The sequence below is a fragment of the Salvia miltiorrhiza genome, chromosome 7 (assembly GCF_028751815.1).
Source record: "Salvia miltiorrhiza cultivar Shanhuang (shh) chromosome 7, IMPLAD_Smil_shh, whole genome shotgun sequence".
NCBI lineage: Eukaryota > Viridiplantae > Streptophyta > Magnoliopsida > Lamiales > Lamiaceae > Salvia > Salvia miltiorrhiza.
In genome coordinates, this window is record NC_080393.1 from 9,413,986 (window position 1) to 9,483,828 (window position 69,843).

Genomic DNA, 69,843 nt, shown 5'->3' on the forward strand with positions numbered 1-69,843 from the left:
AAAAAAAAAGTGAAGATACAATTTGGATCGAGAACTTCTCCCGTTCAATTGGAGGATATGGATCGTGAATAAATAAATAATGGAAACATACATGAAGCACGTTTTACATGAGTGTGACCTAAAACCCAATTTGTTCAAACTCGAAGCCCAAAAATTATAGCCCAAACGAAGCTCAATTTTTGTTATGTACTTTATATATATATATATATATATATAAATAAAAAGCAAAGATGTTTCTAGAAGCGGCAAAGTATCTCGTAGACGCATCTCGGACCACTGGGCCATTATTATTATTTTTTTGTAATTATTTGTTAAGTATTAATATTAATATTCCACACAATGACGCAAACCCTGGATCCTTCTCTACTTATAAACCCGTCTAAATTTTCATTAGATTTTTATTTTCTATTTTTATTTTTATTCTCCTTCTCACTCACAGTAGAAAATCCCACAAATTCTTCTGCGCGGCGCGCTCGATCTGCTCTCAGGTACTTTTTCCTATCGAATCCTGATTGCTGATGTTGCATCGTACGTTAATTTTCAGATCTAATCATTCCCAGTGCTTTTTTTTTAACGCATATGTTGTGTTGTGTGGACTTTCAAATGAATGGAATCGGGTACTGGAATGTGTATTTGTGGATTCACTTCAGTAGATTCGATGAAGTTTGTGTCTCTGCTAGGGCATTTTCATTTGTTGCGGGGTTGTTTTAGTACAATTTGGATGAAGTCATTGTTTTTGAGGTACTGGAGCTTGAGATTGTCTTCATTGACTCATTGGCCCTGAGTTCGATGTATAGTGGGCTTATAATTCGCTTTCCATCAGTTTCCATGTGTAGTTTGTTTATTTGATTGGGTAGTTTGTGTGCTGATTAGTGTACAAATTTTGTTGTCTGATACGGCAATGTGTGTGCATGAGATGTTGATCGGGCCACGAGTGGAGGTAGTCTCAGCTTGTTCGTTATTATTTTACTGTATGCTGTTAGCAGCAGGGTCTTGTGCAAGTTCTTAAAATAGGCCCTTATTAATACATTAAAAATAATATAGAAACAAACAAATAACATAAGAAAGAAATCAAACACTAATACATGTACTTAAAAAGTGTTGATCCGGTTGTATGTTTTGAAACAAAATCACTAACAATCCTTTCTTGATCAATTTATTCCGAAAGAGTTCGAAATCTGTTGGCAATCTGGGGGTTAAAAAATCTACTGTTAATATAGATCAATTTCGTCCAAAAGAGTTTGAAATCTGTTGAGAATCTGGGAATTACAAATCTACTGTTAATATTGAAGGTAAGGGCGTACATTAAATTTTAACGTTAAAAAACCTTAAACTCGCCAATCTGCTTTGAAAAAGCCTAAGCCTTAGGCCTTAAATAAGCTTAAATTCCGCCTGATGCTCACACGATGCCTTAATTAACCAAAAAACTTAAACTCGCCAATCTGCTTTGAGAGGGCCTTAAATAAACTTAAATTCTGCCCGATGATTGCATGATGCATTAATTATCCAAAAAATTGAAAGAAAAAAAATCGCTGAAGGGAATCGAACCTGCGACTCATCATTCCAAGGCAAGCACTTTGCCAACTGCGCTATAAAAACTAATTGTATGCTTTATGGTATAGTATATATGATACATATATTTAGGGAGCCTTCTGCTCTCACCCATCGCGCACAGGCCCAAAACAGCCCTGGTTGGCGGTATCAGATTATTGCAATTTTTATGTCAATGATTACGTGCATATTGCCATTTTTTTTGTTTGTTAATGCTGGTAATACGCATTGTAGTTATTATGGCGGTGACTCTAAATTGTAAATTTTTTATGATTCAGGTAAATACTTGTCACGTTGCAGAGGGACTTTGCTGCAACTTCAAGTATTAAAGTAAACATGAGTGTGGTAGGTTTTGATGTTGGGAACGAAAGTGGTGTTGTTGCAGTTGCAAGGCAAAGAGGAATCGATGTTGTGCTCAACGATGAGTCCAAGCGTGAAACTCCTGCTATCGTATGTTTTGGTGAGAAGCAGCGATTTCTTGGAACAGCAGGGGCTGCATCAAGTATGATGAATCCAAAAAATACAATATCACAGATAAAACGCTTTATTGGACGTAAATATTCAGATCCCGAGTTGCAGAAGGATATCAAATCATTGCCATTTTCAGTCACTGAAGGGCCTGATGGATATCCTTTGATTCATGCTCAGTATTTGGCGGAAAATAGGACCTTCACACCTACTCAGCTTTTAGGAATGGTACTTTCTGATTTGAAGATCATCGCCGAAAAGAACTTAAATGCTGCTGTCGTAGACTGCTGCATCGGGATACCTGTTTACTTTACGGACCTGCAGAGGAGAGCTGTTATAGATGCTGCGACCATTGCTGGTTTGCACCCTCTTCATCTCATTCACGAGACAACAGCTACCGCCTTAGCTTATGGTATTTACAAGACCGATTTACCTGAAAATGAACCGATGAATGTTGCATTTGTCGACGTTGGTCATGCCAGTATGCAAGTATGTATTGCTGCCTTCAAGAAAGGTCAGCTGAAGATATTGGCTCATTCTTATGATCGGTGTTTGGGTGGAAGGGACTTTGATGAAGTGCTTTTCCAACATTTTGCTGCAAAATTCAAGGATGAATATAAGATTGATGTTTATCAAAATGCAAGGGCCTGCCTAAGGTTGCGTGCTGCTTGTGAGAAGTTGAAGAAGGTCCTCAGTGCAAATCCTGAGGCACCTCTGAACATTGAGTGCTTGATGGAAGAGAAGGATGTCCGAGGTTTTATCAAGAGAGATGAGTTTGAGCAGATTAGTATTCCAATTTTGGAACGTGTGAAAAAGCCATTGGAGAAGGCTCTTGCTGATGCTGGACTGACTACCCAGGATATTCATTCTGTTGAAGTCATTGGTTCTGGCTCTCGAGTTCCTGCTATTATTAAAATTTTGACCGAGTTTTTTGGAAAGGAGCCTAGACGAACAATGAATGCTAGTGAATGTGTGGCGAAAGGCAGTGCTCTACAATGTGCTATCCTCAGCCCCACATTCAAAGTTCGGGATTTTCAGGTAAATGTTTCTTCCAGAACCTGTGCACCACTATACTCAGGATCTTCTATGTACTTCTCCTTTTGTTTATCTCACATCCCTATAAACTTCAATGTGGATCCAAAACTGGTTTTTGACGCCTATTTTTAAATGTCAAAAAGTTTGAGGGAAATGAGATGGTAGTATGGATACCTTTAATCTTTGACTTTCAAGAGCTGTATTTTATCTGCTGACATTACTAGATATAGTTTTTTAATCCAACAATTGAGGGATTTGCCATTGGATTATCCTGCAACTTCACTCGATCTACTTGGGTTATGTTGACTTGTCCAGGATATTCCTTGGTCTACTTTCATTTGGTTCATCATTGTACTTATCGAAACAATTTTGGTAATATGATTTTGTAGTGTTCACACATTTATCTTATGTATGATCTTTCCGTCGTGTAGGTTAACGTCTTGAATTCACACTAGCTTTGTAGAGTGGGGTGGTCTCCGAAATTATCACATGATAATTGGACTGACTTATGTATGCTCTTTTCGTCGTGTAGGTTAACGAGAATTTTCCATTTTCCATTGCTTTGTCATGGAAAGGATCTGCCCCTGATACACAAAATGGAGCAGTTGATAATCAGCAAAGCTCTATTGTGTTCCCCAAGGGCAATGCCATACCAAGTGTTAAGGCTTTGACTTTCTACAGATCTGGCACCTTCACTGTAGATGTACAATATGCCAATGCCGGTGAATTGCAGGCACCTGCAAAGATTAGCACTTACACGGTAGCTAGTTGTGCATTCTTTCCATTCACTATTACATTTGTTTCCCGTACTTAACATATGACATATTCTCTTACTGAGCTGCAGGTTGGACCTTTCCAGTCCACAAAAGGTGAAAGGGCAAAGTTGAAGGTGAAAGTTCGTCTGAATCTTCATGGCATTGTCTCGATTGAGTCTGCAACGGTAATATTTCAATATGAAGCACACTAGATTCTTCCATACCCTAATGACATCACAAGCTTGCGGACCAAACTATTGTGCTTTCTTTTAATTGCATTTATTTTCCTATATCACGATTCACGAATGCATTGGGGAATGAACAAATTCATTACTGATCCATCACAGAGTCATGATCAATGAAACTGATGCTCTTTGAATTTCAAACTAACTTGCTACTTGCTAGGGCTGGGCATGAGGTCGGGATCGGGTACCCTACCCGAAAAAATCGGGTACCTGACCCAGAATAAGGCCGAGGAGAGATACCCGAACCCGAACCCGAATTCTTAATCGGGTACCCTAATACCCGACTCGGGTACCCGAGTCGGGTATTAGGGTACCCTAAATTACCCGGTCAAAATGGCAATTTTAAATTCGGGTAAATCGGGTATTAGGGTACCCGAATTACCCGATTTGGCTTAATAGGGTATTCGGGTACCCTAATACCCGATTTTCTTAAAAAAATCGAAAATATAGCCTCTATTTGAAAAAAAATCGAAAATATACCCTTAATACTTAATAGGGTATTCGGGTACCCTAATACCCGATTTTAGACTTTAGTTTTAGTTTTAAGTTTCATATTAAATTTAATTAAACAATTTAAAATATATTCAATAAATAATTCGGGTGTTTCGGGTATACCCGATTTTTTCATACCGATCCTGAATTTTTCGGGTATAGGGTACCCAATACCCGATTTTTTTTGGCTCGGGTAATCGGGTACCCTATACCCGATCCCGAACTTCCCAGCCCTAGTACTTGCTTTCGACTTGGATAACATTCAATTCCGTGAGATTTTAGCAAATGAATCGATTAGATTCAGTTGATATTGATATTTTAATTTATATAGAGATGAATCCTCTTTTATGAGAAGAGGAGTTTGTTGAACATTATGCTTTTGTGTTCCGTGTTATTGCAGTACACAGTTATTTGGATGTAGTATTTATGGGGTTTTGATGTGATCCTGTGGCTCTGACTTGAGTAATACTATGACATATAGGTCAATGAGTTGGATGTTATATGGTTTGCAATTGGAACCGAACCGATAAAAGCATTCAAATCTAGGAAAATTGTATGTTTATTGATCCAATCATAATAAATATTGTAGTAGGAACTGAAGCAAATTAAAGTGGATTTTATTTTGTTATATTAACAGTTTCATTGGTCTACTGAGATAGTTAATCTTAAAGTCATTCCTTCTGTTCTAGTTCGTGTGAGGAAGAGAATGTTTCTATCTTTTCCCTTGAAATTCTAATTGGTATGCCTTGCTACAGCTCTTAGAAGAGGAAGAGGGGGATGTTCCAGTTGTAAAAGAGCCAGCTAAAGAGGGGACCAAGATGGAAACTGATGATGCTCATCCCAGTACCACTGAAACTGATGTAAATATGCAAGATGCTAAGACTGATGGCCCTGGAGCTGAAAATGGTGGCCCCGAATCAGGAGATAAGACATCTCAGATGGAAACGGATAAGGTTAGCTTTAAATGATAATTTTCCTAGTGATGATGATTGAGCATATGTTTACAAACCGTGAACTATATTTAGGCTTTTCAATAATTAGAACTTTTACGCTACTTTGGGACCTGTGTCTCAATAAACTAACTTAAAAGATACTATCTGATATCTGAGTATGGTTGTTTGGAATTAATTAATTCATAGCTGATGTATTGATACGCGAGAAGATTGCATTGAGCTATCCATGGAAATTCTTTGATTTTTATTTTGCATTCATCTCATGATATTCAAGCTTTAGCCATTGCTATCTATGCACCTTGTAAATAAATGGTTAAAGTTGGTTTCCATCTCGCTATTTTATACGTGGTTTCAAAGTGATACCCTAACCCCGAGGTTGATCCATGGTTTTATTTTCATCAGGTGGAGGCACCAAAGAAGAAGGTTAAGAAAACCACTGTCCCTGTATCAGAAATTATATACGGAGGTCTCGCTGCATCCGATGTGCAAAAAGCTGTGGAGAAGGAGTTTGAGATGGCTTTGCAGGATCGTGTTATGGAAGAAACTAAAGATAAAAAGAATGCTGTAGAGGCTTATGTTTATGACATGCGGAACAAGGTATGCATCAATATAGGTCTTTGCTGATAAACTTAACCTTTTAATTCTAACCATTCTTTCTGACTGCAGCTTCATGACAAATATCACGAGTTCGTGACAGAATCAGATAGAGAGCAGCTTATTTCTAAACTACAGGAGGTGGAAGATTGGTTGTATGAGGATGGTGAGGACGAAACAAAAGGAGTATATATTGCTAAGTTGGATGAGCTCAAGAAGGTGAGTATCGGGAATTTCATTTATTCTTTTCTCCTCTGTCTCCTATATCTAAAAGATGATAATGACAATTTCTGGGTGTCCCCTCTTTTAGCAAGGTGATCCCATTGAGGAGCGCTTCAAGGAGTACTCAGAGAGAGGAGATGTGATCAGTCAGTTTATTTATTGCATCAACAGTTACAGGGAAGCAGCAATGTCGAATGATTCCAAGTTTGATCACATTGAACTGGCCGAGAAACAAAAGGTGTGTTTCCTTGAGAAACAAAAGTTTGCTTATTTGGAAGGAGTACTGTGAACACTTGAGTCAGTTTGTGTTACCACTCTTTAGGTTTTGAGTGAATGTGTTGAAGCTGAAGCTTGGCTTAGAGAGAAGCAACAGCACCAGGATACACTTCCAAAGTACACGCCGCCGGTTCTTTTGTCTGCTGATGTCAGGAAGAAGGCTGAATCTCTTGACAGGTACTTGATAGATAAATAACAGAGAGTCTCTTTTATTTGTCTTGAATTGGTGTTTATAGTTTCTCCATGTGAAATTCAAGAAAACGATATGCTTTCACAGGTTTTGTAGGCCGATCATGATGAAGCCAAAGCCAGCGGCAAAACCATCCACTACTGAGCCAACACCTCCAGCGCCGTCTGGAGGTGAATCTCCTCAAGGGACAGAGAATGGCGAAAACACCAACGCTGCTGGATCCGGAAACGAAGCACCACAGCCTGCCCCGGAGCCCATGGAAACAGATAAGCCTGAGAGCGGAGCAAGCTCAGGTTAAATCTGCAGCAGACATTTGTTTTAGCAGTGTTTTGTATCGGCGGATTTGAGTTCTTGTGCAAGGATTTGGGACTTGTTGGTGGGCTATGATTTGACCTGCATGGAAAATGTTTGATAAATATTTCAGGTGGTGGGGAATCATATCATATTATATTTATAGGTGCGTCTCTGTAACTTTGTTATGGAGAAGATAGGTTTGACGATGTACACCCGCTTTGACTCTTACAAGGGTTGTGCACTGCTGAGTCTCATTTTTATTTTATGTATCGAATTTTTGCCGTATTTTTTAAAATGAAAGTCTATCTGTGCTGCTGGCCTATAACTTGCTTTTGTGTTTTCCATTTAGGGGTGTTATTTTTCAGTACTAGTCTTGATGGATTAAAAATAAAGGCTAATAATTTATTTACTTAGATAGATTGAAACTTAGACATATTGATTATTTTGTTATTTAAGTTAATTTTGCTTGATTTATATCACATGAAGAATGTGGGATTAGAAAAATTTTGCTATCGAAGATTACTTTATCAATTATGTAAATAAATCTCATTTATTTAATTGTTGTTTGGTCCTCGATGGGTTTGTGTTCCCTTTTTCGGGGTTGTTGGTTGGAACACTCTGAAGAAAGAAGTTGATTTTGTAAAATGAGGCACTCTTTCGGTTGCACCATGCAACTGATTTTTGAATGACACTACTTCAACATACAAATGACACTTTATTTGAAGACTTTAAGTGTCATTTGTATGTTGAAGTAATGTCATCATTCGGAAATGTTCAAGTGTCATTTCCCCTGGAAACCAGTTGCATGGTGCAACTGGTTGCACATGAGTATTTGTGTTGTAAAATACTAGTGTTATGCTTGTGTGTCACTATGCTCGTGCATGGTGTTATTTATTATTATTATTATTATTATTATTATTATTATTATTATTATTATTATTATTATTATTATTATTTATTTATTTATTTATGTGATAGTTTTTTCAGTGTTTGTTAATATCATAGAGATGTTACTGTTTCACAATGTACAAGTTTTGGAGTTTGAAGAACCGCATAATATTTTACATGTTTTTATATTTAATAAAATAACTTTCTATAATATCTTAATACTATCATTTTATATTTATTGAAATACCTTATTTGAAATACTATATAAATTCCTTCAATATTTTCCTCAAGTACTTTCTTTTGTAATTCTTTATTTTAAGCATATAAACTTATTTTATTTTAGGTAGGAATATCCATTGGGCTAGCTCGTTTAATTTTGGATTTTTTTTGTTCAACTATTTGGGGTGTTCTTTTTTTCTTTTTCTTTTTTATAATTTCTATCCAATTATTTTGGTCCTAAATCTTTAATTTTCAAGCTAGCCAATTCAGTCGGAAAATTTACGAAAAAATTTATAACATACTCCCTCCGTCCCTGAAATAAGTTCATCTTTTTTTCTTTTTTGGGACGTCCCCCAAATAAGTTCCTCTTTCTTTCTTTCCATTTTTGGACAACTACCCACCACTAATAATACTTTATTTATTCTTACTTTTCACTTTTTCACCACTCTCAATACTAATTAGTATAACATTTTTTCACCTTTTCATCACTCCCAATACTAATTATAACATATTTTTCTCTACTATCAATACATAGACACTTTACCATTTTTCCTTAAAGCCCGTGCCGTCTCCAAAGAGGAATTTATTTTGGGGACGGAGGGAGTATATATTTAAAATAATTTTCTTTTAATAAAACAATACCAGATTTTATTAATTAAGGCACTTAACTTTGTGTTAGATATGTGTGTAATTTCAATATCAATCTATATGTGTTTAATAAGAAACTTTTCTTTTAACATCGATTTACATAAAAATTGATATTTCCTCATTCTATTATAAAAAAATTATATAGGCTAATTGAGTTTGCATCAGGATTAAAAAAGTTGTTAAAAAATAAATTATAAAAGTAAATTCCTAACATATCCATATTTATTTTTTGATAATTAATTAATGTAGAGTTAATCAAAGAATTAAATAAGGGTATGTTAGTAAATGAGTTAAAATGCATCTTTTATGGAAATTAGACTATATATTTGAGAGATCCAAAAAAGGAAAACAAGCCTATATAATTGGAATGAAAGGAGTAAGAAATTTCATGAGAGGTAAATGTACATTTAACTTAAGTGATTATATTCCGCCTAAAAAAAACTTAAGTGATTATATTTCTTTAAATTTCATGTAAGATTTTTTTTTTATATATTGTGCATTAAAGAAAACAATAACAGAACTCACAAGTATTAAAATCTTTTATCAAATTCAAAATTAAAGTAGTAAAATTTAACAATAATAAAAAAAAAATCGTTTAGTCGGACTAATCTTATCAGACTCAGACTATTTTGGATTTGGGGTGATATTGGGCTTGTTTATAATGCGGGGGTATGTGAGTACAAATTTATAGTTTTGGGGTGTAAAGTGTAATTTATCATTTTATTTTGGTCTGGGGTGGGGACTGGTTTGCTTCCATTTTCAACTAGACTCCTCGGTTAAAATCCAAACTCTAGAACTGGAAGAGGTATGCATTTCTCTTTTATCTTTTTCGATTTCTCCGTATTTATTTCGCTTCAGTTTTCCCGGCTGAAATCGAAAAACGAATGCCGATGCACAAAGTTATTGGGCCAAGACAAATTGGAGGGATTTCATTCTGGTTTATGTCTGATAAACATCTTCTTTATATGATTCTATCATTAGCTAATGTAGGTTTTGATTATTTTCTTGTTGATGCTTTCGGTCTTCTATTTTGGAAGTTGGTACCTTGCGCCTGAATTGTCTAGTTTTCTTCTAATAGTTTTTGGATGACTGCAATTTTCAGGTAGTAAAATCACATCAATGCTTCTAAGTATGAATTTTTAATTTGTGTAATGAAGATGGCTGGCAGCACGATCTTCTGGAGACGAGGAATTTCTACTTGTTCTTGTTTATTTGAGAGAATCAAGCAGACAGGTGAAGATTTCTTACCCTGAATCTGTGTTTTTTTTAAAAAAAATTATTGATTACGGTTACGCTGTGGTTTAGCATTGTGATCCTTTTTATGTTTACTCTGTTAATAAACTTAATATGGAATGCTAGGCAGTTTCAGTTATGTGATAGGTAGAGTGAGTGAACTCTTTTTTGTTTTGCAGAAAGTGAAATTGTTCAAATGTTCCGGTTAGGAATCCCGAAAGATGAGAAAACGGGTTTTGGAAACCGGTCTGCTATAAGGAAGAACAGCCCGGCAAGGGAACTAGATGAGAGGTTTATTAGGATCTTGAAAATATTTAAGTGGGGTCCTGATGCTGAAAAGGCTCTGGAGGTTCTGAAATTAAAGGTTGATCATAGATTGGTTCGCGAGGTTTTGCAAGTAGACGTGGAGATCAATGTGAAAGTGCAGTTCTTTAGGTGGGCTGGGAAGAGAAGGCATTTTGAGCATGACTGTACCACCTACATGGCTTTGATTCATTGTCTCGAGGAAGCGAGGCTGGTTGGTGGAATGTGGAAGATGATTCAAGAGCTGGTCAAGAGTTCATGTGTTATTGGGCCGTCTGATCTGTCTGAAATCATTAGAGTTTTGGGCAGGGTGAAGATGGTGGACAAAGCGCTCTCGATCTTTTATCAGATTAAAAATCGCAAGTGCAAACCAACTGCTACCACATACAATACTATCATTTTGATGCTGATCAAAGAGGGTCATTATGAGAAAGTTCATGAGCTATATAGCGAGATGTGCAGCGAGAGTGATTGTTTCCCCGACACTGTAACATATAGTGCTCTCATATCTGCGTTTGGGAAACTAAGCCGCGGTGATTCTGCTATTAGGCTGTTTGAGGAAATGAAAGAGAATGGTTTGTCACCCACAGCAAAAATATATACTACAATGTTAAGTGTTCTCTTCAAACAAGGTAAGCCTGAAAAGGCATTAGGATTAGTTCAAGAGATGAAGAGTGCAGGTTGTGCCCCAACTGTGTACACATATACAGAAATTATCAGAGGTCTAGGCACAGCCGGGAGGGTTGAAGAAGCTTATTCAATATTTTTAAACATGTTGAATGATGGTTGTAGGCCAGATGTCGTGCTCATAAACAATGTAATAAACTTCTTGGGAAGGGGGGGAAGGTTGCCTGATGCGATCAAGCTCTTCGAAGGAATGGAATCATTGAACTGTAGTCCAAATGTGGTAACTTACAACACTCTCATTAAAGTTCTGTTTGAATCAAAAGCGCCGGTATCTGAGGTCATCTCGTGGTATGAGAAAATGAAAACCAGTGGTGTTAGTCCTAGTGCATATACTTACTCAATCCTCATAGATGGGTTCTGCAAGAAAAATAGCTTAGAAAAAGCATTATTAATGCTTGAAGAGATGGATGAAAAGGGTTTTCCTCCATGTCCAGCTGCTTATTGCAGCTTAATCAACAGTCTTGGCCGATCAAAACGGTATGATGCTGCTCATGAGTTGTTTCAAGAACTTAAAGAAAATTGCGGATCCTCAAGTGCTCGTGTGTATGCTGTGATGATAAAACATTTTGGAAAATGTGGACGTTTGTCTGAGGCTGTCGATCTTTTCCATGAGATGAAAAGACTTGGTTGCACTCCGGATGTCTACGCCTATAATGCTCTCATGTCGGCTATGGTGAGGGCTGGCATGACAGACGAGGCTCAATCATTGTTTCCAAGAATGGGAGATGATGGTTGTGCTCCTGATCTTAACTCACACAACATCATTTTGAATGGCTTGGCCAGAACAGGTGGGCCAGAACAGGCGATGGAGATGTTCACGAAAATGAAAACTTCTGAGATGAAGCCGGACGCTGTCTCCTATAATACACTTCTAGGTTGCCTCAGCCGTGCCGGTATGTTCGAAGAGGCTGCAAGGCTAATGAAAGAGATGCGCCAGAATGGTTTCGAATATGATGTCATAACGTACTCATCAATACTCGAGGCTGTTGGTAAAGTTGATGAAGATAAGCCTGCAGCTTGATAAGCAACATATGGTAAAAAGCCATTGATACTTATCTTTTACCCCTTGTGTGTTTCCTTCACAAATATTCTAGATCTATAATTGAAAAACACTTGGATTGCAGCCTTTGTTGAAGTTGTCCTTTTAGCTGGAAATTGCATAGGAGAGGGGAAAACCTTTTTGAGTTTGGGATAAAGAATCATTAGTAGAACATTAATCATACCTCAACTGTTGAAATTCTGACCCTTCTTTGGGTGTTATTTTTATTGCTAATTTGCTACAGAAGGAAAGGTTGAGACTTTTAATTGTAATGCTTTAAAAGTTGTGTTTAGTTTGCAATGAACAATTAATATGTCGCAATCTATTTTCGAGTTGGTACTTAAAAGTGTATCTCGCAATCGACTTTCATATGTGAATTTCATGCACCCTAGTTATTGAACTAACTATTCTAAGGGGATGAAGGTGTATAATATACTTGTGACGTCCAAATGTCATGCAAACGAGCCCTATAAGAAAAAACATGACAATATAACTAAAATAAATTAATATAATAGTTTGGGAAAAGGAAATTCATACACATTCAAGAAAAATATGAAGCATGTAAGATGCAAATTTATAGTGGCCCACAGAATTGAGAGCATCCGCAATGGGCTTACTTGATAGCCTACTTGATAGTGGAGAATCAAATTGAGTAAGTAGTGCTGCATTGGGGTTACTTGATAGCCTACTTGATTTTTTTAGTTTTTTAAAGAGGAGAGAGAGATTTTTAAAGAGGAGAAGAGAATTAAAAAAAAAAATTACATCACTCGTGTATACTCAAAGGATCGAGTAGGCCTCGAGTAAGGCCCCCTGCAACACTCTACTCGAGTGCAACGCTCTACTCGAGTAGGCGCTCGAGTAGATGCGTTGCAGATGCTCTGAGAACGATAGCATTAGCATTCTTGAGTTAGGAGATCGGCGATTTAATGTACATAAAATAAGAAAATAATAATTCTTCAACAAAGTCGTTGTGGTATAGTGGTAAGTATTCTTGCTTGTCATTTGGGTGACCTAGGCTCAATTCCCGACAATGGCGATTTTATTTTTAGTTTACTAACAATTCTACATAAAAATAATTGATTTTGCGAATGTGATATTGCAGTGTTTTTTGGAAGAAATTTTATTTTATTTTATTTCTACTTTGCTAATAGTTATGCTAATCCAACATTTTATTTTTACTTTACTAACAGTTCTACATCAAAATAATTGATTTTGCGAATGTGATGATTGTAGTGTTTTTTAAAAGAGTTTTATGTTATTTCTACTTTGCCTACAATTATGTTAATCCAACATTTTATTTTTACTTTACTAAATGTTCTACATCAAAATAATTGATTTTGCGAATGTGGTGATTACAGTGTTTTTTGGAAGAATTTTATTTTATTTCTACTTTGCTAACAGTTCTGCTAATCCAACATCAAAATAATTGATTTTGCGAATGTGATGATTGCAGTGTTTTTTGATAAATCGATGATTGCAGTGTTTTTTTTGCCATACGATGACTCGAAGCCCCGATTTATTCGTATGACTCAATTCCCGACTTATTAATTGGAGGGATAACATCTTTTACTAACTAACCAACGCTTTGTTGTCATCAATGATCGCAGAGTTAAGTGAAAGCATTATCATAAATGATATGACAACAACAATTAAAGCACAATAAGGTAAAGAAAATCTCCCAAATATATGCGGCGTTCCAACAAAAATAAGGTAAAGAAAACATTTCTTTAACAACTCGGAAAAAAGTAATTTATGTATCAATAATTAGGGATGGCAGTGGATCTTGGACCCGGTCCAGATCCGTTACGGATCTGGATCTCAATTTTTTGGACCCTGGATCTGGATCTGGATCTCAGTTTTGAAAACGGATCTGGATCTGGATCTTGAAATTTTAGATCCGGATCCGGCCCAGATCCGACCCGTGGATCCATTTTATTTTATTTATATATATTTTTATTTTATATTTAGTTTACTAATAATATTAACTAAATTAAAAATAATAAATAAATTATATTCAAAAGAATAAAAACTAAAAGTAATTAGATAAAAGTATTTTGTGTTATATTTTTCATGATGGAAATTAGATGTTGTTGATTTTTTGAATTTTTTTTAATTTAATTTAAAAATAGTAGATCCATGGATCTGGACCCGTGGACCCGCGGATCTGACGGATCTGGATCTGGATCCAAAATTTTCAGATCCATGGATCTGGATCTGGATCTGATATATGAAAATGGATCTGGATCTGGTATTGGCCAGACCCAGTCCAAATCTGGCCCGTTGCCATCCCTATCAATAATCAAAATAGATTAGTCTAACTATATATGGGATAATAAATAATAAACCATAAATGATATGACAATAACAATTAAAGCACAATAATCATGAAAGATGTAAGGATCAAGAAGAAAGTTAAAGAGAAGCTCTCTCTGTGGTCGCTCCTCGCGCCCTTTCTCTCGGCATAAATGTGTATAATTGTGTCAAATGTATTTAATGAATGACACAATTAGCATGAATTTTTCAATTTGTATCAATTGTACCATCAATCTTCAGTCACATTTCGCACAAATTGGTATAATTGTGCCAAGTATACCTAATGAATGACAAAATTGGCACGAATTTACTCATTTGTACCAACTTTACCATCATAACCCCACGCCCCAACTCGAACGTGAAGCCCAACCCGCGGGCAAACCCGAATCCGGTCCGCTCTAATTAAGGGCAAAACAATTCGATCTTAAATTTAAAAAATGGCCAAAAATTGTATCTTTTAGATGAGAGGTCAAATTTTAGGCCCACATACACATTAGTAAAGTATGTTGTGAGTGGAGGCTTTTTTTGTATTAAAAAAAACAAGACAAGTACGTACAAAATTAGGTACAAATACAAAACTATGTCAAAATGTTGCCATCAATTACAAGTTATAGCTGCTCAATACAAACAAGTTGTACGCAATGAAACTGGAATAAAAATAGAAACAACTCTAAATTCACTGGATGAGTAACAAAACATTCGATTGGATTAGAACACATAAATCTCGAAATCAATTGCTAACTCCTCTGCACGCGCAATCAACTTTTTCATAGTCTTTGGTTTGATTTCGGCAAACCAAATTCGCACTCCACCATTATGATCATACTTTTCCTGAAGCCACTGGAATGTTTCCAGATCCAGCATTGAAGAAACAACCAGATGGTCATTCTCTAGCAGCGGCAACACCAGTTTCTTCATCTCATACTCGAGTTCATATTCATTGAACCTAGCCTTTTCCAGCTTCATCACAGCATCGTTCCCGCTGGCGTTCCTACCGACGTTCCTTTGTAGCTTCCTGTGCCACTTTGCGTTTGGGTCCCACATTAAAGGTGTTATTGCAGGGTAATGTTTAAAAATATATGGTGGAAGAGTGGAGCTTGGATCCCACATTAGTTAATTGTATTGTAGGATAGTGTTTAAAATGGAAAGAGAACATTTTTTTTTTGTAGATGTACTAAAATAAAAAAGGGGAACATTAGGGAGTACAAACATAGCTAATTTTTTGCTTTAGCAGGAAGTCATTATTTACAAAATTATAAAGACAAAAACGTGGGTTCATAACAATATTTACTATGGAAACATCTTTCATAGTAATTGGGTAGGTAAAAACAGATCAGTTTATATTTACACTTTCTAAAAAAATATCTAATAATTGGGTAAAAAAACATCTAATAATTAAAAAGACTCATCTCCTACCACTATATCCTTGTCCCCTTCTGTAACTTGTAGCCACACAATTCTCTGATGGAGTCAATCAAGTTTAAATTTCAATTCATATAAATCCTGATCTCCGTAAATTCAACAACTTTTTTGGAGTTTACTTGCAATCTTTTTCCACCTTGACGCCCATCTCCTCATCTTTTCTACTTAAAATTGATGGACTATACGAATCTCTATTGCAAAGGCCGAGTGTTGCTTTGCTTTCTAGAGATTCATAAAGAGAGATCACGAGCTGTAATTTTTACCTAACTAAATGTCGTGAATTTCTCATTCGTGCAACCAAAATTTATATTGGATTTCATCAGACGTCTCATCCCTGCTCAGCCAAAATATACTTAGTTTTTTGTACACGAGCTCGTGTTTTCGCTTCAATTTGTTGAGCTAACAATCACACAATTACAAATTAAAATATTATAATTAAAAACAATAATTTGTAGATCTTAATGAAAAAAAAACTCACTTTAGGAAAGGCACATTGACTTTTTTCCGTATTTCTTTTCTGCCTTTTGTTCAATTCGAGCTAGGGCTGTCAAAATGGGCCCAAAGTGACCCAACCCGATGGGTCAGTCTGGCCCATCTGTAGTTTTGGCTGAGCTGGACTACGAATTTAAAGGCCTAAAAAGTATTGGGCCTATCTGGCCCGACCCTTGTGGCTCGGCGGGCCCAACGGGCTACGGGCCAAATTAACCCGTTGGACTTTCGGGCCAAATTGGCCCGTCATTTTGGGGCGGGTGGAGTTTTATCACGTAAACTACATCTCTTTAATCTCCGTGTTCAAATGAAGTGTGTCTTCATTATTTGGCCCAATCTCGTTGTTACTTCTAACGACGTTGAGGATGTATTCATGATCCCGAATAATGGGCATGACGTTTTGTTGAACTCAAAAGAAGACCCAGACGTTTTTATAATGATCCACGAGTTCAAAAATAGATTTGGTTTAAATGAATCAGGTACTCACACACAACTTTTGAAAATTATGAGAAGTAATCACGCACAACTTTTGAAAATTATGAGAAGTAATCATGCTTTGCAAGATGGAGGAGATAATTTCAAAAGAATATTTCTCATGTACACAATGTCTTCTTTCCCTGGCTTCTACTGGAAACCAGAGCATTGATTTCAATTTCTTTAAATCATTGTGCAATATTGAAACTGATAAATCTTTTAACTGGTGTAAGTTTGTTTTGAAAAGGATGTGTAGAGGTTTCGAGTCTAAGTCTACTATTAGTGGTTGCCCACTAATATTAGTAATACTCTACCTTCAACAATTCAAGTGGCTCAGCAATGCCAAGCCAACTGAACTTCCTTTTAATAAAACATTGGTCGGGTAAGAGACTTGAGTAATACTCTACCTTCAACAATTCAAGTGGCTCAGCAATGCCAAGCCAACTGAACTTCCTTTAATAAAACATTGGTCGGGTAAGAGACTTAGGTCAAGGTTGAATGCTAAAAGGGATGCAGTGGAGAATTTGGAATAGGTCAGTGGATAGAGGGTGTTTACCCTATTAGTGGTGGAATGTAGAAGAAGTAGTAAGGCAAGAACAAATTGGTGGAAAAAAGGAAGTGCCAAGGAAGTGCAAGATAGTGTTGATAAGGAAAAAGATGGTGTTCGCTGAATCAAGTACAGGCTGCCTCCTACTAAAAAAAGGAACTTGGAGATAAAAAACATTGCAAAAGATGTAAGTTAATTCAAAATATTTGTTAAGTATTTATTATATTTTTTACATCAACATTTATTTTATTTTTTTTGGCATTTTTTGTAGAACTTTGAGGAGCTCTTAATGCAATTTGAACGGAACATTAGGATCATGGGCCACACACACTTGAAAAAGCTCAAAATGTTGAAGGAGGCATGTCAGAAGCTTATCAATGAAAGGGAAGCACATTCTGTGAAGCATGCATCCCCATCTACATATGATAAACATTTTGAGGATGACATAGCTTTCCTAAGCCATCCATTGATAATCAGGCACATTGATAATCTTGAGGCAGAGTTTAAAAGACAAAAGATGGGTTATCTGAATCCATGTATTTTATTTTAATTTTTATGAAATTGTATAGATAATCATATTATTGTAATAAAAATATGTCGTGCTTTTTAAATAAAAATATTTCGCCTTATTTTAGATCAAAAAAATTAGTGTTATTTTAATGTAAATTTACATAATATCTAATTTTAACTTTGTTTTCAATAAAAATTGTATATAGATATAACATAAATTACTATCTTTCTTTGACTTTTATATCATAAATATTAATTATTGATCGTTAGAAAAAATCAAAACATATTATACAAGCATCAAAATGTTATTATCAAATTATAAAGTAAAGTATTAAAGTTTAGAAATCAATTATTAAGAAAGTGTTCGGTTAATCGGGCCAATCCACTCGGTTTTCGGGCCAACCCTATCGGGCTCGGGCTATTTTCAGTTCGGGCCATTCGGGCTAAATTTTTTTCGGGCTAAAATTTTTCAGCCCTAACCCACTTTTTTTATCGGTCTATTCGGGTCGACCCGTCGGTTTCGGGTTTTTTTGACATCTGTAGTTGTGATTATTTTGTGTTTTTTTTTTTTTTTATGTTATGGAGGATTGGACAATTCATTCACATGAAAACTTTAAGTACAAATCAAGTCTGAAACAATGAAATTGAATTGAATAGGGTAGGTAGTAATGAATTTAGCAAAACCTTTAACTACTAAAATAGGCGGAAACTTCAATTAATGAATTAGGTGGAAACTACATTTAACTAAGAGTAAAAGAAAATTCGAAAACTTTGATATGCTAGAGAACAAATAGGCGGAAATGGAAACTTTAATTATTGAAGTAGGCGAAAACTTCATTATAACCGGAAAATTATAATCGGAAACTTCTTTACTGGAAACTTTCAAATAATTCTCATGTATTCACACTCACATTCATGCTATGTGACAAAAGAAAGAGAATTATACTCCCTCCGTCCCATGAAGCATGACACACTTCTTTTCGGCACGACAATTAAGAAATTGGTATTTTGTGTGTTAAATATGGTAGGTGAAAAAGTGAAAATGTGAATAAAGGGTAAATTTTTTGTCATTTTTAGAAACGTGTCATGCTTCGTGGGACAGACCAAAAAGAAAACTGTGTCATGCTTCGTGGTGGGACGGAGGGAGTAGTACCAATCATCATTTCTAACAATGATTACTTAAATTCATGTCACTATCAATTCACTTTTTTCAACAAACAAATATTTAAAAATTTAAGTGGATATGAAGTGTAGCAAAATAAAAAAATGGGTACGAAATGTAGCAAATATTAAAAACTTGTATATTAAAGAAAATCCCCCAAATATATATGTGACATTCAAATGTCATACAAACAAACCCTATAAGAACAACATAACAATATAACTAAAATAAATTAATAATCTTCCCACTTATTTTGGCACACTTTACTTTTTAGTTTGTCCCATTTATAATGACGCTTTCCAGAAATAGCATATGATCCATACATTTTCTACCCACATTAAATAAGTAGATCCTATTCACTTTACACTTTTAACACATTATTCTTAATCTTCGTGCCCAAAGCAAATGTGCCAAAATAAATGGGAGAGAGTGAGTATTATAATTTGGGGAAAAAATTCATACATGCCCCAAAAAAAAAAATGAAGCGTGTTCGTGTAAGATGCAAATTTATTGTGGCCCAAAGAACGGAGAACCATAACATTCTTGAGTTAGGAGATCGTCAATGTACATAATAGGCAAAAATAATAATTCTTCAATAATGTCGTTATAGTATAGTAGTAAGTATTCCCGACTATCACGTGGGTGACCCTAGGTTTGATCCCTAGCAACGACGATTTTATTTTATTTTTACTTTACTAACAGTTCTGTTAATCCAACATCAAAATAATTAATTTTGCGAATGTTACTATTGCAGTTTTTTTACAGTTTAGTTTTTTTTAATTAAAAAAAAATCTTACTAATTGAGCTAGGTTTCGTTGTCATCTATAATTGAGGAGTTAAGTGAAAGCATTATCACAAACATTGTAAATGCATTCATAAATTGTTATGTGGACAGGAATAACATAACAAAATCTCCCCAATATATGCGGCGTTTCAACAAAAATAAGGTAAAGAAAACATTTCCTTAACAACTCCAAAAAAACTAATTTATGCATCAATAATCAAAATACACTAATATGAGTCTGACTAGATATGTGGTTAATAAATAATAAACCAGAAATGATATGACAACAATAATTACAAAGCGAGTATGATTTCTCCAATCCCACATTTTCAATAAGAATCAAGCAAAATTAGTTTAAATGATAAAATAATCAAGGACCTTGGGATATCTCAATGTTTCACTCCATCTAAGTAAATAAAGAATTAGCCTTACTATTTTGATCTATCAAGACTAATCCTTCAAAATAAACGCCCCTTGACCCCCTTCAAGCAAAATAATCTTGAAAGATGTAAGGATCAAGAAAGTTACTGTAAATAGAAGCTCTCCAAGATCAGGTTTCAATATAGATGTTCATTCCATGTCAGCAGTAGTTCTATAGTATGAATCTTGAAACAGAGCTTACAGTATAATTTGACCAAAGAAAAAGGGTAAATGAAAGCTATGAGGAGAAATACTTGCCACAGATAATAGCAATTCTTAGAGCTAGCTAATAAACAGTAATGGTAGAGAGCAATTTTAATACATGTATCACAAGACTACTAACATTTCCAACATACTACCTTCATTTCCCACAATTTTCAGAAGCTGCACGCGACGCCATGGATCAGCCACTAACATTCTCAGGCGAGGCGCCATTTTCAGCGTCGTCTCCTTGCCAAATCTTTTCAATCCCCCTCTCTAGAATCTGTCTCTTCTGAAGGTCCAAATCTCTATGGAAGTCCATCCTCATTTTTTCCAGCTCAACCATTTGCTGTCGCTTGCTGAGCTCGATCTTCTGGTATATCTCACTGAACTTATGAATGGAGTCAGCAAGCATTTTAAACAAACTGTTAGTTGCCCTCTGTGGTGGAAGGCCCTCGGATTCATCTTCTCCATCCCCACCAGATTCCGAGTTTCCTGGACTGTCCCGCATCTCATCCAACCCATTCGACTGATTGAGATAAACCTTAGGGTTGGTGAACACATACTCTCCCGACTCCATCCCACACGAAAGGCCCCCTGCTTGCTGTGGGGGTGTCGACAAGAGCGTGTCCATCTTGTTGAAATAAATCCACTTACAAGCCACACTGCCACCCTCCCCCAACTTGACCTTCTCCTTCTTGTACTTCTTCTTCAACGTATCCAAACGGTTCCGACACTGAGTGTCAGTTCTCTCAATCTGCGATCCCTGGGATACCTTCTCCGAGACCTCTTGCCACTCCTCGGAGCGGAGGCTCTTCCTCCCTCGCTTCAGATATCTCTCGCCCCAAGCATCAAGCAAGACGGAAGTCTCGCGCTCAGTCCAATCCAGGAGTGGATTTCGCCCGCCATATGATGGCTTTGGGACCGGAGCTGAACCAGGCGATGAGGCTGGCAACCGAGGTGCAAACTCATAGCTCGACAACAGGGTGGTTTTGAGTTTCCTCTTCTTCGGATGCCTCTGAAGATCACCGGATTCATCATCATCCGTCGTCTCATCCTCATCGCCACCTCCATAATCATCTTTACCTATCCTCTCAACACCATCTCCTCCATCGTCATCGTCTTCATCATCCTCCACATCAATGTATGATTTCCCAACATTTTGAGGATAACTGATATCTTGATTAGGAAACTTTCCCCCATTTATTAGGCACATGTTATCATCCTCATCACTCATAGCGTTCCCAAAATATTACTACTTCTTAATTAGCTCTCGAGATAACTTTATCGAATAACACCATGATCATCATCAAGAGCTCAAGGTTGCTTTCTTCAAAAACCTAAAAAGTAGGGATCATTATTGCTACCAAAAATAATGTCGAGATAACTAATTTCCGATCCAAATTGAGTAACATCACTGGACAGCAATCAAATTACGTTTATGATTAATAGCCATAAATATAATTTAAAACCAGCAAAAAAAACCCAACTCACAAATAGATATCTCATCAGAGAAATTAAATTCAGAAAACAGAGGACTAAACACAAATAACTTAAATTCGAATCTTTACTCATCCCGCATAACTGAAATCTCAAAAACTGAAAAACCCAAATACAAATTTTACCTCGGAATACTCGATCGTGCATTGGGAATGCTTCCAAGACTCAAACTTTCCGGAAAAGAAGACTGAAATCAGCGGAAAGAATGGGAAACGGATGTAATATGGAGCTGAGAAAGATAAAATAAGAGGGAAACAGGATTGAGTCCCACGTGAAATGTAATGAATTGAGTTGTTGAATTACAGGATAGGGGAAAGAGACGCATGCTTGTGAGTAGGGGCGGTGCACGATAGACGACGAGGAATGTAAAGCAGCAGGCGTTACTAAACTGCGCTGTGGATTCGATTTCTTACCCGACACTGCGTGGATCCCACCCACCAATGTTAAAATTTGGAGCATTTACCTTCATTTTTGACTCCGTAGATTAGGCGGGGCCAGCACGTTACGCTCGTGTGCAAAGTCATAGTACTTCTTTTCTTTTCAAGTTTTAAAACTAAAAGCTAATTATATATATAAAAAAGTTAAAAGCTAATTATTTGTTTAATAATTTTAGCAATATGACGAGCTAATTTGGGGGTTAACAATTTTAGCTATATGAGTTAATTTTAACTTAAAGCTAATTGTTGTTTAACAATATGAGCAAATTTGGTTAACTCATAAACAAAATAATGAGTTTTTTTTTCTTTTTTCTTTTTTGTCATTTGATAGCAATGAACTTTAGTTGTGTAATGAATTGTTTGAAACTTTGAAATATGTTTTCCAATTTTGAAATATATATATTAAATTTTTAATTCCTTCTTTTATGATAAGCGTAGATCATTGAAAGATCAACTATTCATATTAAGGTGCGTTATCTTTAATTGTAAATTTATTATGAGAAAATGAGGGATAAACAAAATTTCACCCTTAAATCCTTCCTTTCTTTTCCCTCTTTTACTACAAAATATAATTTGACCCTTACTCATTCTTCCTTTTCACTACAATGAAGGATAATATTATCCTTTCATTTTTTGTGCGATAATATTATCCCTCATTTGTAGTGAAAATGAGGAGTGAGTAAGGGTCAAATTCTATTTTGTAGGAAATGAGAGAAAATAAAGAAATGATTTAAAGAGTGAAATTTTGTTTATCCCTCATTTTCTCATGATAAATTTACAACCAAAGAGAACGCATAAATATCATATTAAACCCTGAACTATACCCGTTTTTATAAAAAATACCATGAACTATAAGAAATGTTCTCTAAATCCTCAAATTATCAAGTTTGTATCGAATATATACTGCATCCATTTTTCGATCATCAAAAACGTGACGTGGCTAGTCGGATGCTACAATGTAATTTATATTTTAATTTTTTTAAATGACATGGCATAAAACGACGTCGTTTTGTACCATGTCATTCAAAAAATTAAATTCCACGCTGGAATTTAAATTCCACGTTGAAAATTAAAATTCTACGCTTACAATTAAGAATAAATTGAAGAGAGTTCCCAAAACTCTCCATCAGCACCAATCCTAATCTCCCTTAACCCAACGCTGATCTTGGCGGGGTAGTCGAAGGCCGATAGCTTCAGCGGGGAAGGGGAAGCAGAGAGGCAACGGTTCTGATTCTTGGGGAAGATCTAGATGCCTAACATCGAAATCCTCAAGGGTTACGGCGTAGTCGTGGCGGATATATGCAGAATCCTCTTCAATTTCTCGAAATTCATGTTGCTGAGGCCAAAAATCATGAGAAAATCCGCAATGAAGGCGGAGGAAATGGGGGCCTCGTGGAGCTCCAGAATGTTCATCTATGGTGTTTGATCATTTGTCTCAATGAGCGACAAGGCGTGGCAGCGCAAGTTGCGGGCCCTAAGGGAGATGGGGGTTTTCGATGTGGACGTGGAGCAATATTCGGGAAGGCACTCATGGTATTCCCGGCGTCCGTGAAAAAGATCAGGAAGATGAAGCCGCTCCTCGTCGCAGCAATTTCAAACTATTTTGGAGTTTTGGGAACTAATTTCAATTAGGATTTGTTAATATGCCATGTCATTTGAAAAAATAAAATATAAATAACAGTGTTGCATCCAGCAAGCCACGTCATATTTCAGGTGATCGAAAAATATTTATGTGATATATTTGATATAAACATGATAGTTTGAGGATTTAGAGAACAGTTCTTATAGTTCAAGATATTTTTTATAAAACGGGTATATTTCAAAGTTTAATATGATATTTACCCTTCATATTAATTCTTAATTAATTGATATATCTTTTATGGGTTGGGGTCGAGGTGGACCAGTTATGGGTTGGCACGAACCTTTAGTGGTCTAAGGCCAATCGTGCTCGAGATCCTAAAGAACTCAAATCAGAGGTGTGCATTTGAATTGGTTTTTAATTCTTTTTTTTCTTCCTAAAATTAAATTAAATTAAATTTATATTTTATTATTAAAAAATCAAATTAAATCGAATTGATTGAATAAATCAAAATTTTTAAAATTAAAATCGAACCAAATCGAAAGTCTGAAATAATTATAAAAAAAATTGAAAAAATTTAAAAATTTAAAAAATAAAAAAAGCTAAATTATATTTCGAATTTAATCTGTATAAATTTGTCTAAATTTAGTGCATTTGATTCCAAAATAAATTTAGTACATTTGATTCCAAAATTTCCATACCCCATTTGATATGAGATTGTGCAATCACTGTCTCATGTTAAGTTTTTTTTTTTTTTTATGTCAATGTCAGTTTTCATAAATAATGAATTGTATGTTACTATATCAAAAGAATAAATTTTTTATTTTTGATTATGACATAAATAATAGGAGTATTACTACAAATTAATGTTATATATAAAGAAGTATTTGAGCTTATCATGTTTAGTAGTATTTTTTTTTATGTAGAAAATATCAATTAATTTTGATGATTACCGTGCATGTGTGAGCGTACTAGTAAATATATTATGTTCGAGTGTAATGGGTCCAAAATCGCAACAATATCCACACCAACTAGGTTATATGGGTCTATAGGATATTTTGCATATTTCATTGATGACAAACTTCACACCAACTAAACCAGAGTTGACGGATAATAGCAAGAAGACATGGCTAGAATTTATCCTCCTTTAAAACAAAACTTGCATCCCTAAATTTGTGAATTTCTTATAGTGTAGGAAAATATAAATTGAAGTAGAATTAAAAAGAAAACTAAGAAGACGATTATGTTATTCAATATGAACCACACGAGCTTACAATAAATCAAAAGAAGATAAAACTAAATTTTTGTTCATTTTATCTTTTCATTGCATAGGATGCTCATTAGTGTATTGTTCCATCACTTGAATTTTGCAGATTTAATTTCTATCCTTATATAGCAAAGTTTTAAATAGATTCATGTGTAGCATCAACATTTATTATAGTTGCATTAATTCGCTATACTTTATCTCCATTTTTGCAAAACAGATCAGAAATTATAAGCAGAATAATCCTGAAATGAAATGTCCAGCTAAATTCCTCACTCACTTCATTTAAAAATAAAATAATCTTGTGATTAACTCTACATTTAAAGATAAACCAGTATAAATTACCAAAATCAATTGTTCCCAAATTTTATCCCAACTAATACTGTCAAAAATGAATTTAAATTGGAAATTGACATCATCATCATAATAGTTTATCTCTATCCAGTTTTTCATACTAACCATGTGACTGTTGCTTCCCACATCACAAAAATCACCTTCCTCTAAAAAAAATTATGGTGGTTTAGGCATTTTGTATACACCCCCACAAAAAAAGATTCCTTTGTTCCTTCTCATATATATATTTTTTACTTTTCTTTATTAAAAATAAAAACAATGCAAATTTTGCACTTTGCATTCAGCTATAAAAAGGTGGCTTTTCTACACCATTATAAGATACCAGAAGAGAAGATTCAAATATACAGATAAATACAATTACTATTTTTTTGAGTGAGAATTATATTATTATTCGCAGTCGAGCTCTCTATTTCATGGAGTTTCTGTATGAACAATTGAGGTAATACTACTAAATTTCTCCATCAATCAATCAATCTCAATTTCTGGCAAATTTTCAATTATTTCTTGCACATATTCAATTGAACTGGAGTATCATTCAATTAATTATATATCTACTATTTTTCCCCACTTCAATTTTATAGAATATATGGGTACTTACTTTCATTGAATTTTTATCATGCATGCTCAATTTATTGAGTAAGTCAATGGCTGCTCAAATATTTCAAGAGGTATTCAATTCACTTCTGGGCTGATTGATTGATTTCTATTTATTTTTTTCAAAAAAATAAATAAATTATGCAATTGAGTTCATTTCCACCTTTTTCTTTGTGCATGCAATCTGAAGAGAGTAGTAATTTTAACATTTTCGACGATTTAATATATTTTGCTTGTAATTAATGTTAAGTTTTTCAATATTAACCACTTACTTTTTTACATCAATTCTTGTTTATTTTAGTGGATTTTGTTTAATATTAACCTTGTTTGCGGAATGTGAAATACATATACTGAGTCCTCTTTGAACAACAAAGCTTAGGAGTACTTTTTGAACAGAATATTCTTTTACATTCTTTCAAGGATTTATGAATCTCACATTCAATTCAACCATTTTGGAATTTTCTTTTGTCAAATCAGTTTTTCTTTCTTGATCTTTAACTTGGTTTTGAAAGATGCTAGCTCAACGCTTCTTTAGCTAGAGAAAGTGTGGCATGAATCTTCATAAAATATATACAATTATTAATTTACTCATTGGTTCATTTATTTGATTATAACATTTGCCATATATAAAAAGCATACTACTGTAGATATTGTTTCTTGATTTTTCTCCCTATTCTTTGTTTTTTCTTTCTCTCATGGATTTTTTTTCTTATCCCGTTGCACATTCTAACAAAATTTCAATTTGAAGAACTGATGTAGAGTGTAGTAATTTTGACACTTAAATTAATTTGAGAGCTTTTGATGATATATATTTAGGAATTAGGATAGTATATAGTATTATTTTTTAATCTAAGTTTAACTCGATTTTTTTATTTAATTTTTCAGACTGATTCTTGTTTATTAAATATATTAGTCCCTTTTTAATGTTTATCCCCAATATTTATTAAATTTTCAACTAGGAGCCGAGAGGGTTAACTTTGTAATTACCAAAAGTAAAAATGTTTTTTACACAATCTCAAACTTCTTCATTTTTCTAGTTTTGGAAGAATAAAGATGACCTCAATTCTTTATATTGTGTTCTTTAAATAAATTAAGGCATGAACTCATTATAATATTGTTTCACATAATTGATCATTCTAACAAATAAAGCCATAAAAAAGCATAGTATATATAATTTTACTTGATTTTTAAAATTGTATGTAGGGACAGTGGATCCTCTTCTACGGCGGATTCCATATCAATGGGGAAAAAGCTTAAGGTAGGGCTATTTGTTTTCGACGACAAACCATTCAAGGAAGCTCACATTGTTTTCAGCACTCGGAATTTGAGTCAATCCATCACTAAGATTACTAAAACACCCTCCTTTTACGATGACGCATCCAAAGACAATCCAACGATTAGAATACCTTTGTATTCTTCAGAGCGGCAGTGCCTCCTCTCTACCCACGGCCATGAGAGCGTTGCCTCGCTCAACCAAACCCTAAGTCTACTTCCGTTGAGCGTGTGCACTAGGCACGCCACCACCAGCTTTCTACCTTTAGACTATGTGCAAAGAATGGGGGAATACACACGAACAACTTACAATTACCCTATCTTTAAAGTGGTTCACCGCTTCGATGACTGCATCCTCGAATTTCCTATCCCTCCACCTATCGGCAGCTTGGAAGAGGAATCTTCCGAGCTGGATTACTCGAATAATTGCTACCAATGCTACACCCCACTGTCGCGTCGGAGGACGACGTACATGTACAGGTACAGAACCCAACACATGATTCTCAACGTGTGACACGAGCACAAGTGGTATTTTGTTTAACGACATCATTAATTATATACTCAACGTGTATTTATTTATGTACAAATGCCATTCATTTAACCATATTATTAAATATTTATGCAACGTGTATTTATATTAATGTTGGAATAGAAGATACGAACCGAGGAAACCCTCGTTTTCAATTTATCTTAAATAAATATTGTTTTTTCTTTCTTGCTTTCTTTCTTTCTTCTGATTTAGGGATTATTTATTCTGCTGTCATGGGTGCCGTTTGAGAGCTTGCGTGACGAGGTATTGGTACAAGAAGGTGATGAAGTCTGCTGAGGAGGAGCAAATTGATTTTGATGAGGATGCAATGGGCAAACATGCAGTTTTCACTATTTTATAATCTTAATTACCAAATCTAGCTCCTTGTATTTCATTTCATTTCATTTGCATTTTTTTTTTCTTTTTCTTTTTTCATTTTGGTACCTCGATCTGTGTCGTAAGTGAATTTTTTTGTTAATTAATAAGCTTTCTTTCTCTCCATTCCAATAGTATGTTAAATTAATGGTAAAAATACCACAACTAATTAATATATATAAGTTAAATTAATAATTTTACTTTATATATTTTGGCTGATGTGGATTTTTTTTGGGCTCAATTATAAAAGTTTGGGGATGATTTTCTTTATGCCACGGGAACACTTCATTTTCAACTATACTAAAGCTAGATTAATTGATTAGGATATGTATATATTATATATATACGACTATATATATATAGGGGAGAGTTAAAATAAAAACACTTCTTAAAATATAAAATATAAAATAGTATAAATAATTTCCAGCCCTTAGATCATCAAGATTTATGGTTGATTCGTAATCATGTTAGATGAATTCGTGGTCCTGAGTTTGAATCTCAAAGGTAGCAAAAATTTATTTTTCACAATTCATAATCATGTTGGATGAATTCATACGTGTTCTACATAAAATTCGTATATTGAAAAATGTTTTTATTTTTATTTTTATTTTAAGAAGTATTTTCACGGTAGCCCTTAATATATATATATATATATATATATATATATATATATGTTGTGAAATATTTGGACAACATGAGTTTACGAACGACCATAACGTGATTACTATATATTTTAAATAAGATTGAGGCGTGTGTACGTTGTCCTTACTAATGTCGAATTAAGTCCCCAAGAGGACACCAAGCGGTGCGACCTTCTGTGTGTGAACAGTGGGGTCTCGAGTTCAAATTTCACTGCTCTCCCTCCCCAACTCCTTCAAGTCAAAAAAAAAATGTTGAATTAAATGCATGCACAACGGTCTGCAAAATAAATGCCCAACAATATATTCATCTGTTATTTCATGATTTTTTTTATAGACAATTTCATGAAATATTTAAACAACAGTACTTGTGCCAATTAATTCATTGGAGTATTTAAAAGCTGTGCTTATTAAGAAACATTAGCTCCCTCAAAAAATAAAATTTAAAATAAGGAAACATTAATGCAGATAAATAATTGTGTGGAACGAATAGGTACAAGTTTCATACTGTATTTGTTTGAATTGGGCTCTAAGAGCATCCATAATGGAGAGTCAAGGGTGGGCTCTTAAATGTGGTTCCCATATTTTTGAGCCCATTCTTCATAATGGGAGAGCCCACCTCTTAGCTCTTTTTTTTTTTTTTGTTATTTTAATTTAGAATTAACATTAAATTTAGCAACTTAAAATTCATTAAATTAAAATTCAAACATTACATTAAAAAAAAACGAAAATATTAAAATATTACATTAAAATAAACCTACGAACTATGGCTCGATGGGACCAAAACGCGCCCATATATGCTCGACCAAATCATCACGGAGGCGAGCGTGCAAACGAGTGTCCTTCATGCTTGAGCTTCGGGCCATAAAGGCGGCGAAGTCCGATGGTGCTCTGGTATTGAATTCTGTTTGCGGAACGCTACTTGATTCCCCACCGTCGGCGTCGCCATCCCAATCTGCAGCAATGCCTCCTTCATCCTCGATTATCATGTTGTGCAATATGATGCACGTAAACATGATACTAGTCGTATGCTCTTGCTTCCATTAATGAGACGGACCTTTGATGATATCCCAACGAGCTTGAAGAACACCAAAAGCTCGTTCCACATCCTTCCTTGCAGCTTCTAGCATCAACTTGAACCTCCGCTTCTTCTTGTCGCCCGAATATGTGAAGCTTTTGACAAATACCGACCAGTTCGGGTAGATGCCGTCAGTTAAGTAGTAGCCTCTAGTGTGGTGGAAATTGTTGGCAACGAAGTGCACCGCTGATTCATTGCCTAATAGGACGTCGTTGAACAACGTGGATTGGTTGAGAACGTTGATGTCGTTATTTGAGCCAGCGACTCCAAAGAAGGCGTGCCAGATCCACAGATCTTGTGATGCAATAGCCTCAAGTATAATAGTGGGCTCGCCCTGATCCCCTCGAGTGTAAGCGCCATGTCAAGCAACTGGACAATTCTTCCAAGCCCAATGCATGCAGTCTAGGCTCCCCAACATTCCCGAGAACCCATGTTTGGCCTCGTGCATTGCAATGAGTCGTTGAACGTCGGTAGTGGTAGGCCTCCTCAAATAAACGCCACTAAAGATACGAACAACCGCTTTACAAAATTTCTTCAAGCACGACAACACCGTCGATTCTCCTATACGGAGATATTCGTCACAACAATCCGCAGAAGTACCGTATGCCAGTTGCCGAAGCGCTGCTGTGTACTTCTGAATCGGCGAGAAGCCAAAGCGACCAACCGCATCGGGACGTTGTTGGAAAAAATGATCGATTTCTAGCACATTCACGATGCGTAGAAGTAACTCCCGCCTCGTGCGAAAACGACGCCGAAATAGGTGAGGGCCGCACACCGGTTCGGGAGCAAAATAATCCCGATAAAGGCGGTCGCCACCACCTTCACGATCACAATGAATAAATCGTCGCTTCCTCTCCGGTAGAGGCGAAGGATCAAATCGATAAGCACTAGCAACTTTCATGAATTTGGTAGCTAGACTCAAGAAAAACAAGTCGAGATTTTGTTGTGGATCGGGAAGAGTATGAAATTGTGGGTTCAATTCTTCTTCTTCAAATGAAGAATTGTTGGATGAGTTGTTGGGTGAAGACATTTTTATTATAGAATGGAGAGATTAGGGAGAAATAGGATGAAAAAGGGTGTGGGGAAGTGAATGAAGTGGGGAGAAATGAGTAATTTATAGAAGAAAGAAAGAAAAATAATAAAAAGAAAATGGCCGAAACGGCCGAAAAAAAAACGGCTCAATTCAACATCTATTTTCCAATTCTGCAATTTTTTTTAATTCACGAAATTTTTTGATTGGACGGTGCATAGCACGCACCCAACCCATCTCTCTTTGAGCCCAGAGCGGCTGTTTGCGCCCGGTGCGCGAGTCGGAGGCTCCGCAATGGAGAGAAGCACATAAATGGAGGGCTCGCGCCTAGAAAAAGAGCCCCATTACGGGTGCTCTAATTACATTCTTTTTCCAATCAATTATTAAAAGATTAAACTTAATACATGTCAATTTAGTGGTGTAAATTCGGGTACCCGCGGTCGCGGGTACCCTTCCCGCAAAATGCGAGTATCCGCGGGACAAAATCGTCCGAAACCCCCACCCTCACCTGTCCCGGCTACATGTTGTGGGTACTCAAATACTTGCAGTGGGTATCCGTTGCGAGTATGAGGGTACCCTCATTTCCTACAAGTTCTTGATTGTTTTTAATTTTGCGGGTTTTTTTGTTCCGCTGGAGGGTATTTTGTCCAGCCGGAGGGTATTCTTGTCCCACAATGTGCGGGTACCCTCTTTACTTGCGGGCATTTTGTCCCTCATTTTAGATTTTTTTTTTAAAAATATCATTTATATTTCATCAATTATTCATAAAACATGTGACGAAGAAAATTTGAGTAGTGAATTGACTAGGGTTTTGGGAGTTATTTTCATATTTCCTAAAAATTAATTATTAATTATAAAAACTATTCATTTAATTAAAAATTACATGCGGGTATGCAGGTACCTGCGGCTACCCCGAGGATACCCGATGCCCGCAATTTTTGAGAAAATAATACCCGCATCCGACCTTCTTCCTTACTTTTGCGGGTATCGAGTACTCGATACTCGCACGAATATCAGGACGGATGAAAGTATACTCGATATCCACGACCCGAATTTACATCCCTACATGTCATGCATAATAATTTTCTGTTCGAAATCTTGGGGTTTTAACTCGACCAAGGAAGAATACAGGCACACACATATTAACATGTATATTAACACATATTAACATATTAACTCGAAATATTGGAGTATTATATATGCAACATGTGATATTTTTATTACTATAATTTTATTAGTTTTTTGTTGTTGTCATCATTATTTTTACTCAGTTCGAGATCTAGTACATGTCATACATGAACAATAATTATTGTGTTGTCAACAATGACAAATATTAATAGAATACAGAATAAATTATTATAATATAGTACTGTTTTGTTTACAAAATTGAACTTGAAGTTGCAATTTCATGGAACAAGGTTGAACTCATTTACTTCTGCACAAGATTTAGCTCATTAATATAAAATTGAAGGTCACTCGCTATATATTCATCCTTATATGTTAAAGCTCATTTGTAGCATGCAGGGTTCCCTTAACTGCAGGAGCTTTGAAGTAATAATGAAATTATAAATTTATTTAATCCGCAGAGTGGATTCATTTGTGATAAATTTATTTATCATACTTTTTTTTACTCATAATACAATTAATTATCATTATCAACACTACCTTTTAATTGAAATTCTTTCTACACTCACAATACATATAATCATTTTTATTAAAATATGTGTTGGATGGAGAGAGTATTAAAATTGCACAATGATTCGTACACTAATTCAAAATGAACTCTATTTATAGGGATGAGATCCATTGTTCCACAATTTGATGTGTATCATCGTGTCCCACTATTATATCTATTAATTTAATAACCTATTAACCTATTATTAGTTAATATAAATAAAATTAAATGGCAAAAAATAATTATTTATCTTAATTGGATGAAATAAAGCCTACTTAATTATCGCAAAATTGAATTAAAACATATAAAATTGAAATGGAAAGTAAAAATAAAAAAATAATGAAAGTGAGACACAAAATTATGATAAACTAGATTTAAGTGCTATTTCTGTGTTGGCTTAGTGGTTAATGTTTGATACCAAAGCTATCAAACTCGAATCTACTATTTTGAAAATTACTATTTATCCAATAAAAAAAATATTTACTCTCTTCGTTTCAATTTAATATGCCACAAGATTTGGATACAAATATTATGGAATGAATCATTTATATTAGGAAAGATAAATTAATTATTTTGAAGGTATATTTATTAATAAAGAAAAAAAAAGATATTCTTTTTCAAGTAAGAAGATAGATAGCTATTGGTGAATCACAATAACAATTAATATAAATAATGAATTTACCCGTAAAAAAAATACTACTAATGAATTTAAGAGGATATTTGTTATACATTAATTTTCTATTTAAAAAAAAAAGCTATTGAAAGATGACGTTAAATATGGAAAATGAGGATCAAATTGGGAGGGAGTCAGAATTTTCTTTATTAAGTAATACCAGGGTGTATAGTCAAACCTAGATTTACTGAATGTTTAATCGGAAGCCAAACAGAGTATTGGCAGTTGTTTCATGCCATATTTGATGCAACAACCGCCCAAAATATCACTCAACAGAAACACACAATGAGCTCTGCAGCTGGGGCTTGTAGCTTTGCGCTCCGCCACACCTCCGCATCATCTTCTTCCAAATGTTGTTCGCAACCGCCATTTCTGCCGTGCTCCTTGAGAATCGCGCCCTCTCGAGGAAAGAAAGCGATGACAATTCCCGCGCGAGGAGGCGGCAATTCTTGCGCGAGGAGAGTGGTTCTTGCCATGGGTTTTGCCGTTATTCGCCTTCTCAAAATGAGGGCTCACGCGATTGACGCCCTTGCTGCAGGTCGGCGCCGGACTCTGCGCGTTTCTTTTGTGTTTCCTCTTTGCTAAGTAAAGTTTAATTAGTTGCAGATATTTCTCAAGTTATTGCTGTTACGTTTGATGGCATTCTTGAATTGCTACTATTATGATTGATTGCGTTTTCTCTTCCTACTGATTGCTAAAGGTGATAATATCGCTGATCATTAGGAGATGGTGACCTAATTTTCAGTTCCAATGTAGCTTCTCATAATGCATGTTTCATATTTGCATATGGCCAATTATGATGGTTGCGAGTTGCAGTTGAAGAAACCCTTTTAGAGTAATTCTTTCTTGGCAAAAACTTTTGTACGTCGGGGTGTACTGTGCATCCATCCCAATTAGGATTTATTAATCTCTACTCTCGTGTTAGGGTTTATTAATCACAATCAAGATTTAATTAGAGCGGATGTACCGGAGTGTGCCTCTTCTTTCTTTCAATATGACCTATTGCACTTTGCTGACTATACTTCTCAGGCGCTTTTGACTGCTTCCAGTTTGCATTATAAGCATTTTGAGATACTTTGAGATGATATTGTAGAAATGTGTTTTATGAGGATCCCTCCTTATCTGTGATTGCACATACGGAATTGGTTTTTAACATTTGGGCTGCATAATATTGTTGTTACTCACTTACTCCTTATCTGAAGTGATTTGATTGCATGCCTCTTAAGTACACTTCATAATCTTGAATTTTTTCTTTCTTTTCCTATCATCTGGTTTGTGCACTGCGTCTCATTTGATAATCCAACCTTCTCAGACTTTCCCTTCCCATTGTTTTGGTCTTTTCTTTTCAACCAAGTAGAAAACAGTTGAAACTCGAGCTACAAAATCCATTCTTAATTCATTGCTCAAATAATGCTAAAGTTTAAACCACTTTATTGAGCCATTACTGATAATACCTTTTCTATTTCAGAAAGTACCGCATTAACGGCACCAGACCTGAATCAAAATATAGAGGTCTGCATCAAAGTCTATAGTAAAAAGGGTTATATAACTGCTGGTTTGGTCATCTGATTCTCGTTTTTGTTTGTCGTTTATACTATCATGGATGCTAATGTGCATATTTCTTGTTCCCAGATATTAGCTCAGGGACATTCATCAGGGCACCCCTTCTTCTCAATTCTCAATTTACTCGGTATTCTGGGAGCAGGAGTGCTTGCTGCCCTTTTTGTATCAAAGAAGAAGGAAAAGGCCATTTCAGATGCTACTGTAGAACACGTAAGTAATCTCAACAGATTTATAGTATTATTTTGTATAACATTAATGTCAGTCCAAAAACTGTTGGCGAATAAAAACTGAGGATAAAGGCAAGGGATATGTTCGTTAATGTAGTAAATGAAACTTAATCTTTAAGAACCTACATTACCAAATTGAAACTGAGAGAGTAGCTAAAAGTTTACAACCAGGAGTTTTCCTTCTCTGCTGAAACTCTGTCCCGAGCTACAGAGCTGAAAATTGTAAAATAGGTAACTCACCTAAGCCATAATCCCCATTAATTATTTATAACTAAAACTGAATAAGGAATACTCATACTAAGATATAGGCATATATCATCTTGCCATGTCAATAGAATTACATCAAGACGCTAGATCTCTTCCAGATTTGATGGCGGTTGCTTTTTTTTCTTCTTGTGCACATAGACGTTCACTATCTTCCTTTTTTCCTCGGCAAGTTTTTTGCTGTAAGTATCATAATGTGATTGTGCTCATACATATCTATAGACACACACACACACACATACATTGCAGTGCATGTCAAGCTAAGTTTGTTTTTCCATTAAGCTTTGATTGGAAGTGCTTCATTATTTGCCAAAAGTCAAAGGAATGATGAGACTCTTCTAGTGTCGTCATTCACCCCCCATGAAGATTTGGAATCTTTCTATTGAATGATCACTCTTAAGAGGGTGTTTGGCTAAGCTTACAAGCTTTGAAAATAAGCGCCAACAACTTATAAGCTCCCAAAAAAATAAGTTCCCATCTCCATCTTATTTTCTTATGATCTTATAAGCAACAATCACTTTACAAAGATAACCCTACTATGATTTGTTATTTCCAACATATACCATTCGAATTTCACATCTCCTCAATTTTCTCACTCTAACTCACAAATCACAATTCTCTCTCTAACATATAAGCTCTATTATCCAAATACTTTGACAACTTACAAGCTCTTGACACATTACATCTTATAAACTGTCTAAAATAAGCTTAGCCAAAGACCCATGTACCTTCTTTCTATTGGAAAGCTGAATGTGCCCACTAAGTTTTAAGTTAGATTCTTCTTTATGCTTCCCTGGTTTCCTGGTTCTAGCACCAAATAAGTATCTCTCTAGTATATTTTTTTTACATTCCAGAATGTTGTGCAATCCTTAATTTGGAATTTTGTTGGTTTCTTTGCTTATATTCTGCTGTCTGCTTCTGGCACAGATGAAAAATTTACTGAAGGAAAAAGATGCTGCTATTACTTCTCTGGAGAAGAAGTTTGAGGAAGAACTAATAAATGAGAAGGAATTTCTAAATAAGGAACTTGGAAGAGTGAAAGCGGAGCATCAGTCTTTAGTTAATCAACTGGCAATGGCCACAGATACCATATCAAACCTCGGTCAAGAATTGCAAAAGGAGCAAAATATAGTCAAAGAGCTTGCTATCGAAGTTGATGACCTAGAACACTGCATTCAAAATGCTGGGGATGAGAAAAGGCAACTCCAACAGCAGCTGAAGGAGAAGCTAGATTCTGTAGGAGCCTTGCAAGAAAGGATGGGCTTGCTTTCATTGGATATCAAGGATAAAGAAGATACTATTCAGCATCTTAGTTGTAGCCTTGCCGACAAAAATAGAGAGCTGGATCAGCTCAGCTCCGTATATCAGCAATGTGAGGATCATCTAATTAGTTTGGAGTCGGAGAACAAGCAATTGAAGGATGTACTTTTGAGGAATCAAAAAGAGTTGGAACTGAAGTATGAGATGGTGCATGAACTGGATGCGGAGTTAAACACTTTAAAGGCTGAGAAAGATGAATCCAACAAGAAGCTTGCTGCCATTTTAATGGAATATAACAACTTCAAGTCCTCCATGGAAAAGAAGTCAACTTCAGATGCAAAGCTTTTGAGACAAAGAGAGGGAAAAATTCACCTGCTTGATGAACAACTTAAGAGCTCATTGGATGACAAGAAGAAAGACGAAGTATTAATAGCTGCTTTGACACAGGAGAGAGACGATTTAAAAGAAATGCTGAACATAGAATTAAAAAATATGAAAATTCTGGAAAAGGAGCTTAGAATCACACAGGCTACTTTGGAGAAATCAAGATATGAAACTTCTGACCTGGCTAAACAATTGCAAGAGTCCAGAAGTTTGTGCTCGGAGCTTGAAGATGAGGTCTGCAAAGTTCAGGCTGAGTTCAGGGAAGCAAGAGAATCATTACACAGGAAACTAGAGAAAGCTAAACAGGGTGCAGAAATCTTATCCAAAGAAGTAAGTTCTGCAAATGATCTCTTCAGGAAATCGAGAGAAGAACTGCAAATTATGTCCACAGAATTGGCTGCCTCATTGCAGAAATGCAATAGCTTGGAAGAGGAACTCATTGATGCCCTTAGGAAAGTAGAAAGCGCAACAGTTGATCTGAACGAAGAAAAGAAAATTGTATCTACTCTGAACAAAGAGTTGATGCATCTGGAGACCCAAATTTTGAGAGACAAAGAAGCACGAAAAAGTCTTGAATCAGAATTAGAAGAGGCTACTAAGTTCCTCAATGATGTGAATCAGAATGCACTAATGCTTTCCAGAGAGTTAGAGCTTGCTCATTCTCAGATTTCGAGCGTGGAAGACGAGAAAGAGAAGCTTTATAAGTTCATTGCTGTGCAGAAACAGGCTTCCCAAGAATCTCAGGTACACTTGGAAGACGCCCACAACCTGGTCATGAAACTCGGGAAAGAAAGGGAGAGTTTGACGAACAGAGGAAAGAAACTGGAGGAAGAACTGGCCTCTGCAAAGGGAGAGATATTGCGGCTAATGAGTCAAATTAACTCTTCAAAAACTGCAGGTGATGTCCAACACGTACAAAAGGTCGACATGGGGGGCAAAGCTGCAGCTTCAGGCAGAAGGAATACCCAGCGAAGGAGAAAGGCTAAACCCCAGCAAAAAGATTCATAGTCAACGAAGCATGACGGTACTTGCTTTTGTTGTTCATGAAACTGCAGAAGTGTCTGTAGCTGCATTGTTTTTTTCAACTTCAACTGGAAAGATTCTCCATAATTGTAGCATATTACATGACATAGTATCTTGTTGTGGGCGATCTCTGTAAGTAGAAACACAGCTTACGTTAACATTTGATTCAGAGGTTCGGAGATCAAACCTATGAATTTCGATGTACTTTCCTTTTATCCATACAAATTGCGTTTTATGAGCAGAGCTCGTTTACTTTTTTGGATATAAATCATGCAATGAAATGATATATTCAAATGAACTTGTGTGCATTGATATGATTGAGTGTTTGGATTATGAAATGCGTATTTTGAATGAATATATATTTTTATTAACTTTTGCTGATCTCGTTCAGTTAGTTAAAATTGTTAGAAAGATGACCTTTCGGATAAAATTTAGTTGGTCCTAAAAAGCGATAGAATTTTGTCGTACTAACAGTGTATCATCAAAATAAAGAACTTATTGTGGGGCTACAAGTGTTTTTGGGCCCTCATTATCCTAATATATAATATCGTTAGATAATTTTTGTGTACTATACATATAATATTTGTAGGAAGCGTATATCATCTAGGACCGCATAGCGCAGTGGATTAGCGCGTTTGACTTCGGATCAAAAGGTCGTGGGTTCGACTCCCACTGTGGTCGACCAAAGTTACTTTTAAAGTTTTTGAATTATTATTTACTCTTTCGACCACAGTTACTTTTAAAGTTTTTGAATTATTATTTACTCTTTCCATCCATAAATATGAGTATAGTTTTATCACTACTTTTTTTTAAAAAAAAAATCCGTTTTATCACTACTTTTATTCGTCCATCAAAATTATACTCTATTCACACTCATATTTACAAAAAAAATCAATCATATTTTAAATTCTATTACACTCATATTATTCATTGGAGTAATATTTTGTTTTTAAAAAATTATCCCTTATACTATTATTTTAAATTATATTCACACTTATATTTACAAAAACACTCAATTATTTAACACATCAACTTTGACATGTTCATTTCTTCACTTAGCTTTGGTGATCCTCTACTCTACTTTATACACATCTCACAATCATGTATTAAAATTCATATTGTCAAACCACATTACAATTTTCCGTAGACAAAAAGAGTAGAAGTTGGACAACTACATCACAATTCACATCTAGAACTATTTATTTACTATTTTATTGCATAAATTTATTGACAGTAATTCAATTTCTAATTAAATTTGGCAACCTCATTATTAAAATATACTCCCTCCTATTTTAATTATAAGTCATTTTAGTATTCTGGATTAATCTTACATTAAGTCATTTTTCTTGAGAGGGTACATTATAAGTCGTTCTGATATTATATACCATAATTAAGCTTATTTATTAAGGAGACATTAATTGGATATAAGAAAATATACTTAATAGTAAGCCGGTCCATTTCTGAATCCACCGTTCCCTTTTGTCACTATGCTGGGAAATTGTATTTAAACTTAATTAATTATCATTTAATTAAGGTTAAATTGGGCAACTTTTGTATTTATTAATATGTGTGCCAAAGCTGAGGAAGACTTATAATATGAATTGAAGGGAGTAGTACAATACATCTCTCACGTTGCAATAGCAATATAGCATGCGGACTAGAGCTGCAAATTACCTAAGTTACTCTATGCTACGCGAATCTCAACTCCATAAAAATTCATTCAAACTCATTTGATGAAACTAGTAGTTGTCCAACGATTATTCAAATCTAACTGATTCAAACATGAAGAAAACACACAGGTTAATCAGAGATAGAACCGAACCAAACACAACCCATCAGCTCTGGAACGAGCCCATAACTAGCATAAGCCAGTCCGATTAGGGTCCTGACCCGAAATTTCTGGTTCGTAAACAAGGCCACCATTTTCAAATCCTGCTTTAGCCCATTACCATCACAAAGGCTGTGCTGGTTCAGAAATTTTAAGGGCCAGAGGATCATAAATAGTCGAGAGGGTCGGGGGCACCCTCCCCGGCCAGCCCCAAGACCAACTCTGCACCATTAACAGTTCTCGAAATTTGGTTGCTACATGAAATGAATATATGTATACACTAAGAAAAAAGTTTCGCACTCGGATTTCATTACATACTTCAGCCATTTCCGTATTATCTGAAGTCAGATGCACTAACCCACTAGAACATGCAATAACCTTCATAACTCCTGCTGGAAAAATTGCTTTTAATGAATGTGTCCGACCATATGAACTTTACTTGCCATCTCATGAGCAGCAGCTTCACAAGACTCGTTCTCTCTTTTATCAAGCACCTGCACGATTTCAAAGGCGACATGTTCGGATATATTTATAACATGACTGTATGTTTCAGTGAGGTAGCATAGTTATCAGATAGTTGCAGAGCAGTAACAAAGATTGTGAAATGAAGGAGAGACTGAAATACCACCTCAGTAAAGAATTATTGGACATGTCTTGAAATTAAATACATCAAACTATGTATAAACGAGCATGCAAACTTTTGACAAACTCACCCAAATACACCAACTGCTTTCCAAGGCAACTATCACTACCACCATATGTAAGACAACTCCAAGATATTTGCCTGACTCTTACTGGAAGTATTGCATGATTTTTGCTATAGTTGGATTCTAAGCTCTTCCTAGTTTACATCAACCTAAAGACATCCGAATGAATTTTCCTGAAGACATAATTTAATACAGAAATCTATCTTCTACTTAAAAACAACATGGGGCAAAGATCAATAATTAACTTACAATATTTTTTGTCAAAAGTGTGACTCTTACATCAAGATATTTGCCTGACTCTTACTGGAAGTATTGCATGATTTTTGCTATAGTTGGATTCTAAGCTCTTCCTAGTTTACATCAACCTAAAGACATCCGAATGAATTTTCCTGAAGACATAATTTAATACAGAAATCTATCTTCTACTTAAAAACTGTAAGAGTCACACTTTTGACAAAAAATATTGTAAGTTAATTATTGATCTTTGCCCCATGTTGTTTTGGACTTGACCCTTTGTACTTTCATAAGGAAAAATTGTTTTCTCAAAGGCAAGTGATTGGTCATCGGAGTTGAGCTTAAATGAAATCCTTCACTGTTTACACTGGAAATTACAGGCTATAACCTAGCCTTGTGATCCTATTATCTGTGTGTGTCTCTGTGTTTATGCCACTCTTCCCTTCTTATCATTTTTTTTTAAATTATAATTTGTCTTTCCTTTTCTGTGCTTAACTTCCTATGACTTCAAGATTAGTTCCTAAATATGATTCCAAAGACCAAGCAGGTATCTGGGTTGGAAAATCACCACAATGTTTTAGATCTTACACAATTAATGTACAAATGACGACATCAAAACGATAGACCTTCAGTTACAAAAGGGGTACGAAAGGTAAATTAGGTAACCAGATGGCCAACAGCTAGATTAAAAGTCTTATCTCAATATGCGGATACATTCATATTCATATATACACATACATCTTCCGATTAAGTAATCTGCACTCTTCTATTTTGTGCAAGCTATGTGGTGGGTGGATATACCACTGAAATACTAAAGTACCTTGAGTGATAATTATACAGATCTGGTGAGTTTAATTAGTACTATCAAGTGATTTTCAACAAACTTCTTTTTATTTTAGTTTTTAGAAAAATGACTACTTGATAACAAGATCAGTCGTCCACATTCATGCACTAGCTAGTATTCAACACATTCTCCCTTATAACAAATAATGTTAGTAAAGTGGCGGAAGCCGCGGAACTACTTATTTTTTAAGTGAAGTAGCCAAACTACAGTCTACATATGTTCTATTTGTAGAAACTTCTTGTGGTACCATGACTTTACAAATAAATTACGTGACTATGGCACTATGCTATAGACTAATCCAGAATTAGTAAATTCATGCCCAATAAATGTGAAGAAAATCGAAATTTAAGCTATGCTAGCAAGGTAACCTGAAGTGTAAGGAAGAAAATTAAGTTGAGAGCACATTAAACAATTGAAGGGAGGACACATAATCATGATTCATAAGCTGAACATGCAAGCCAATGATGTTGAAGGTGAACAAAACTAAAATAATGCAATCAGAGATGTTAGTTTTAACAATGAATTGAGTAACAAGCAAATATAAGAATAATTCTATTATTGTCTGAATGTAATAGATCAAGACAGAGAAATGGCTTACTTGACCGAAATCTTGAGATAGGAATTTCTCGCAATTCACGTCTCATGCACAGATATTCACCTAATAACGCCATCGCTGTAAGGCCCGTAAGGTTTACAACCCACCATGTTATTGATGCAGGCCAACCTCCATATATGGTGCAAATAAAGAGGTGAACGATATAAAGGGTGGCACAAAAATCCAGGCACTTCTTTGCCCTTTCAACTAAATAGACTAGAAAACCAGCTCTGTTTCAAGTAAAAGTAAGAAACTGTCAAGATCAGATCTTCAGATTTAGTGCAGGAGTCCAACTCATCTAAATCAAAGACCATTGGTATGCTTATTAGTGGAAATTTCTCCACATACCAGGTCATATTCAATAAATGAGGTTGGGCAATGAAGCTAATGTAAAGAACCTTGGACTATTTTTATATTTAAAAAATCCCTTCTGTTCTACTTATCCAGAATATTCTCTAAGGTCGTCATTTTTTCTTCCCCCAGTGGAAGTGTTCGACTTCGGGAAAAAGACAGAGTACATCAGTCCAAAGTTAGCAAATACGCCCAAATTTATCCGAAATCCTTCCTTTTCCTTCAAATGTATAGATCTAAGCAATGTCACCTAAATTGACATTCACAACACGCCCCTAAAATTACCCCTTTTCATAAATTACACAAATGATACCATCTTAATTATTTATATGAAGGATCGTTATCCTTTACATAGCAAAGCAAAATCAGCACTAACATCCATATAGAAGCTAATCTCCTGCACTTAATATAAGCATGATAACTTAATTCCAGATCATGATTGACTCAATCCCAGTGAACAGGATTCAAGATGTACTTAAACAGCTGTTGCATAAGGCTAATGGTGCCACCAAACATAAAATAAATCAACAAATTGCATCAAAATCAAACTTACCCCGCAATAGAGCTGAAAAAAATGGAAGACATCACACCCCAACCAATAACGGTGGAGGCATCAACCGTGGCATAATCAAAGAAATACACAAGGCTCATCTTCGAAACCCGAGTGCCCACCAGAATTGACAAGAATACCCCCAGCGCCAGGTAGTACAGGCACTGGAGGCACACGATTTGCGCCACTATCAGCCATGGATCCCATACCACCGAACCATAGAACATGACTTAATTCTTCTTCTTTTTTTCTCCTCTCTCAAAATTCCCCCACAATTCAAACTTTTTCCCGATTTTCACTCGGGCGTTAAGTGAAAAATCAGAGCTCAGGTTTCAATTCAGTGTTTGGACTGAATCGTGATGCAATTTTGGTGGACTATGCAGGGAATTTAACAATTCATGAATTCGCCTGGGTTTGAACAGAATAACCTAAAATTTGGGGATTCACTCAGTGGAGAAGGATTTTTGTAGGATTTAGAAACAATTGAAAAGTGATTGTATGTGGCGTAAACTGTAAACGGGGTTGCAGATTTGGGTGGAGTTAGATCAGATTAAAGGAATAATAATCAAAGAACTTAGAAGTTTGAGAGCAGTTGAATTTATATAAGGAGAAGTATTATATTATGCGTTTTTTATATTTCCTCTTGGTTCATTTATTAGGACTGTGATAATTATAAATATGGTTTCAAATTTTAGGGGTTATGGCAAAAAAGTACTCAATTTTTTCCAATTAAATTAAAAAATACGTGAATTTATATTTGTATTACAATTTTCACTTGAGTTTGACTTTCGGCGAAATTAGAGCTTAGTTAATCGAAAATTCACCTGATATCGGTCTAACTTTTAATGATGGGGAGTATTTAAAAGTTCGGAGGTCTAACGAGACAAAAAATAATATATTTGACTTAATTTTGACTGTCAATTAAACTCTAATTTTGTTGAAAGTCAAACTTAAGTAAAAATTGCAACAAAAATATAAATTTCATATATTTTTTAATTTAATTGAAATTCATATGAAAATTATAATTTTTTCAAGAGTTCGTGTAGTTTTTGACCATAACCTCTAATTTACAATTATGAAAATTATTGATTTTTTTCGGTAAGGATGAGTATTACTTTTCGGGCACCTTACTCAAAATATTAGAAAAAGATACTACTAGGAGTACTTCGTAATCTATATATAATATAAAAGAGGAGTCTAACGTAAACTTTTTCCCACCAAAATTTCTTTCTCTTTATTTTTCTTCTTATAATTTTGATTCTCTTTTAAAATCATCAACTTTAATTTATAAAAAAATATTCAATATGGATGTTAAATTAAAGATAATGACGATATCTTTAATTTGATGTAAACATTATAAAAAATAAATTTAAAACCAATAAGTTATTATAGTTTAAAGTCACCAAATTATTTTTTTCTCTCTCCTCTCTCTTCTCTCCTCTATCATCTCCTCTCTCATTTCTCATTTTTTAAAATTCACGGTTCTTTCATTCCCTTTTCCATATTTTTTTTATTTTATTTTTTATGTTTTTACTATATATCAGTATTTTTTATATTTTACTATTTATATTTTTATTATATCAGTTTAATGCAATTACAATGATGAAACTTATATTTGTTCATTTTAGAAATCTTTAGCTTAAAAATATTTTTTTAAAGGTCAACTTTATATTAATGTAAATTTGTAGATAAATAACTAATATAGTATATCTTAAAAATCGAATTTTTAAGCTTCAAAATTATTCATTGGAAAATCAGTATCGATTTTCTTTAAAAATAAAAAATAAAAGTAAATTGAAGAGTTTAATTTTTTAGTAGCACATTTATTTAAATTTACTGAAATTGTATACATTTTATTTTGAAAAATGAACGACACATATCTCATGTTAAACCCTTTATTTTTTCACTTTCCAATTGAAAAAAAAATGTATACATTGCAACTTTATTTTAAAATTTGAGCATAAACAAAATGACCTCATAAATATGATTTAAATATGCATTCGAAAACTATATTAAACTATAGTTATACTATATGTAAATAAATAGTTTTGTACATCTTAGAATATTATATGATCCATAATGATACTCATTATCATCTATACTTGCTTTTGATATTTCATAATTTATTTATTTATAAATTTATACACATTATCAATTAAATCAATTAATTGCTATTTCAATAATTGAAAATTCGAATGTTTTCAGATTGATATTTTTATTGAGATTATATTGTGAATAATTTATTTTTTATTGAGATCATTTATGTTTATATTTACTTATATATATATATATATATATTATGTTTAACATTTTTATTTGTTTATTTAAATTATTGTTCAATTTCAATGATGGTCGTGCATCGCACGAGCGGGCACATACTAGTAGTTGAGTAACTTTCAGTTATTATTTCCACGTGAGCAATATTGATATTCATACTGTGGTTTTTGATACATGAATTGAAGCAAAATTTACATGTTTCTTTAACTTAATTGGATCACACATTCATTGAAGCTACTAGTTCTTTTTCAATTGTTTCTTTGAATTTCGCAAGATCACATTCATTATGCCGATTTAAGTTTCCTTTCTTCTTTTGCAATATGCTAATTCATTTTTGCAAAAATAATTGAAGTTATATTAATCAAAACCCCTCTTAAAATTTGAGATTTGCTTGGATCGAAGTTTCAAATGCTTGGTATCAAAATCTTAACTTGATGTTATGCAATTGTTACATTAGAACATGAGAAATAATCAAAATGCAAATGGTAGCTAGAACCAAAGCTAATAATTAATAGATAAGAGAAAATAGTTAGATTACAAAACTTCTCAGGACTAGCTAGGTACATTTGAGCACATTGTACTGCATACATATATTTGATATATATGGTCTTGAACAAAGCAAGAAATCCTTCATCCTATTCATATATATATATGGCCGTGGAAGCCATTGTTGATGTTCAAGGTTGAGCTTTCCACGTAGACGAAATGTCAGCAACGGCTTCTCCGATGCTTAGATACAGCCCTTCCAATCCAAAGGATTCCAAGATGTGGGATTCATGCAGTTTCTCCATTACACTTCCAACAGGATTCACCAACACAAGCTGCATTGTGATGCAGAAGAAAAAGATTCAATACGACGTCGAATAGAAGGGCGATAGCTCGTGGAGAGATGAGCAAGAAGTGCTGCTTACCTTGAGTGATCTTTTCTCCAGAATCTTTCTTAGTTCATTGATTGTGTCAATGCCACTTGTGTCTATTGCTGTCACAGCTGATCAAGATAAACATTTGTTTAGAATCTATAATATAATGCAATACAATCTAGTATTATTAGAGTGAGATTTTTTTGATGAATACTAACCAGTCATATCTAGTATTACACATTTCATGTTGCTTCTGTTGTTCGATGCCAGCCACTCTTCCTCCTCTCTGATCCATCGCATTATCCTGCATTGCACGGTTGGGATTAGACGTGTTTTTATGTCGTTCTTGACAGCGGGTGATGTGGGAACACGGCCTTATCTCTTACCTTTCTTGCAAGTAGGTGGAATTTGCAAAGTAGATAGGAGCCTCAACTGCCATGATCAAGAACGAAGGAACTCGAACCGCTTCTCTGTATTGAGTGAGATTCTGATATATCTGAGTTCTTGGAATGTTTCCCAACACAACTGTGTTTGGCCTTGTGACATGCAACAAGATCTTGAAAACAGAAACTCCAACCTGAAATTTGTTCCTAAAAATTAGCATCATTTGAGGATTTTTACAAGTTTTATGTGGGTGGTGTTGTTGAGCAAAGACTTACTGCTATAGCGAGACCAAGAGGCACTGAGATGAACAGAACACCAAAGAAGGAACACAAGCAAGCCAAGAAATCAAGTTTGTCGACTTTCCACAGCTTGTACGCTGCTTGGTAGTCGATTAGGCCAACCACAGCAGTGATGATAATGGCTGCCAAGATGAGATTGGGAGTGTAATAGAACAACGGCATGAGGAACAACAGTGTCACGAGCACCGCTGAAGCCATTACTATGTTTGAGACGACGGTCTTTGCACCAGCGTTGTAGTTCACAGCTGATCGTGAAAATGATCCTAGAAACACAAATCATCACCATCAGTGCTGTTGATTCTTCACACTATGTCATGAAGAAGCATAACTGAAAAGGGAAGAAATCAAGAAATATATATACCAGTGGTAACGTAGCAAGACGAACACGAGCCAGCCATGTTCATTAGGCCAATGGCCATCATCTCTTTGTTCCCATCAACTTGGTAATTTTTTAGACTAGCAAATGTCCTTCCAACTGCAATCCCTTCCTACAGATTCCCAAATGCAAAATGTTTATATAATTCCCGACTTAGATTTTTTATTTTGTTTTTAGGCATTGATCTTTGAGAACTTACTGTGAGAGAAAGTATTCCAGTTATAATTCCAGTTTTGATTGCTAAAGTAAGATGAGGCCCATCAAAATACAACATGTTTGAAGAAGGTGGATTCAGACCCTTAGGCAAATTTCCAATCTGTAGAAACAAGAGATTCAAATCAAGATTTTATTCATGAATTTGGTTCAAATACTAGGAGAAAACTGCAGAGTTCTTACAGTCTTGATCCCGTGAAGCTTGGATTTGAAGCATACGACTAGAATGGTTGATAGAATCACTGATGCTAATGGAGCAGCTGCTGAAACCCAAAAGAGCTTAGGCTTTCTCATGCTCTGCATTCACCATTGAAATTCAGACCGTCACAAACGAGTCAGGGAAAAAACCTTTGACAAACAAGCAAAGCAACTATTGAAGATGATCACAGCCACTTACAATCTGCCTTGTTATCAGCAACAACGCCAGAAAACTGACTCCCATCACAATGGTTTGCCAAGACCACTGCAGCCAAGAAATAGCTTCTCGAGTCAAATATTGCCTAGAGTTTATGTTGTTGACTATTTACATCAAGAAATATCATTATCAGTTTTATTTGGAAAATAGTCTTAGCAGAAAATACCATCTTTAGCTAGAGATTCTACCTCATCTATTTGATGGAAGGCAGAAGACAACACAGGAACTAGTTGCATTTTGGTAGTGAAATGGACTATCCCAAGTAGCCCTTTCAACTGCTGCAACGAGACGATCACTGCAGCACCGGCCATGAAGCCAACCAGAGTCGCCTTTGACAGAAAATCGATAACAAATCCTAATCTGTAAATTCACACCATTAGTCAAGTCAATATAATACTGTTGACAAAAAAATATGCTGCTTATACTATATCTAAAAGGTAAAAGCATCTCAAATAAACAAACAAACACAAAATCTCTTAAATGATTTCTAACAGTTTGAGCTTAGATTACTTTACATAGCATAATCATCTTCACTAATGCAGGCCCTTCATTGTGCTTATAGTGTATTGATTCTTGCACAACACTTTTTGCTAAAAGATGCTGCTCCCATTTTCCAAAGTAAGTTCGACTTAATTAGCAGTAAACAACTTTTTCTTCAAGCTTAACACTCACCTTAGAAAGCCTAGAGAAGCCTGAAATACCCCTGCAAAGAATGTTGCTGTGAAAGCCAGCTTAAGGTATAGGATTGGTTCGTCATTGTAGGAAACTGTTTCGCTGAGCATTGTTCCCATCACAAGGGAAGCTATGGAAACAGGGCCAACTGCGAGATGTCTGGAACTCCCAAGAACTGAGTATATCAAAGGTGGCACGAAACTCGAATCTGCAGAAGAAATTATACAGTTTGCTTAGAATTTGTGTAAACATGGTTAAAAGAACAGAACAGGATTAAGGGAGTTTGCTTAGAATTTATGTTTTATACTTACATAAACCAATAATCGGTGGCAGATTTGCTAGTTTTGCATAACTTATTCCCTGTATTATGCAAGGACAAAGCACACTCATTCAATCAAGAAAAGCATTACACCAACAATCATAATCAACTCAAATCAAGAAAATTCATATTTGCATGATTCTTGATTTTTGTTCTGCAACACGTGACATTTCATGCCTAAAAAACATGAAAAATCTAAATTTCTTGTCACATTTAAACGCACGATGCTTCATGCCCTAATCAAAGAAGAAAAAGATAACACTTTACGATGCTCTGAAAAATCGGATTTTGAATGATTGATTACGGTACCTGCGGAATGGCAAGGCTTGCAATGGTGACACCCGAAACGACGTCGGACTTGAAGAGCTTGAAGCTATAATTGGGGGCCCACTGGAAAATTGGGAAGAAAAACTGCAGCCCCAAAACGAGCCTGCGAAGCCACGTCTGGTCCTTGAACTTGTGGAGCGGATCGTCGGGGAAGAAGATCTCGGAGAGGCGGTGGCGGAGCTTCTGCGCGGTGGTTCTGAGCGGCGGCAGGCAGACTCTGTGGACCTCCAACGACGGCATTTGCATTGCGTTTGTAGCTTCGAGGAGGCCCGGCGGCGGCGGGGCTTCGTGGTCTGAAAAGTTATCGACCCTGTTCGAGTTTATGCCCATTTTCGCACTGGTCTAGGAGATGTAGGCAAACCACCGCGGTGATTTGGGGCGGAGGCGGGGGTGGTATGGTTGTGCTCAGTTGAAGTTGCGATTAGTGAAGGTGGTGGATGAGATGTTTTGTGAGGACTGCTTACCCTTTTTATAGAACCCCCAGATTCTGCATGAACCTTCACTCTTTCAAATACTACCACAAGTTACCATTTTCCACCCAAACTATTAAGCTACTTTAGTTTTGGTATCCATCATAAGAGCATCCACAGCGGCCATGTCGAGGGCGGTGTCGACCCGGGGCGAAGGAGGCGGCCGCGCGCTGGAGGGGCGCCCAGATGCGAGGCGGGGTCGAGGCTACGGCACGAGGCGAGAGAGGAGATGAGATGGCGCGTCCAGGACGCGCCTAATTTAAAAAAATATATATATATCCAAAAATCGGCTATTTTGGCAAAATTCGACCGTTTCCAAATTTTCTTTTAAAAAAAAAAAAAAACGACCGTTGCAAATTTTCAACGGTTATTTTGATTTTTTATTTTATTAGCGTATTTTAATTATGTTTTTAATTTTATTTAAATTATTGTAATGTAGAATTTTAATTTTAATGAAATTTGAATTTTAAAAATAAAAATGTAGAAATATGAATTTTGTGGAAATGGGAATCTAAGCACCCACCTAAGACACAATGCATTGGAGAGGGGTGTGTCTTAGGTGGGGCCCACTCCTAAGACACCCCTCTACACCACCATTGTGAATGCTCTAAGGGTATATTGATGAAATTTTGTACAAACAAATCATAATTATAAATATCTTAATCAAATATATCACATTTTTTAAGTATTAGAGTAATTTTGCCTTAAAAATGTTCCTACGGTATATTTATATATGTATATCTGAATTATGTTAAAGATGTATATGCGTAGAAATCATATTTAATCGATGAGACTATTTTGATTTTAGAGTAATGATGATGTAGGTCTTGTGAGGTGGCTAAGTTGTAATAGAAGGTTACATGTTTTAATCTCTCTATTTTTTTTTTGTTTAAGGTAATGTTTAGTGTTTGTTTAGCCAAATTAATTTTGTGTGTAATCTCTGAAATACTTGAGTATTAACGTAATATTTTATTTGGAGATTCATATATGTTGTTGATCAATATATATACTGCAAACATTAAATGCTATGAAAAGGTAAATAATTTTTTGAAAATGGGGATAATTAATTGCATTCTGTATGTTAAAGTATGTGCACTTTTGACTTTGCATAAAAACTTGACTATTTGGCTGATTTTCTATTTTCGCACTGCTCGTTGAAAGTAAATGAATTTTGCATTTTACAGTTATTTTGAATTAGAATTGGGTAGATCTATTGGTGGATAACTGGATATAGGTAGATATTTTTTTTTTTCCTAAAATCTAGCTGGCTCTCTCGTAGTCGTCGATCGACGTATATCTACTCATTTAAAAATACTATAGAAAATGAATAAAAATAAAATATATATGAATTATCAATACACAAGAAGAACTCATGAAACAAAACTTCAAGGAAACATCCAAACTATGCAGACTTCACTTAATTTGTAAACAGTGAGATCTAGAATTCGAACTTCATCATTCTCATATTCTCAATTTTTTTTTCTTTTTTAAGGTAATATTCAAAGAAAAAATCACTCGATTATGCGACAAATTTGTATTCCTTTAATTAGTAGGTAAAGTGCAATAAAATAATTAAGATGATGAATTCTAAAAATGTCTATACTTAACGAACAAAGCATAATAATCCTGAAAACCTTATTAAAGTGTTCAATTATTAGGATAAGGGGAAGAGGGCTTTTTCTTATCCATATATATAGACATAATCAGGTAGAAACTTTTTCTTCAATAATATATATTTGTACATATAATAATTCATTTTTATGATAATATGTTTTATTCTTTATAAAATAATTTTTTAATGACAATCGTGAATTATGAGAATTATTAATAATTCAGATAAAATTTTACTTTGAAATTTTTGATAGACAATCAAACATAAGCTGGATAACCTGTGAGCTCCACTTAAAATAAAATAAAAAATGTGACCACCACTTCATAGTATTATTTTAATTTTTCAAATTTAGCGACCATAAATTATCGCCATGATGAAGTGAATAGTGGTAAAATAATATTCCAAATTTAAGCCAACCATGTGCGTGTAGTATGTAGACTCGTTGACGCCATTGAAAGTTAATTGACCTAACCATCATTACCGTCTGCTATAAACCACACTTGCCATCAAGCAAACCTCATTTAATCACTTTAATTATTAATGCTATTTTTTATAAAATATTTCATTATTTACCAGAACAGTGACTACACGAACATCTAATGGAACCGATCCACCAAATTCGTTTGCTTAATTACCTATATACTCAATTTCCTGAAGTTTTTTTTTTCTTTTTCTTTTTCTTACTACTTTTTTTCAATGAGGGAAACCCACATAAAAATGTATCTTTGAAAATATATGGCAAACTACAAATAAGATAAATTGCACTGAGAAATCTTATACTGCAATTTCGACTTATAAGACATTGGTGATATTTTAATATAAAATCTTAAGTTTACTCTTATGGCAATGAATATTCTCATTCTAATTTTTGGCACCATTAAGCGAAAGTGGATTTTGATTTAAACCCAACTAAGATAAAAAATTTAGGTGTTATATATTGTTGATTATGATCAAATATAGTAGCTAGACCGATCAACAATTTAGCCAAGTATTGATATTGACAGTAACTATTATTTCATAGACAATCTATATAATTTATAAAAGATGAGTTTTTTCCCTCCATTTTATCCTCTCTTCTTCCACCAATTTTTTCACTATTTTTTTCTTTTATTTTTTATATTTTAATTATTTTCTAAACGTCATCAAATTTGATTCATGAAAAAATAATCAATATGTATCTTAAATTTAATATAGTGTAAAAATCATCAAAAATAAATTTAAAATGAATAAGTTATGAAAAAAATAAAATATTTTATTTTGTGTCTCTTCATTAAAAATTTACAAAATTTGTTTATGTCTGTGTATGAAAATATTTAATTATTATGATGAATAATACTATATAATAATATGCATAATGCAATTTTTATTATTGAATAATTTTAAAATTTATTTAATAACTATAATTATCATTACAATTACACTTTGTATAAATTGAAAATTTATATTTTTAAAATCAGGATTTTATTAAGTAATTCATGTGAATTATTATATTTTATTTTTAAAACATATTTTATATATTTTTATTATATTTATTTATTTAAATTTATCGTTTAATTTCGATGTACAACGAATGGGCGTATACTAGTTTTACCTAATAAAAGAATAAAATATACAACTGCAAGATTTATCATTAGTTTCGGATAAACCGATAAAAACATAATGTTGTCGGCAATTAACTTATAGAAATCGTCTCATGATTCCAAATAAAGGAAGAAATCAAATTAAATTTTTACTCGTGAATTCAACTGAGGCAACCAACTAAAGCAGTACCAAAAGTCATTTTAGGCGCTGGTTAGATTTTATTTTTTTCAATATTTCTTAATAATATATATGGTTTACCATAGTTGAGTGGCAAGACCACTATCATAGTCAAGCTTATATTGGTATACTAAAAATGTGAGAGAAGAATGGAATAGATAAGTGAAGGGACGACACCATTTCATGGTAGGGCAGACAAGATGAAATTATGTGATATCATCTATTTTTTATACTATTATATTATACTTTAATTTGATTTAATTTGATGATGAGAATGCACTTTACACTACGGAAGGCCGGAAATAATTGTATGCTTCTATTTTTAAATTTGAAGTGATTTTTGATATGAAATGAAATCATATTTAGTCGACATGAATAAAAAATAGTATTCATTAATGGAAAAATAAACTTTAATAACGTGTATTTGGCGGGATTAACGCTAATAAAAAGGTTAGTGAAAGTTTTTTTGCTTTCACAAATCTAGAAATGTTAGATCGAATGATAGAACAATCGACCTAATACTATCGTATAAAAAGTAGTAAAACAACTGAAAATTAAAGTGTGCACAATTAAATAATTTTATACTGCAATGTTAATTAACTGCAATTATGTATCCACTATAAAAATCTCTTTTACAATGAATTACATGAAACTACTCTTATTGAGTAATATTGATAATATATATATATTCTAATCATATCAACAATGCTATGATCAACCACTGGACTTTTAGTGAAACTATAATATGTATATAAACCTATAAGCTAGATAAAAACATACTAGTCTCCCACTCAAGGTATGCTAGACACACGAATCTCTCACTGAAGATGCGATAGACTAGATATTGAACAATGTGAATCCTACGACTCACCGCTTTTAATTTGTGTTGAATGAACTGGTGATGAATGCAATAGCCTTCACACCTTTTTATAGATGCAATCTATGTTCGGTGGACAAAAAAATGAAGGCTGAAAGCGTGATGCAAGATCGTAGCAGCTAGAGTTTTCTTGAAGCCAAAGTTTGTTTGTTTGTTAAGCACATAATCTATATTTTTAAAAATGTGGTCGACCAAGTCTTGGATGATTTGTTCGATCTTCCATACCATGTGATATCCAAAAATATCTATAATAATTCTTTTAATTATTCCATAAATGAAGAAGATAAAATATAAGGATTAAATCAAAAATAAATAATTATTAGAGTTAAAAATTAACTCCTAGCAGTTAGAATTGTGATTTTGATCACCGGCTTGATTTAGTTACACTCCCTAACTTGATTTGATATGTCTACTAAATATATTAATGGAGCATTAAGATTAGATTAATATATCAAAACATATCATCTGCCGATGCTTGATATTCTGTTCACTTTTTTACCTGCCGAATCTTGTAAAACATGGGCCATAAAGTTATTATTGCATTTAGTCCACACCAAAACTGGTTCTAAATGGGGATGAGATAATTTGCTTTTGATGATTGGTTTTAATTTTAATTAACACAGTTCCTAATCTTTAGCTCAATCTGCTTTTCCATTAAAGGAAGGAATTTTGGCCCCCGGTGAGCCATTGGGCATTTACCAATTTGCCGCTTTTCATCTTAACAACGTTATAATCCTCACAACGCCACATATAGATTAATAATACTATAGTACTTTTTTAAGGTAGATTAATGATATTTATATTTTCAATCTAAGTACTCTTCAAAATAGCAATTAATATAGCCGTGACATCTTTAATGGACGAGTCTGATGTGAAAAATATCCTTGAGATAAATCTATCACTATCGTTTTACTGGGATAAAATTGACACGACATTGTTAATTACTATTATATAGTATGAGAAAATATACTTGTTTTGTTCTATAACTTACTTAGTGACAATTTTAGTTTGAACTTCAATTAATAGATTATTTAAACCTCATAAATTGATTTAGTTATAAGTTTAGTTTGTTAGTGATTTTCGGACATCATAAAGTCCAACTAATAGTCAGATTTTACTTAGAAGTTCATATATAAGCTCAATTAATATAAATGCAAAACATAATGTAGGTTGATTTCGAATTTAATATTTTGAAGGAAGACATGCTTACACAAATATTTTTAAATAAAAACAATGGCGCATAGTTTAGATCTCTAAAAAATCGGCCCGCTTTCGGATTATTTTCAATTTTAAATATTATTTTTCGTTAAAGATTAAGTAGGCGTTTGATTTGTTGGATATGATAGATAAGATTGATAAGAACGATAGGATTTGAGGGGCGTGATTAATCCACCCAACTTTGGGGTGACTCATATGAATGACTAGATGCGGGTCGAGTTATCAATCACGGACTTCATCATGTAAATCAAACACTTGATTAATGTGAATTATTTTATCAATCATGCATTATCACTCAAACTAAACGCCTCCTAAGTAATTAGAACGGATAGAACATTGTTTTAACTCAATAATAGGATTCAATGTCAATTCTATATCAAAAAATTTATAATGACAATTTTAACCCTAATAAAATTTTCATCTCAAATTCAAAACAATGTTGTTTTATTCACTTGCCATGCATTTTAACTTCTCAATGTGCCTTTTAGTGTTGATTTTTATTTATAAAAAGAAGTTTCACATCAAAATCTATGTATTGAGATTGGAATTATTGGACTAAATCAGATTGAGCTGAATTTTTTTTACCTATCATTGTCATTGGACTAAAGCATTATATTCTCATTGTATAATATAGTACAATGCATATTGTCACTTTGCCTAAGCAATCTAAAACAGAATGTGCGTAGCATTTTGGGAGGCATTTGGTTCAATGATCCACAGCCACAAAATACAGTCTTGCATTGTCACGTCTTATCATTGTTATACTTAAGCTCTTCATCAGTTCAATAACTTTAATTACAGGTGACATATATTGATAATTACTACGAATAATTATTTTGAGTCAACGTTATGACTTTTATTACATTTGTGATTTGTGATTGAGACCGTCGAATTCTCGTTATGAGCATGCGGGAGAATGCAAGATTGGTCCTAATTAGTTTCAATTTTTCAAAAATATGTGCTATTATCGTTATTTTCTTTTTAATTTCAATTTTTTTAATACGCGGCGAGTAGTAGATGCTTTTGGTACGTGGCCCATTTGAATTTGAAGGCAAAACAGTAATATCATATTTTGGAAAATCTAGGAATTATGTACCCACCATGGATGGATACAAAAATTGGTAGAGTCAAATGCCCACTTCTCATTAGAATATACCTTTTTTAATTTTATTTATTTTAAAATTTAAACTATGCATTTTTTTCTGGTTTTTGTTCAAGGCTGAAGAAACCCGCAACCGTAACGTGTCGCCTCGTAATTAGCAGCCGCTTTCTTTGAAGCCCTAAATCATAAAATCCTTTTTCCAAATCTTTATTTTCGCAATTTCATTGTCTTTAAAAAGAGAATTTATTCTATTGGCTAATCATGCACCTTCTAATTAATTTCTAGCTGTCAGTTTCCTTGCAAACTTTGTAACACAAGAAAATAAAAGGTTAAAGGTTCCAATGAATGAATAAATAGATGCCAAAATATTGGTCAAAGTGTAAATGAAGCATCTCTCTCTCTTTTTTTCGGTGATAGTAAATTAAATTAAGCATCTTAACTCTTGCATTGGACATTAAGACCGGGATTAGAGAATCTCCTTATATTAATATATTCTACTCCCTCCGTCCACGAAATGAGTATCCGTAATTCCTTTTTCGTCCGTCCACGAAATGAGTATCCATTTTCCTTTTTGGCAAATGTGACCCACACATCTCTCTAATTAATACACTCAAAAAGTGGGCCTTTAAACTATTCACACTACACTCCATACATTTCTTAAAACCTGTGCCGTCCACAAATGGGTACTCATTTCGTGGACGGAGGAAATAGTATATAATATCTTGTAAATTGCAACAAATATCTCAGCTTCACTTTACTACAACTAATTTGATCCGTCATTTTGAACCAATATATTTTTTTTGTAAAAATCTTGTTAATGCAAAAATTAATTAGGTATTAGTGGTGTGTGACAAGTTTGCAGCTCGCAAATGCTTGCACCAATATATAAATTCTTGTGTCACACTATTACTTGATGCATTTTAAGATCAATAAATCTATGAAGCCACATTGTGGCCACCCACAAACTAGTATAATAAGGAAAATCTTGATTTATTTAATTTATTTTTTTAAAATAAAAATAGAATTTAGTTATTTTTTTATATTCTCTACCTTGTACTTTTTTTTTTTGCATTTTTTTAATAAAAATAAAAAAGTTCTCAAAAAATTGCAAAAAAATAACTACAATGTAGAGAATATGATAAAATAACTAAATCTTATATTATTCTTTTTAAAAAAAGTTAAATAAATTAAATTATTTTCTATTTAAGTAAATTGTGGGTGGCCACAATGTGACTGTTTAACATTACTCTTTTAAGATTTCCTCAATTTCTCTCTGTCAATATTTTAGTAGAAAAAAAGCATATGATTTTGGAATTTGTTGCTTGCCAATAGTCTGACGTCTTATTTTGCACGACACTTCCACAGATATTTATGTTGGTTAAGCCATTCGTTTCAAGTGAATCAGTTCCAAAATCAGACATATTTTGAGTCTTTCGCTACCACTCTCTAATATTCCCATATATAGCATATATAGTCCATCGCATGTCTTGCATAATTAAATTTTTCGTTATTGTGCTACAAGTTATATTTCAACTGTAAGATGATCTTGTGTGTTAACATAATACAACTGTATAAGATGATATATTATCGATATACACATGACATGTATTGATATCATGATATGCAACATATATAAAAGAGTATGCAAAAGAGGAATAAAATCTCACTTTGCCCTATTGATGTAATACTCGAGATTTTGAAAGTTGTGATATCATGAAATTAATTGAGAGAACATTTTCATGGGGTTCTTAAATAATTGAGTTTCAAAAATGTCTTTTGCCAAATGTGTATGCGATCTTATCTTGAGACCAACCATCTGTTTCAGGATTAAATAATTACAACTTCATAATCACCCATTTAACATTTCCCATAAGTGCAAAGATATCATGAGGTGGGGTTGGCTAAAAATGCAAAATTTGATTGTTTTAGCTAGGCAAAATGGTAGGAGACTATAGACTATAGTACAGTTCCATAAAACAAAATAAATATTATAGTGAAATGAATGGAGCCCCAATTTTCCCTGTAGAATTTACATCTTAGTGGACCAGTTTATTCCAAGAATATTCCATCATATTCATGCACTGTATGCTTGTTTGAGTGCAGATAAGCAATGATGGTAAAAGTTGACCATCCTCTTGATTATCTCAAATGTTAGTATTATTAAGATCATTTAAATGAATTCACATTTGACAATTTCTCTCCACTACACAGATTGCTTCTACCTTTTTAATCAGCTCCCACACTCCAAGGCCCTCAAACTTCGAAACATATATAATTTCCTTCTCTTTTTGTTTTTTTTAGTATTCAAATTGAAATACCGTTGAAAAATAAAGAAACATTGTTGATTATCATGCATGTGCCTAAACGAAATGGCCTACTAGCTGTAATTTAACCAAAAGAAATAGCAAAGGCGCCGCAGAAATTGATATACAACAAACCCCCAAAATTTCAATATTGCATCAGAAAGCATAGTATACCGAATACGACATAAACTACCAAAATAATTAATGAAGACCGATGCACTGGGGCAAGGGCACACTTCTTTTGAACTAATTAGTAATTTGAAAGTGGTATAGCACTTGTGATCATGTGTAAAACGTGAAGGTGATCGAGGTGACTGAAATCGAACAAGAATTGGGAAATCGAAATCTAACCAACGGATAAACATAGACACTATATATTTAGGGTGTATTATTGCTGATAATAGTTGATATAGGTGAAGGTCTAATCATGGAGATGTTGGAGCTAGGGATAGTGATAAAGATGATTTTTGGTTCAATTTGTGCTTATTTTTTGGGTGAGTGGGGTGGGTGATGTGGGCAGTTATGAAGGTCCCCCCCTCTCTTCTTATTTTTGTATGGGAATGTGCTTACTTAGTTTTTCATTAATTGTTAATTTTAAATGGAGTGAGGTTGGATCATATAATGAAGGACATGATGATTTATTTATTTATTTTTTCTCTAGCTAGGACTCTTTTTTGGTAGATATATTAGGATATGATAAGATAGCTTAAATCAAGATATGTATTAATTGTAGATAAAATGTGATCGATTCTTTGTATTTGTGTTTGATAGATAAAATGTGTTGGATTATAAAAAGTGTTGTTGTTTTTGAAGGTTTGATTTGGAAATGACTAAATTTGTCTCTGTTGTAACTTCATCATTTCATACAAATGTTTAGAAGAGATAAAATTGTGTGTAGTTTTAGCTAGGTAGGTTTGGCGGGACTCATCCTGATGCCATGTTCGAATTGTTCAAGATATACGAGATTATTGTTGATCAACATAATGTTTTTCATCATAATTTACCACTTAAGTTATGACGTAAAAAACGGTTCGATCTAAAAGATGATTGTATAGGTTGGAGGGGGAGGTTCACAAAAACTCTTTTCTTGACGGAGAGCTTCAAGATTGAGGCGTAAACCAAAATTAATTAATGCCCTAATTTTCCTCACTACCTTCCCAACAAAGCAGAGAGCTTCATTGATTCACAACCATGGCGAGAGAGAAGCAGCAACAACAAACCTTCAAAATCCTGATGTTCCCGTGGCTAGCTCACGGCGCCGTCACGGTCCTCGGAATCCTCCATTCGCCGAGGTTACTTCGCTCTATCAAAACGCGTGGACCCCCGCCCAGATACCGACGGCGGAATTCGGCTAGGGCGGTGGCGCTGTTTGAGTTCCTGTCGCCGTTCTTCTATGGGTTTTACAACGTGGTGAGAGGGATTCCACGGTGGGGTTGGCCACCTTCCGCTAGGTTCGAACGGGCGGCAAAGTCGGCTGAGTCTGGGAAGTCGGCCGTGAGATGCAGTTGAGAGAGAGAGGGGTTTGGGCTCAAACGACCTCGTTTTAGCCTTAACTAAACGACATCGTTTTGCTTGCCATCCGGGATTGTCATGTCATTTATCAGGTATGTCAGCTTGTAATTTGGAGATTTATGTAAAGTGTGAAAAAATTGTTCAACCCCTTAAATTCATGGAATTGTTGATAAAAAAAGTTCATAAAAAGTTTAAAAATTGTGATATAGTTCATGAATTTTGGCGTAATTAACCCTATCTTTTTAGTTAAAGTATTCCCAGCACAAGTAAAAGTAGTTTTATATTCTCAATTTCTGATTGATCATAGCCTTCAGCCACAAAGTAGTAAGAGCCAAAATCTAAATGATGATTTTTTTTTCCCAATGCCTTCCAATTCTTGAAAATGTAAACTTCTCCTTCCGGAAAACATGTACGCCTACTAATTCTTGAAAATAGTACTCCCTCTGTATCGCGAATCTTGAGAGTAATTCTTTTCAGCACGGGAATTAAGAAAATAATATTTAATGTGTTAAGTGTGGTAGGTGAAAAAGTGAATAAAGAATTTTTTTTTGCCATGGGACGACCGAAAAATGAAAGTGACTCAAGATTCGTGGGACGGAGGAAGTATAAATATTGCATGAGGTATTTTGGTTCGGTGGATGATATAGATAAAATTGATAGAATTGAAAGAGTGATTAAATAATTAACCTAACTTTGAGCTGATAAATAATATAATTAATTTGAGTGTTTAGATATGGGCCAAATTATTAATTACGAGCTCAATTATATAAATCAAATTAATACTTAATCAAAGTGAATTATTTTATCAGTCATGCCTTATCATTCAATCTAAACGCCTTCTCACTGTTTTATATATTGATTGGCCTCATTGGATATAAAATTTTAAGAAGTTAATAGTGAAAATACCTATTTTAATTTAGTACAGACAAATTATATTTACATGTGTAAAAATATTTAAAAACTATCCAAACGAATATCCACAATTGTCCTTAAAGAAAAACTATTACCCACCACTTCACCCTCTCGCAATCTATATAATATATAAAAGATGAGTTTTTCCCTCCATCTTTTCCCTCTCCCTTTTTTTTTCTCTTCTTCCATCAATTTTTTCATTCTTTTTTTCTTTTAGTTTTTCATAATTTAATTCTTTTGTAAATATTGTCAAATTTAATTCATGATTTTTTTTTCAATATACATCTTAATTTAATACTATTGTATAAAAACATCAAAAATAAATTTAAAATGAATAAGTTATGAAAATTTTAAAATATTTTATTTTCTCTCTTTTCATTAAATATTTTATTTTCTCTTTTTTCATTAAAATTTTATAACTTTTTATTTATGTTTGTATGTGAAAATATTTATTACGACGTGTAACTCTATAATAATAATGTGTAAATGCTAATTTTTGTTATTGAATAATTTTTATTACACTTTATACAAAGTTGTTAATATAATTTTTAAGTTCAAGATTTTATTGTATAATTGACGTGAATTATTTTATTTAATTTTAAAATATATTTTATATTTATTTAAATATGTCGTTAATTTCGATGTTCGTCGTGCATCGCACGAATGGACATTCTAGTATGCACAAAATTTGAGTTCGTGTATTAAAGAACAATTTCATGACAATGATCGTGTATTAAAGAAGAATTTCATGACAATGAGTAATTTTTATATATTTTCTGAGAGATGGATATAATCTGTCTTCAATATAGTAAAATTATAATCTTCTATGTTATTTTGCACTAGATAACTTGCCGTAAAATACAAAAAATTTAGACGAATTTTAATTTTGCATACAATTTTTGAAATTTAAAATACAAATTCGTCCAAACTTTGTATATTTTACAATAATTTTTCTATTTACAATTATAATACTTTATAGCCGTTTCAATCACCACATTGACTTTGAGGAATGGAAAAGAATTACCACATTGACTTTAACTGTATATCATTTACAAAACCTTCATTTTTATTTATTTTTTTATTTTTATTTTTTTTATGAATTTCGTCATATATGACTATATTTTTATATGTATACACTTAAAACGATGCATCTATAATTTGTGCGAGGTTAAAACAATAATATTTATTACTCTCTCCGTCCATTTTAATAGGTTCACTTCTTTTGAGCACGAAGATTAATAAATTTACTTTTTTTCGATTTAAAAGAAAAGTATAATTTTTGTATTCAAAATGAAAAACGAGCATATTCTAATGATACATTTTAAGAAGAAAAACGAATCTACAGAATGGAATGATGAAGGGAATATAAATTATCAAAATATTAATTGATTTAAATTTTTAAAATATTAATTGAATGATGTTTGTGTTTGATCTCATCACGTCTGACACGACAATGATATGACATTCGTGAATGGTGAGTCCTAGATCCTAATCATGAGATTGTAACTTGTTAGCCTTGATTAGGGATGTCAAGAAAGTCCGAAATCGACGGGTCAACCCGAATAGATCGATATAAAAAAAAGTTAGGGCTGAAAATTTTTAGCTCGAAAAAAATTTGGCCCGAACAGAAAATAGCCCGAGCCCAATAGGATCAGCCCGAAAATCGAGTGGATTGGCCCATTAACCGAACACTTTCTTAATAATTGATTTTTAAACTTTAATACTTTACTTTTTAATTCGATAATAACATTTTGATGCTTGTAGAATATGTTTTGATTTTTTCCAACGGTTTATAACAATCATCTATGATATGAAAGTCAAATAAAGATAATCATTTATGTTAAATCTATATTCAATTTTTATCGAAAACGAAGTTAAAGTTAGATACTCATCTAAAAGATAATCATCTATGTAAACTACATTAAGGGGGGTGTATTCGTTGTGGATTTTCACATACTTTAAAAAGTCCATGGAATTCACATAGATTCCAGACGACTTTCAAAGAATTCGTGGTTGGATTTCATCCCGATTTTCACTGATTTTCGAAAACTTTACGGGATAATTTTGGAATTGAATTCCATGAAACCAGCGCCCGCTAGAAGAGACCCAGCGCCCGCGGAGTCTCAGCACCCGCTGGAAACCCAGCGACCGCTGAATTCCAGCAAGCGCTGTGGTATATTTTTGTAAGTGGACGCTGGTCAGGGGCGATAGTGCTGATAAAGGTGTTGAGTAGGAAAACAAATACTGGGAAGCTGTTGACGAACTTGCTTACAAGGAACTGTGAATTTTCAATTTTCTGTGTGATTACATGATTATCTGTGAAGCATCATATCTTTAGTTTGAAACTATCTACTTTACGAATCATAACAAAATCATTGAAACGTACATGTTAGTTATATGAACACGTATCTGTCGTGCTTCCTGATACAGAAGCTATGTAGCACACATGATCAGTGAAATGTCTTATTTCCTGATGAGTTATACAGAAGCTATGTAACGGAGCAAGGGCTGGACACTCTCAACGATTGCTGAGTTCCAGCGCTCGCTGGCTTCTTGGCCGCGGGCGCTGGAACTCAGCGCTCGCTTAAAATTTCATGAATTTCCATTCTCGTGGTTCTTGGCCGAATTTTGTCGTGTGTATTTTTTGGATGAAATCCATGAAAGTCATTCCGGATTTTAAGTCAATGGAATAACGAATACACCTAGATTTGTATGGATTTTAAAAAGTCTTGATTTATATGGAATTTTAAAAGTCTTGAACGAATACACCCAGATTTCTGCAGACTTTTAAAAGTCTTGAACGAATACACCCAGACTTTTAAAATCCATAGAAATCCATCAAATTCCACAACGAATACACCCCCCTAAAATAACACTAATTTTTGTATCTAAAACAAGGCGAAATGTGTTGATTTAAAAAATAGACATATTTTTATTACAAGAATATGATTATCTATAAAAATAATAAACATATAAAAAAATTGTAAACTTGTGGGCCCGAACGGGCTAGCCCGAAATCGAGTGGGTTAAAGTTAGGGTTCAAAAATTTTAGCCCGAAAAATAAAAAAATCGACTAGCTCGAATCGAAAATAACTCAAAATTAAGTGGACTGGCCCGAAACCGAATGGGCTGGCCCGATTGACATCCCTAGCCTTGATCGAGAACGAGCATCGGTGGTTCAATTTTTCTTTTTGCGAAGAGACTTATATCAAAATATAAGGAACCCAAAAATGAAAAAGAAGTGTCTAAATGTAGAGCGGGCTCTGTAGCCCAGTAACGAATAACAAGCCCAGGCCCAGTGTTTTAGTAAAGCAAATTTATTTCAAGTTTTACATGATTACGATATATATACAAGTAAAACAAAATAAAAAAAAATTATGGATATCTATCTATCTATCTATATAATATATAAAAGAGGAGTTTTTTCCCTCCAATTTTTCCCTTCATTTTCCCTCTCCCATCTTTCACTAATTCTTCACTATTTTTTTATCTATTTTTTTCTTTAGTTTTTTTTTTCTAAACATCATAAAATATAGTACATGAAAAAATACTTAATATACTACATCTTAATTTTAAGTTCGTGAGAAGATTTTTAATATGGTATAAAAAGTTATCAAAAATGAATTTAAAATGAAAAAATTATAAATAAAAAAATTAAAATTTAAAATATTTTATTTTTTTCTCTTCCTTAACATTTTAAAATATTTTATTTATATTTGGGTATGAAAATATTAATTTATTTATTATGATGCTTAATACTCTATAATAACAATAATAATGTGTACTGACAATTTTCATTGTCAAACAATTTAAATTTATCTAATAACTATGATTATCATTATACTTAATACAAAGTTGAAAATCTACATTTCAAATTCAAGATTTTATTGAGTAATTGATGTGGATTATTTTATTTTATTATTAAAACATATTTTTTATTTATTTATATTTATATTTTATTTTATATCTTTTTATTATTTAAACATATTTAATTTTAATGTTCGTCGTGCATCGCACGAATGAAAATTCTAGTACAAAAATACGTTTCACTTAATTACGTAGTAAAGGTTCGTAGTTGAGATGATACACATTATTTCATTTCGATTCTTTTATGTATTCATATAAAATATGTCAATATAGAGAATGTTAATAAACTTTATAGTACTATTTGAGGTGCAATTTATAGTCACAATATAAATTATTTTTAACAAAAAATAACTTAATATTGAAAATTATTTTGGACTATTATATCTCTAAAGCATTATTTATATGCATATCCACCCAAATTATTCAAATCTTACGTATAATATTCAAGCTTGGGTTATCGAAGAAAAAAAATAAAAATATATATAATATTCAAACTTGGACAAAAGGCCTTTTTTTTTTGAGATAACATGGACAAAAAGCTAAACATTTGATTTAGAATATTATAATTATAATTGGGATATTCATCATGGTCTTTTTACAATGACTTGTCAAGACTTGTTAGCTAAGCTAGTAGTACAACATATTTGCGAAGAATTTTTTTTAAAACTCGATAGATGATGCTCATACGCTGATCCCAACCGTTCATCCTACTTGGTCACACTTATCAACGGCCATGATTGTATTGGATTACTCAGCATTGACCTTAAATCATGCTTCAACGCGACGACACCGTTTAAATTTAATTTCCATTTATAAATAACCACATTCAACTAAATTAAGCAAATAAAATAAAGTGAAATAGAAAAAGAAAAGAACGAGAAATTCACCTTCATCTCTTCGATAGAAATTTTAACACTCTTTTGCTCTGTTGTTGTAGGAGTGGAAAACCCCCATTCTCTCTCTACATTTTGCATACCAATACGCGCACTTTATATCTCTTGATCGCAGCATTCGAGTACATATTGCTCGGTGGATCTTTGCCGTAAGATCGATAGGGTTTCCCAGCTGCGGAACTTAGTATAGAAAATGGTGAGTCATTTTGCTTCTCTGTTTCTGCTGATTGATTTTGCGCATGCGGCTGGGTATCAGATCTGGAATTTCTTCGGAGTTTGGGTCAATTTCGTGTTTCTGACATGCGTGGGACATTCTGCATTCTGATTGCTTTAAATTTTTATGTCGGATTTGTGATTTGTTTGGATTGGTTGCGGCTTGTTTGAGATCTGAAGCTGCTATTATTGTTTGCTAACTCGAGCTTTCTGATTGCTTGTTTTGGTGTTGGATTGTCTGGTGGTGTGCTTGCAGCCGCTCAGACTAGAAATCAAGGTATTCAAGTTTACATTGAGAATTTCTTTTTAATTTTTGGGGATGAGTAATTTGCCGATGCTGATAATCTGATGTATTCTATCAGAGGAAGCTTGCGCAAAGATCAGAAAGAGTAAAATCTGTGGATCTACATCCAACAGAGCCATGGTACGCAAGCTCTTGCAACCAAGTTTCAATTAAGTTTCTGTGTTGTTTTGTTTATTAGTGTACCTCTAAGCTGTGATCGGCTCCTTCTCTTTGGTTGGCGTGCTTGTATATATATTTGCATGCCTTACTGAGATATGGGAGAACGAGCACAGTTTAGATGTTTGTTTCCTTGGTTAAAGTTTCTTATTGCTTCTATGATTTGTGGTACGTCCTCAGGATATTGGCGAGCCTGTATTCGGGGACTGTTTGCATCTGGAATTATCAGACCCAGGTATGCAAAACACTTTTGCATTTGCAATTTCTATCCTATGGAAGATTGATAAGTTTATCATATCGAACACATGGACATTTCTTAGATGTTTGTGTAATTCTGTATAGTTTATCTTTTCGATGTTGGAATGCTAGAAGGACTACCTGATGATGGCAATGTCATTTTGTTCAGTGATGAAAATGCAGCTAATCTTTTATATCGAGAAATAAAAATCCTCTGAATTGGAGTTGTTTTTATGTTTAAAGTTTTCTTCTGATAAGAAACTAGAAATTTTGTTTACGGAAGAGGACGCCTTTTCACAAAGGGTTCAGTGATTCCCAAAAAAGTGATGACAGCGTAGCTAAAGATACAACTCCAAAATATGTAACATCTGAAACAAAATCATCCTTGGAATTCTTTATGATCTGAGAGCCACCAAGCAAGTCCTAACTTTATTCTTTCCCATATTACCACCTCAATGAATTCTTCTTGTTCCTCAAAGATCTGCTTGCTCATTTCCAGCCATGATGATCAATGGGGCTGGAAGAATAATCCCATAACACTTTACCCCTTTTGCATATGAAACTACCTAGACTAGACAAACAAATCTTTGACTGAATGTGACAATAAAACACTCTATGGCGTAATGTAAGGGAGAAAAGGGCTGTGTAGAAAGACATGAGTTAGGTATTCAGATTGATTCCTACATAAGACACACCGGTTTGGGGAAAGAAGAATTTTTATATGCGTTTGTAGCCCCTCATATGCAAGTAACTTTCCCAAGACCAATAAATATAAAGACCTGAACTTTTCTAGACACAGGAGTCTTTCTGATAGGTTTCGAGAAAGGGAATGGGGTAAGATTGAGTTGAAAAGGATTTGCCTGAGAACTTTACAGGTGGATCCTTGAACCACCTTCTAACATCTTCCTGGTGCCCTAATCTATTAGTAGAACTTCTTTCATTGCCTTGGCCAGGAGCACAATTTTTGCAAAGTCTTTGCAGTTAGAAAGAAGTGCAATTACCAAGAAAGACTTTTTTTAACTTGCTCCCTACTATGCAGAATGATGACATGTGCCAAATATAATGTTTATGCTGATTTGAATAGAAAATTGATGTCTTATTGCTTTCTGATGACTTGCTATCTCAAGTTATCCTCTCTGTTGTTGAACATTTTTACTCTTAATGTCACTCTGAAGCTTGACTTCTGTTGCTGCAGACAATGGTTAAATCTTTTGAGGTTACTGAACTACCAGGTGCACAATTTGAATTTTTTCTGTTTTTATAAAGAAAGGTTTAAATGGCTTTTTGTGTTGGTAAGAATCCTTTTAATGCTAATTCCTGAAAAACCTTGCAGTTAGATCTGCTAAGTTTATAGCACGAAAGCAGTGGGTGGTTGCTGGTGCTGATGATATGTTCATTCGTGTCTACAATTACAATACAATGGATAAGGTTAAAGTATTTGAGGCCCACACAGATTATATCAGGTGTGTGGCTGTTCATCCCACTCTCCCCTATGTGTTGTCATCCTCAGATGACATGCTCATAAAGCTCTGGGACTGGGAAAAGGGGTGGGCATGCACTCAAATATTTGAGGGTCACTCCCACTATGTGATGCAAGTCACTTTTAATCCTAAAGATACCAATACTTTTGCCAGTGCATCACTTGATCGCACAATTAAGGTAGGAAATGGTTGTTTCTAAGTCAATTTATTTCCAAGGTTTTTAATTAACTTCTTGTGATATCTATTAGTCCGTTTTCTCTTTGTAGATTTGGAACCTTGGCTCCCCTGATCCAAATTTTACCCTTGATGCTCACCTGAAAGGAGTCAACTGTGTTGATTATTTTACTGGTGGTGATAAACCTTATTTAATCACTGGCTCTGATGATCACACCGCTAAGGTTCTACTTTGTTTGCCTTTCTACTTTTGGTGTCATGAGATTGTATGCGGATTATCTAAATTATCTGGAGAACTAAACAGGTTTGGGATTATCAGACAAAGAGCTGTGTCCAGACACTAGAAGGCCACACACATAATGTTTCTGCAGTTTGTTTCCACCCTGAACTTCCCATTATAATAACAGGGTCTGAGGACGGTACAGTTCGCATATGGCATTCAACCACTTATAGGTGAGCTTTATGCTTGTAGATGGCTTGGTAGCTGGGTTACACTAATTGATTTTTTTTCAAATCATGCTTTGCCAAGCATCCAAATAACATTTCATTACGGCAAACACCATATTATCAATTATTTTCGCCTTTTAATTTTCTCATGCTAAATTTTAGCTTTTGTTCATTTCATCTACGAATTTCCAATTGGTAGGCTTGATTGCTGAAGTGTAAATTTCCTGTTGTGTTGTTAACTTGTTATTATACATTACATTCTGGGTCTCAAATCAGGTTTTTTTCTTCCTGAAATTGTATTCTAACTTTCTGATATGTTTTTTGGTTAATCTTCATTCTGTTGTATTTCCTTTCTATGCTGTCAATGTTGAGATTGATGAACCCATTGAATATGCATACCAAATAATTCACTGACATTCTAAGTCGCCCTTACTCCTCCCAAATGAGGGGTGTGTGTGTGTGTGTGTGCATGTATATATACAGATTTATCTGTAATAAGTTATGTTTACAGTGTTTTCTACATAAGATTTTGGATGTACATTGATTTATGTCTCACAAGTCATTTCATTATTTTGCAGACTTGAAAACACATTGAATTATGGTCTTGAAAGAGTTTGGGCAGTTAGTTACTTGAGAGGATCAAGACGGTAAGCTATTTGCACAGTTTATTTCAGGTGCTTGTTTGGGCTTCTTATATTTATCTAGGTTTTAGTGCCGACAGTTCGTGTACATCCTCATAGGGTTTACCATTGTAGGTGTCTGTTATGTCTTGCTGCAGAATTGTATTCTGACTTCTGAGTAATGTTCGTCTTTTCTGAGAGAAGACCCTGTAGTCAAACTTTGCAACCCGATGTCTGTCTCAGTGTCTAAGAAGTTGATTATACCCTTGATATTGGCCTGACTTGAGGTCTTTCACTTGATCA

At 34.2% G+C, this 69,843-nt stretch overlaps 9 protein-coding genes and 1 non-coding gene across 16 annotated transcripts in view; 6 read left to right on the forward strand and 4 right to left on the reverse strand.

Moving 5' to 3' along the window:
• Positions 1-298: 298 nt before the first annotated feature.
• Positions 299-7,400, forward strand: LOC130992406 (heat shock 70 kDa protein 15-like). Its single transcript, XM_057917025.1, has 10 exons — positions 299-488; positions 1,830-3,057; positions 3,587-3,814; positions 3,899-3,994; positions 5,302-5,499; positions 5,902-6,096; positions 6,166-6,312; positions 6,404-6,553; positions 6,638-6,768; positions 6,869-7,400. The coding sequence occupies exons 2-10, from the start codon at positions 1,888-1,890 to the stop codon at positions 7,077-7,079; spliced, it is 2,526 nt and encodes an 841-aa protein (XP_057773008.1). The 5' UTR covers positions 299-488; positions 1,830-1,887; the 3' UTR covers positions 7,080-7,400.
• A 2,119-nt stretch (positions 7,401-9,519) lies between these two features.
• LOC130992407 (pentatricopeptide repeat-containing protein At3g16010) lies at positions 9,520-12,438 on the forward strand. 6 transcript variants are annotated; one of them, XM_057917029.1, is made up of 4 exons: positions 9,520-9,635; positions 9,933-10,063; positions 10,243-12,087; positions 12,178-12,438. In XM_057917029.1, exons 2-3 carry the CDS (start codon positions 9,982-9,984, stop codon positions 12,072-12,074), a joined length of 1,914 nt encoding a protein of 637 aa, XP_057773012.1. In that variant the 5' UTR covers positions 9,520-9,635; positions 9,933-9,981; the 3' UTR covers positions 12,075-12,087; positions 12,178-12,438. The 6 variants fall into 6 exon arrangements, with proteins under 6 accessions (XP_057773012.1, XP_057773009.1, XP_057773013.1 ...); XM_057917026.1 differs by having other exon boundaries at positions 10,243-12,438; XM_057917030.1 differs by having other exon boundaries at positions 9,582-9,635; positions 9,988-10,063; positions 10,243-12,438.
• A 7,908-nt stretch (positions 12,439-20,346) lies between these two features.
• On the reverse strand, positions 20,347-22,413 carry LOC130992408 (trihelix transcription factor ENAP1-like). 2 transcript variants are annotated; one of them, XM_057917033.1, is made up of 2 exons: positions 22,040-22,413; positions 20,347-21,754 (listed from the first exon to the last, which is right to left on the reverse strand). In XM_057917033.1, the coding sequence occupies exon 2, from the start codon at positions 21,649-21,651 to the stop codon at positions 20,617-20,619; it is 1,035 nt and encodes a 344-aa protein (XP_057773016.1). In that variant the 5' UTR covers positions 21,652-21,754; positions 22,040-22,413; the 3' UTR covers positions 20,347-20,616. The 2 variants fall into 2 exon arrangements, with proteins under 2 accessions (XP_057773016.1, XP_057773017.1); XM_057917034.1 differs by having other exon boundaries at positions 20,347-21,831; positions 22,040-22,324.
• A 5,178-nt stretch (positions 22,414-27,591) lies between these two features.
• LOC130992409 (uncharacterized) lies at positions 27,592-28,432 on the forward strand. The gene is made up of 2 exons (XM_057917035.1): positions 27,592-27,894; positions 28,157-28,432. The coding sequence occupies exons 1-2, from the start codon at positions 27,698-27,700 to the stop codon at positions 28,302-28,304; spliced, it is 345 nt and encodes a 114-aa protein (XP_057773018.1). The 5' UTR covers positions 27,592-27,697; the 3' UTR covers positions 28,305-28,432.
• A 1,288-nt stretch (positions 28,433-29,720) lies between these two features.
• LOC130993788 (uncharacterized) lies at positions 29,721-30,935 on the reverse strand. The gene is made up of 3 exons (XM_057918825.1): positions 30,552-30,935; positions 30,014-30,368; positions 29,721-29,926 (listed from the first exon to the last, which is right to left on the reverse strand). The coding sequence occupies exons 1-3, from the start codon at positions 30,933-30,935 to the stop codon at positions 29,721-29,723; spliced, it is 945 nt and encodes a 314-aa protein (XP_057774808.1).
• A 2,606-nt stretch (positions 30,936-33,541) lies between these two features.
• Positions 33,542-38,466, forward strand: LOC130992410 (MAR-binding filament-like protein 1-1). The gene is made up of 4 exons (XM_057917036.1): positions 33,542-33,950; positions 34,881-34,924; positions 35,045-35,185; positions 36,394-38,466. The coding sequence occupies exons 1-4, from the start codon at positions 33,698-33,700 to the stop codon at positions 38,116-38,118; spliced, it is 2,163 nt and encodes a 720-aa protein (XP_057773019.1). The 5' UTR covers positions 33,542-33,697; the 3' UTR covers positions 38,119-38,466.
• A 274-nt stretch (positions 38,467-38,740) lies between these two features.
• TRNAR-UCG (transfer RNA arginine (anticodon UCG)) lies at positions 38,741-38,814 on the forward strand. Its single transcript has one exon. It is a non-coding gene; the product is annotated as a tRNA-Arg (tRNA).
• A 1,019-nt stretch (positions 38,815-39,833) lies between these two features.
• LOC130992412 (uncharacterized) lies at positions 39,834-43,900 on the reverse strand. Its single transcript, XM_057917037.1, has 3 exons — positions 43,246-43,900; positions 42,345-42,571; positions 39,834-40,455 (listed from the first exon to the last, which is right to left on the reverse strand). The coding sequence occupies exons 1-3, from the start codon at positions 43,467-43,469 to the stop codon at positions 40,448-40,450; spliced, it is 459 nt and encodes a 152-aa protein (XP_057773020.1). The 5' UTR covers positions 43,470-43,900; the 3' UTR covers positions 39,834-40,447.
• Positions 43,901-46,005: 2,105 nt separating this feature from the next.
• On the reverse strand, positions 46,006-49,933 carry LOC130992413 (probable sulfate transporter 3.4). Its single transcript, XM_057917038.1, has 13 exons — positions 49,367-49,933; positions 49,050-49,098; positions 48,739-48,946; positions 48,255-48,426; positions 48,049-48,114; positions 47,835-47,948; positions 47,638-47,754; positions 47,424-47,550; positions 47,039-47,325; positions 46,766-46,956; positions 46,598-46,683; positions 46,431-46,507; positions 46,006-46,340 (listed from the first exon to the last, which is right to left on the reverse strand). Exons 1-13 carry the CDS (start codon positions 49,712-49,714, stop codon positions 46,197-46,199), a joined length of 1,986 nt encoding a protein of 661 aa, XP_057773021.1. The 5' UTR covers positions 49,715-49,933; the 3' UTR covers positions 46,006-46,196.
• Positions 49,934-65,854: 15,921 nt separating this feature from the next.
• The window catches only part of LOC130992414 (coatomer subunit beta'-2), a 9,195-nt gene continuing 5,206 nt past the window's right edge, over positions 65,855-69,843 (forward strand). Inside the window, exons 1-9 of the mRNA XM_057917039.1 lie at positions 65,855-66,104; positions 66,378-66,398; positions 66,484-66,545; positions 66,762-66,816; positions 68,014-68,050; positions 68,152-68,477; positions 68,566-68,697; positions 68,778-68,926; positions 69,499-69,567. Coding sequence (XP_057773022.1) covers positions 66,102-66,104; positions 66,378-66,398; positions 66,484-66,545; positions 66,762-66,816; positions 68,014-68,050; positions 68,152-68,477; positions 68,566-68,697; positions 68,778-68,926; positions 69,499-69,567 — 854 coding nt within the window. The 5' untranslated portion in view covers positions 65,855-66,101. The remainder of the gene's footprint in view (positions 66,105-66,377; positions 66,399-66,483; positions 66,546-66,761; positions 66,817-68,013; positions 68,051-68,151; positions 68,478-68,565; positions 68,698-68,777; positions 68,927-69,498; positions 69,568-69,843) is intronic.

What these genes read in the sequence shown, in the direction of transcription:
- LOC130992407 (XM_057917026.1), top strand. Translation starts at nt 9,982, where the DNA reads ATGAAGATGGCTGGCAGCACGATCTTCTGGAGACGAGGAATTTCTACT. An exon ending in TGAGAGAATCAAGCAGACAG is followed by an intron (nt 10,064 to 10,242) that starts GTGAAGATTTCT and finishes TTTGTTTTGCAG; the next exon opens with AAAGTGAAATTGTTCAAATG.
- LOC130993788 (XM_057918825.1), bottom strand. Translation starts at nt 30,935, where the DNA reads ATGAAAGTTGCTAGTGCTTATCGATTTGATCCTTCGCCTCTACCGGAG. An exon ending in TGAAGAAATTTTGTAAAGCG is followed by an intron (nt 30,369 to 30,551) that starts GTTGTTCGTATC and finishes CGAGGGGATCAG; the next exon opens with GGCGAGCCCACTATTATACT. An exon ending in TCGTTGGGATATCATCAAAG is followed by an intron (nt 29,927 to 30,013) that starts GTCCGTCTCATT and finishes TCGAGGATGAAG; the next exon opens with GAGGCATTGCTGCAGATTGG.
- LOC130992409 (XM_057917035.1), top strand. Translation starts at nt 27,698, where the DNA reads ATGGGGGAATACACACGAACAACTTACAATTACCCTATCTTTAAAGTG. An exon ending in AGGACGACGTACATGTACAG is followed by an intron (nt 27,895 to 28,156) that starts GTACAGAACCCA and finishes CTTCTGATTTAG; the next exon opens with GGATTATTTATTCTGCTGTC.
- LOC130992410 (XM_057917036.1), top strand. Translation starts at nt 33,698, where the DNA reads ATGAGCTCTGCAGCTGGGGCTTGTAGCTTTGCGCTCCGCCACACCTCC. An exon ending in GATTGACGCCCTTGCTGCAG is followed by an intron (nt 33,951 to 34,880) that starts GTCGGCGCCGGA and finishes TTTCTATTTCAG; the next exon opens with AAAGTACCGCATTAACGGCA. An exon ending in CAGATGCTACTGTAGAACAC is followed by an intron (nt 35,186 to 36,393) that starts GTAAGTAATCTC and finishes CTTCTGGCACAG; the next exon opens with ATGAAAAATTTACTGAAGGA.
- LOC130992408 (XM_057917033.1), bottom strand. Translation starts at nt 21,651, where the DNA reads ATGAGTGATGAGGATGATAACATGTGCCTAATAAATGGGGGAAAGTTT.
- LOC130992413 (XM_057917038.1), bottom strand. Translation starts at nt 49,714, where the DNA reads ATGGGCATAAACTCGAACAGGGTCGATAACTTTTCAGACCACGAAGCC. An exon ending in GTCTTGCTACGTTACCACTG is followed by an intron (nt 47,326 to 47,423) that starts GTATATATATTT and finishes TTGTGTTTCTAG; the next exon opens with GATCATTTTCACGATCAGCT. An exon ending in TCCACCTACTTGCAAGAAAG is followed by an intron (nt 46,684 to 46,765) that starts GTAAGAGATAAG and finishes CGTGCAATGCAG; the next exon opens with GATAATGCGATGGATCAGAG.
- LOC130992412 (XM_057917037.1), bottom strand. Translation starts at nt 43,469, where the DNA reads ATGTTCTATGGTTCGGTGGTATGGGATCCATGGCTGATAGTGGCGCAA. An exon ending in TTTTTCAGCTCTATTGCGGG is followed by an intron (nt 42,572 to 43,245) that starts GTAAGTTTGATT and finishes TACTTGAAACAG; the next exon opens with AGCTGGTTTTCTAGTCTATT.
- LOC130992406 (XM_057917025.1), top strand. Translation starts at nt 1,888, where the DNA reads ATGAGTGTGGTAGGTTTTGATGTTGGGAACGAAAGTGGTGTTGTTGCA. An exon ending in TCAAAGTTCGGGATTTTCAG is followed by an intron (nt 3,058 to 3,586) that starts GTAAATGTTTCT and finishes TTCGTCGTGTAG; the next exon opens with GTTAACGAGAATTTTCCATT. An exon ending in CAAAGATTAGCACTTACACG is followed by an intron (nt 3,815 to 3,898) that starts GTAGCTAGTTGT and finishes ACTGAGCTGCAG; the next exon opens with GTTGGACCTTTCCAGTCCAC.